We start from the raw sequence: 71,646 nt of genomic DNA, 5'->3' as shown, positions 1-71,646 counted from the left end.
CACTAGTTCTTCATGAAGTCTTTTGATGTTCTGCTTGTCTTACCCTCAGGTGGGGCAGCGACATACAGGGTTGCCATCAGTTTGACTGAAGACTTCCCGTACAGCTGAAGAACTGAGTCGTTCAGGGGGTCCTTGTTCTTGTCCAGCCAGCCAGTGATGTTGTAGTCCACAGTGCCGGCATAGTGCACCAGGGAGAAGTGGGCCTCTGCCTTGCCTTTGGCTGGCTTGGGCTTCTCAAATGCCTTGTTTTTGCCAAGATGCTGGTCATACAGCTTGTTCTTGAAGGAAGTGTCTGAAGCCTTGGGGAACATGCACTCCTCTTCAAGGATGGAGAAGATGCCCAATGGCTTTACGAAAAGAGATGTACATCAAATTAGTGATATTTACATTTAGGATCACATTTGTTCTTTTAGCAAATATGCTATTATGAGAGTATCTTCATTTAGGGGCACAATAGTAAACATATTGAGTTCTCAACAGTCAGATGTGTTGGACCATGTGATAATATCTCTCATTACTCCATTTGAACTTTGCTGTTGAGGTCCATTATAATCCTGACAGACAGCTTACCTTCTCAATAAGCTCAATGCAGGCAGCCAAGTCCATGCCGAAGTCAATGAAGGCCCAGACGATTCCCTCCTTCTTGTACTCCTCTTGTTCCAGGACGAACATGGTGTGGTTGAAAAACTGTTGCAGTTTCTCATTGGTGAAGTTGATGCACAGCTGCTCCATGCTGTTGTACTGTTGATGGAATTTCAGAAGGGATCATTTCATCATCATACAAGGCTGTAATCCCTCTCAATCACAACTATTGTCTTGTTCTGGTCTCAGACTCACGTCAAAGATCTCAAACCCGGCAATGTCGAGCACACCGATGTAGAACTGCCTTGGATTCTTGGTGTCCAACATCTCGTTGATACGGATGACCATCCACAAGAACATCCTCTCATAGATGGACTTGGCCAGAGCCGAGACTGAGTTATTAACCTGCAATGATAATAGCTCAAATGAATACATGAGATATTGACCATGTCTAGTGACAAGGTGAAAAGAGCTCGGGGAAAACATCACCACTATTCAAAACAAGCAATTCACTCATCACCAACATATTTCTGGTGCTCAGAAAATGGTAGACGCTGTGTTTGGCCGCCTTACCTGAGGCACGGTCTGTCCCTTGGTCACATACTCATTGCCGACCTTCACTTTGGGGTAGCACAAAGCCTTCAGCATCTCAGCTGAGTTCAGGCCCAGCAGGTAGCCGATTTTATCAGCCACTGGAGAGAGAACCAACAACAACAGACTCAGAAACACAAGATCACTTGTTTCTTTTCGGACAAGTTTTTTGTGGGTCTAGGTTTTGATTTGAACCCACATTCATAATTTTAAATCATTTCTGGAGGTTGTAAATTGGGCTCCATAAATGATCTCCTGCCGGACTTTGAGGAGGCTCTGTCTATCTTACATATTGTATATCTATGAGTGGGACTGGGAATGGGACTAATGCTTTACATATTGTATATCTATGAGTGGGACTGGGAATGGGACTAATGCTTGACATATTGTATATCTATGAGTGGGACTCACCCTCTGTGCCGTCTGGCTCGGCCTGCTCCTCACGCTGCTTCTGCTTGAATTTCAAGTTGCCATGGTGCAGTACAGCTCCTGTCAGCTTGTAGATGCTGATCTTCTCATCATTTGTGAAGCCCAGGATTGTAATGGCATCCTGGCATTAGACAGGAAGTACAATGGTGATGAACTGAACGGTAGTTTTCTCACATACAGTACACTACAGTTCTGTTTTCTCACCAGAACAAATGGGATGGACATTTGACTGGCTTCTCAGATCCACATGATTACACTTGACCAACACTGGTAGATGACATCACAAGATACATTTGACACAGTTCCACAGGGACTTAGTGACACTCTCTTGTTGATGTCTTACATGTACAGTATGGGCCTCAAGGTGAAGTGTGAAGGTATGAAGAGTTCCTTGAGGCACATGCCTAACTAACTGTCATCGGACTTTCATAATTCCTATATGTGTTCATTAATTAAATTCACTTAGTCTATTTTAGGAGAATTTGTAAGATTCTTATTTGCATAAAATAGACTGAGACCAGTCTTATCAAAATTAGAAAAATATTATTTATTCTCGGAGCGAGCTGCCATGAAACCACGAACAACAGGTTATGTACAAAATATGACGTCATAGGTTATAAAATGTCCTTCCTCCTATCGACCAGGACAAAACAGGTTCAAAAGTTTATTCCAACCCCCTAGCTTTGCTCGCTCACTCCAGACACAGACTTATCAAGATTCACTTCTGCAATCTTCACCTTCATCCATCACTATTTAGAAAACAGTTCCAGATGATGGAAAACCCAGGAAAACACTGCTGCCTTATCTGAACATCCCAGAGCTAAGTTGAGTCGGTTCAACCACACGTTAACGATCCTTTCTGCTTACTTAAAAACCCACAATCCATTTCCTCCCCAACCTGGTTGGAATGGTGTTTATTATGTTTAATTACACCCTGTTTCATGCTACACAATCCCTTCCTCATGAATTAACATTATTGATCAGATATAATAAAACAGAGTATAGTTTAATTAGTTATAGTTATATTTAAAATGTAGTTATTGTTTAGTTATTATTCATAAAATTCCTAACACTAACTCAAGGCATTTAGAATCAAACAAACCAATACATGAAAATTCCCAGCAGCCACCAGGTTGGAATTGCACAGTGCATTCAGTGTGTACGGTGGTCCTACCCATTCCATATATAGAATATAATGAACCCTTTGTTTGACTCACGTCTGTGGCATCCAGCTCTTCCTTGTCGTTGATGCTGGCCACAGTGATCTGACCCTGACTGCACATGGGGAAGTCGTAGGGGTTGGTGGTGATGAGTGACATTTCTATGGACAACAGAGGATGTCTTGTCAGTTAAATCTCTTAGAATTCTACTGTCCTACCTTTACAGTATCTCTCCTTTACTCAGTAGATGGACTCAAGGATGTAGTATAAAATAAATATTATCAACTGAGACTCGTGGACTAGTGCACCACAGTCCATTACTTGATAGATATTTCCCAAAGACCTGACCCATATCTAGATGCCTTGTTACCATGGATGTACTCATTGTAATAGTATTTATAATGGAAGTAGGAAACATTCCCCCTGAACCCCTACTTTGCCTCACCAATAATGTCAGGTTTGTGATTGGTCATCATCTGGAAGAAGATGTGGTAACCTCTCTCATCGGGAAGCTGGAAGGACACTCTGGACTTCTCTAGAAGGTCTGAGAGAGAGAGAGAGAGAGCGAGAGAGAGAGAGAGAGAGCGAGAGAGAAGAGTGAAGAGTGAAGAGAGAAGAGTGAAGAGTGAAGAGTGAAGAGTGAAGAGAGGAGAGAGGAGAGAGGAGAGAGAAGAGGGAGAGAGAGAGAGCATTGGATAAAGCTTATCTCCCCAAAAAGTCTGTGTGAATTTAGTAAAGAATTGAGAAATAATCCAAATCAACTCACAGGTCTCAATGTCAGCTTTAGCCAGTTTGCTACCTTGGAAGTGAATCCTGATGAATTTACCCTAAAGTAGAGCATGGGGGTTAGAAAGAGGTTAACTAAATACATCTAGCATTTTACTTTCATAGACCCCTTTAAATGTTACAGTTTGTTGGACATCTATTGATACAACAGAAGGGAAATACTGAAATACATTTGTCCAATATAGATCACTTTCCCAGTGTGCCCTTCATACTTACGAAGCGAGACGAGTTGTCGTTCCTCACTGTCTTGGCATTACCGTAAGCCTCCAGCAGAGGGTTAGCAGCAATGATCTGATCCTCAAGAGACCCCTGATTGAGACAAACACAAGTTGCTCAGAAACGGGTAAAGTTAGTTATTCCCGATTGCTTGAACACAGCCCACCAAACTGAAATGTCTTACAAAGGTTCAACATACCTGCATTTTGCCTGGTTCTGCTTCCTTCTTGGCACCAGACACTGCAATGGTGGCAAAGTACTGGATGACACGCTTGGTGTTGACAGTCTTTCCTGCACCGGATTCTCCGCTGGTTAATATGACAGAGAATCAGGGGTTTTAGTCACATGTTTGAATGTCAGATCGTCTTACACTAATAAATAACATTGAAAAATACACTGTTGACGTATTTTAATTCATAAGTAAATCATTAACAAATATACCCGCTCATCGACTCATTCCTATGCGTAGCCTAATCCATTCATAATGTAATATATCACACCCAAGTGTCCCAACATATTGCAGTAGAAACATTTTCTCAAGTGAGATTTTAGTAAACAACTTACGTAATCAGGACGGACTGGTTCTCCTGGTCTGCAACAAAACAACATATTGATTATCATACTCAAGCAACATTATGGGGACATTATTGAATTCATAGCATCATCATGGATTTAAATTAGGAACCTTTTCCATTCAAGGCCAGTCAAATCATATATTACCAGCAAACTGTTTTTAACGTAGTCTTCTAGTCAGCTGATACATCCCTAAAACATATTTTAACTTCCATCCATCCTTCCATTAGAGCTCATACCAATCTGCATGAACTGAAAGGCGTTGTCAGAGACGGAGAAGATATGGGGTGGAGCCTCCATCCTCTTCTTCCCTCTGTAGGCATTAACAACCTCCATGTCGTACACAGGAAGCCACTTGTAGGGGTTCACCGTGGCACAGAACAGCCCAGAGTAGGTCTGAATGAACGAGAATAAATTCAATTAGGGGATGAGAACAATCAGATTGACGTTTACCTGGATTTATGTGAGGATGTGGGTGTACTATGGTATAGTAATGTAGGTCTACTGTATTTGGTCTGTTTTTGTTTCTACCATGACTTTATGTGTAGTACTGTATGTGTGTGTATGTTTAGACAGGTATCTTACATAGATCATCCATGCTGCATAACGCTCTTTGAGGTTATACAACACAGAGGCTTCATTCAGGTAGGTCATCATGGCCATGTCCTCAATCTTGTCGTACTTAGGGGGGTTCATCTGGTAGACGTCTGCTTCCTTGAACTCTTTTCCTTCCTGAAACAGTCAGAAATATAGATTATACACAGATCAAACTGGGTAGGACTGAATTCTGTTTGCTCATTAAATACAAGTTCAATCTTTAAAAAAATATTGTTTAAAGGCAAACCTCAATCTAATCCAACTACTTTGTCATCAGCCACTGACACACATGGTGATTCTTAACTAGTCAGTACAGAAAATGTCATGCTATTTTTAAATAGCAGCAACGAAAGGTATGTTTTTCAATGTTATATTCTACTGCTGTTATTGATTTCATTTGGTCTATTGGCATGTTTTGATTATTGTGATATTAATTTCAAGACAGAGAAATTTGAATACTTTTCAAATCAGGCTTACCTCCTTAGTGCCGTCCGGATGCGCGACTGTCACAGTACACTTTCCTTCAGTCCTGGCAGTGACCAAACCCTTAAGGTAAAGCTCCTTGGTGTCTGCGACATAGCATGCGTTCTTTGAATCAAAGGGTGCCGTTTGTGCCTCCATCCTCTCCTTCTCAGGCTTACGGAGGTATATGGCAGCCTTGCCGTAGATTTGCATCTCCGCGTCCGTACTCATGGTGACGGATCACTAGGAAAGAGGCGAAACAAGAAACATGATTGACTCTGTGGTGCTTCCTCCACAGTCAACAGAGTTGTGAGTGGTATCTCTCACAGAACATTTGTCACTTTTCTTATGAAGACTCAAAATATGTCTCACCTTCTTTTTCCCCTTCTACAGATGAATTTGTACTTCTTGGAGAACCCTGGGAAACATTAGTTTGTTGTGAATACGCACAAGTGTAAAGCTATATAATTTAGCCCACCCGAAGAGGTAGAAAACATTTAGAACTGTATAATTCAACACAATCATGACAACCTTGTCCAATTCAACTACAGGTGCATCTGGTGACTTCCATTGTCCTGGTGACAACTCACTTAACTACACATTCTGACAATAATTCAAATAAATACCCCTGAAAACCCAGTTACATTATAAACCAACCCCTCCGTTTATAAACAGCAGGAGAACCACTTTTGACAGTAAATAAAAGCTAAAAAAGTAAAGTTTAAAGTAAAACACATTTAAAGTATAAACATTTTAAATGAATGTCAGTTGATTGTATATATTGTACATATTGTATAATCTGACAATGCAGAAATAATGTAAATAACTAAATGCAGAAGTCAACTGAAACAGTGCATTTAGCCACTGCCTCACATGCTGAGTGCTAAGATGACACAAATGTAAACATGTGAAGAGGTGGAGAGAGTCTTACCACAGAGGAAGAAGGTGTCTGACTTATGGATGCTGGGGTCTCAGCCTGCTTATATCTGGTTGAAACTGACAACCAGGCAAAAGTTAATTATGGACCACTCTGGTAAAGGACATGGATTGACTGAGAGACCTCTGTATTTCTGTGTCTCACTAGCGCCACCAACTCCCAGGAGCGCCACACTCCCATTACGTTACTTTTTAATGCAATAGTTGGTTTTAAATTGAATTGAGTTAACATCAATAAGAGATGTCATTAATAATAATTATGACAGTATCAAAAGTTTGCGATATCAGATTGACTCCAATGTTTCTACCATAGCGCCTCAAATACTGTAATGGAGTTCCTGTTAACCCAATACCACTAAAAACATTTCAGAATAATCTGACCTTATTTCATTCAATTTTAGTTACATTCATCTTCATCAACAACTTAATGTGTTTTTAAACCGATTGCTTTGCTTGAAAACAAATCTGAACTGTCTCCTCAGTCACCACATACTTGTGATCTATCATATTAAATGCATATTTAAAAGCTATAAAAGTGTTAAATCAATGGTGTAGTTATTTATCTACAGTATGATCTATTGAAGATACTGCAGGAGCTTTTTTTTGTCTCACATTTCAGTTGTCTAAAACGGTCCAGGAGGATTCTTAAGGCTTACATAACATCAGTACAGTATTTAAATCATCTTATCCACTCATATTTCTGACAGCCAAGTAGCTGCCTCAAACTTTTATTACACTCTGAGGTAAACCGTTTAGCAGCTGGCCTCTTTAAAACTGCTTTAAAATGAATATATAGTTACAATAGAGTAACAGATTCCTTTCCATTTCTATTACATTTTAATTCATCCTTTACAATACAGTTGTAATATCTTTTTAATATCTTTCTAACAGACAGCTCTAGCAAATCAAATTGTATTGGTCATATACTGTACACGTGTTCAGCAGATGGGGTTAGCAGATGGTGTTGTTGCTGGTGTAGCGAAATGCTTGTGCTTCTAGTTCCGACAGTGCAACAATATCTAACAAGTAATATCTAACAATTTCACAACATATACCTCAATGCAACTTGTGAAGGAGACACCATCAGCAGAGGCATTGCTTTATATCATGTTTAGTACATGTATTTGTTCAAGGTCTTCTTTATGGACAGGCATTTCACATTCTTCGAACTCTATCAAATCTTTAGTGTTTCAAAACCTCTGCATTTAATAGTCGTTTAAATGTTCTTTATGTCTAATGTGGTTCCAGCTATATTAATGCTCAATAGGGTGAATCTGTACATAACGTTCAGACAGAAATGTATTGAGTAGAACAGATATGACTCTCTGTCAGGTAGAATAGAGAATCACGTCAGCTCTATTCAATACATTTCTATCAGCAACGTTCAGAACATTTCACCTCAATACCCCCTGTTTGTTCTGTGAGCAGTGTCCACCCAGCACATCAGTACAAGAAGCCCCATAGAGGGGAGCTGCTGGATGCACTAGTTGAGCAGATGCCACTGTTATTAGACACAAGATATTTACTTGGCGTGTTTGTGGGTGGAGAGAACATCAACACCATGCAGACTAAGAGTTTATGACATTCAAAGTTATTTTAATGTGCAAAGATCTGGCATGATATTCGACCTGTGTTTTGGTATACGAGGGACATAGTGCTGGTGTGGAATAAGAACCTGCACACTATGTGGATGGGGGCTGTCCAGAACAGGGGTTTCTGGCTTCTGACACACTGTTAACTGGCAGATGTCATTAAACCGTTGAGTAAACTGACATAATAAAACTGTCATTGTACATAGTTGACATATTTTGGCAGGACCTTGGGAGGATCAGACAGTAACTCTTGATCCAAGACATTTTAATGATGCTTTCAACGACTTAGACTCGCAAAGTAGTTTAATCACCACAGACAGGAGTTTGCCTGAGACAACTGAGACACTCAAGAGGCTCTGGCACTTTTAACATGATTCAGTCCATTAAAATGTCAGAGTCAAAATGTACATCTGGATATGACATGTCACATGCTGTGGCATGGATCCACAGAACAACCAAGCTGGATTCCTTCAGCTCTTATTCAGATCTCAATTATCTCATATATGACATGTCACATGCTGTGGCATGGATCCACAGAACAACCAAGCTGGATTCCTTCAGCTCTTATTCAGATCTCAATTATCTCATATATGACATGTCACATGCTGTGGCATGGATCCACAGAACAACCAAGCTGGATTCCTTCAGCTCTTATTCAGATCTCAATTATCTCATATATGACATGTCACATGCTGTGGCATGGATCCACAGAACAACCAAGCTGGATTCCTTCAGCTCTTATTCAGATCTCAATTATCTCACTGTCCATCTATTATGGTGGCCAACGTCAGCAATGTCAGGACCTCGTGGTCGACCAATAAGGTCTAAATAATGTGTTGTTCTGTACCGGATCTCTCTGTGGTCCACATTACAGGTTATGAGGTCTAAATAATGTGCTGTTCTGTACCGGATCTCTCTGTGATCCTCATTACAGGTTATGAGGTCTAAATAATGTGCTGTTCTGTACCGGATCTCTCTGTGATCCACATTACAGGTTATGAGGTCTAAATAATGTGCTGTTCTGAACCGGATCTCTCTGTGGTCCACATTACAGGTTATAAGGTCTAAATAATGTGCTGTTCTGTACCGGATCTCTCTGTGGTCCACATTACAGGTTATAAGGTCTAAATAATGTGCTGTTCTGAACCGGATCTCTCTGTGGTCCACATTACAGGTTATGAGGTCTTTTCAGCACGCAGTGTGAAGTCAATGAAGGGTTAATGTAATATATTCATCTCAGACATTTACAAGGAGAAACACATGGATCAATTAGCCGTTGTGTTTTTCTATCAAGCTTTACAGATCTTTAGACAAACATACAACATGTTACAAGAAGTAGTCCACATGATGACCCCTTCCTGTCAGTGAACTTCTCCAGCCAACGGCCACGTTCCCGAAACTGGGTGTCAGAATTACATGCAGACTAAAGTCGTTTTGGAATGTTACCCGCTGACATAGAAATGTCAAAGTATCAAACCCCAACTGCTGAGCTGTTGTTGACACTCCAATTTCATCCCATACAGTCGATAGCAGAGTTGCAAGAAGTACAGTCTACCAAAGCAACAGATGAGATACGAGCCCAATATGGCCATGTTCAGTGTCAGAAATACATCCAGCTTCCACAGCAATCTCTAAGGTAATTTAGCATTGCTTCGTTGCTTTGTTGGCAGATCTGCTGCTATTTGAGCCGTGTTCCAGAGGATACGGCCTCCTTCTTTATGGACGGCCTTATTTTTAGACTCACCAACTTGTTCATGGAATTAGGATCAGTCCACACCGTCCCCTCTCTCATCCTCCCAGAGCAGGCCAACCTGTACACAGACACAGGGGAAATACTGGCCATTTAATGGTAAAACCCTGTCCGACTCTAACATCTAGCAACTGGAAATAATCACAGTAAGTGACGCATGTCACACAGAGAACATACATAAAACTGGGAATCGCACACACATAAGAGTCTGGGGGAGCAGGGGACTCGTCCTAGCCAAGCCTTTAGTAGAGTCTGGGGGAGCAGGGGACTCGTCCTAGCCAAGCCTTTAGTAGAGTCTGGGGGAGCAGGAAACTCGTCCTAGCCAAGCCTTTAGTAGAGTCTGGGGGAGCAGGGGACTCGTCCTAGCCTAGCCTTTAGAAGAGTCTGGGGGAGCAGGGGACTCGTCCTAGCCAAGCCTTTAGTAGAGTCTGGGGGAGCAGGGGACTCGTCCTAGCCTAGCCTTTAGTAGAGTCTGGGGGAGCAGGGGACTCGTCCTAGCCAAGCCTTTAGTAGAATCTGGGGGAGCAGGGGACTCGTCCTAGCCAAGCCTTTAGTAGAATCTGGGGGAGCAGGGGACTCGTCCTAGCCAAGCCTTTAGTAGAATCTGGGGGAGCAGGGGACTCGTCCTAGCCAAGCCTTTAGTAGAGTCTGGGGGAAAAGGGGACTCGTCCTAGCCAAGCCTTTAGTAGAGTCTGGGGGAGCAGGGGACTCATCCTAGCCAAGCCTTTAGTAGAGTCTGGGGGAGCAGGGGACTCGTCCTAGCCAAGCCTTTAGTAGAGTCTGGGGGAGCAGGGGACTGGTCCTAGCCAAGCCTTTAGTAGAGTCTGGGGGAGCAGGGGACTCGTCCTAGCCAAACCTTTAGTAGAGTCTGGGGGAGCAGGGGACTCGTCCTAGCCAAGCCTTTAGTAGAGTCTGGGGGAGCAGGGGACTGGTCCTAGCCAAGCCTTTAGTAGAGTCTGGGGGAGCAGGGGACTCGTCCTAGCCAAGCCTTTAGTAGAGTCTGGGGGAGCAGGGGACTCGTCCTAGCCAAGCCTTTAGTAGAGTCTGGGGGAGCAGGGGACTCGTCCTAGCCAAGCCTTTAGTAAAATCTGGGGGAGCAGGGGACTCGTCCTAGCCAAGCCTTTAGTAGAATCTGGGGGAGCAGGGGACTCGTCCTTGCCAAGCCTTTAGTAGAATCTGGGGGAGCAGGGGACTCGTCCTAGCCAAGCCTTTAGTAGAGTCTGGGGGAGCAGGGGACTTGTCCTAGCCAAGCCTTTAGTAGAGTCTGGGGGAGCAGGGGACTCGTCCTAGCCAAGCCTTTAGTAGAGTCTGGGGGAGCAGGGGACTGGTCCTAGCCAAGCCTTTAGTAGAGTCTGGGGGAGCAGGGGACTCGTCCTAGCCAAACCTTTAGTAGAGTCTGGGGGAGCAGGGGACTCGTCCTAGCCAAGCCTTTAGTAGAGTCTGGGGGAGCAGGGGACTCGTCCTAGCCAAGCCTTTAGTAGAGTCTGGGGGAGCAGGGGACTGGTCCTAGCCAAGCCTTTAGTAGAGTCTGAGGGAGCAGGGGACTCGTCCTAGCCAAGCCTTTAGTAGAGTCTGAGGGAGCAGGGGACTCGTCCTAGCTAAGCCTTTAGTAGAGTCTGAGGGAGCAGGGGACTCGTCCTAGCCAAGCCTTTAGTAGAGTCTGAGGGAGCAGGGGACTCGTCCTAGCCAAGCCTTTAGTAGAGTCTGGGGGAGCAGGGGACTCGTCCTAGCCAAGCCTTTAGTAGAATCTGGGGGAGCAGGGGACTCGTCCTAGCCAAGCCTTTAGTAGAGTCTGGGGGAGCAGGGGACTCGTCCTAGCCAAGCCTTTAGTAGAGTCTGGGGGAGCAGGGGACTCGTCCTAGCCAAGCCTTTAGTAGAGTCTGGGGGAGCAGGGGACTCGTCCTAGCCAAGCCTTTAGTAGAGTCAGTGACAGCCCAATCCACTAGACGAGGCCAATGATCAACGTTTACAAGTGAAACACTTCACATCCAGTCACACTGTTTGGAAGACTGATTTAAATAATGGGGGAAATGGAAACTTTTGACTGGTACTGTATATCTTAAATGAAAACATTTTCATGAATAAGTCGATATAATCAACAAGCCCATTCAAAAGACAGGACCCAGAAGTATGACGCAGGACGACACCACTTGCAAATCGTATTAAGAGCAGCTGTAATGGGGCGTCATGGCGGTGCGGAAGGGACGTCATGAATAGGTCTCGCATCACCATCAGCACCCTAAAGAAATAATGTGTTTTTCACGCACGAACTCCATATACTGGAAACACCCGTACGGAACGACTAAGCCTAAGACTATGCATTTCATGAAATATAGAGTTTCTGGAGCTGGTACAAATGTGCACTGCTCATGCTATTTAAGATACAAACATTTTTAAATATTTTTAATTGTGTTTCCTTCTACACACACCTGGGTCTACTGTGGAGATCCCCTGCCAGTTTCCTATAGAGCACACACACACACACACACACACACACACACACACAGACACACACACACACACACACACACACACACACACACACACACACACACACACACACACACACACCACAGTAGTCTAGCCAGCCCATGGAGAAGCCCTTGCTGAGTCCTGCATTGATCCCTGTTTCCTAAAACACTGACACACTTTGTCTATAAATAGACTGGCCAACCACCTGTCAGAGAAAGCCTTCCCTACATGTTGACTCCCAGAGGTCAGGGTGGAGAGGTTAACTGTGTTGAATAGTTACACTACATGTTGACTCCCAGAGGTCAGGGTGGAGAGGTTAACAGTGGTAATTTAACTGTTTGTTTTGGACATTTTTCAGGCTCCTCCCATTTCCCTCCAGAATCTCTTTCGGGGATTCTACTAAGCTAACATATGGAATTGTCATTTCCCTCCAGAATCTCTTTCAGGGATTCTACTAAGATAACATATGGAATTGTCATTTCCCTCCAGAATCTCTTTTGGGGATTCTACACAGCTAACATATGGAATTGTTTTAAGATGGTCATACCATGGCTAATTGAGCTATTTCATTTTGAATTTTAGGAACCCTTTAGGTATACAAAATATATTTAAAAGTTGTCCTCTACTACAGTACATAGATGTGGAATTGCGACATAGTCGGATGTGGAGGGTTGAGACACGTCCGAGGCAAAAAAACTGATATTTGTAGATTAAATTGAAGGATTTTTATGGGTAGTTTTTGAATTATGCTAATTGTATTTAATCGGGGGCAGGGACATCGACCTTAGGGTGTAAACGATCTAGTTTGCTCGCACATTTTCTTGCCAAACTGTTAACTGAGTAGCTAGCGCCCAACACGTAAGAGACACAAAAAAAAAGTTTAAAAAAAAAAATCAAGTTTAACCGTTCATGACCATGAATTTGATTTGTTTCTGATTTCTTTTTAAACCTATGAATGTGGTTCAAATCTGATTTGAAAATGGTCTGTGATCTCCAGCATCCTTGGGATGTACCTAATCCCATATAAGTTTACATTTAAAATGGTTGAAGTTAAGGGTTAAGGTTAGGGCTAGGTTTAGGGTAAGGATAAGGGTTAGGGTTAGAGTTAGGGTTAGAGTTTAGGGTAAGGATAAGGGTAGGGGTTAGGGTTAGGATTGGAGTTTAGGGTAAGGATAAGGGTAGGGGTTAGGGTTAGGGTTAAAGTTTAGGGTAGGGTTAGGTTTAGGGTAGGGTTAGGTTTAGGGTAAGGATAAGGGTAGGGGTTAGAGTTAGGGTTAGGGTTAGAGTTTAGGGTAGGGTTAGGTTTAGGGTAAGGATAAGGTTAGGGGTTTAGGGTAGGGACGTCCCAAGGACCCCAGGTAGCACTGACCATTGAACATGTCAGATTCCAAGTGCTTTTGGGCTTCTCAGACTGCAAGAAAAATATCAGATTGGTGTCAGATGTGTGAACAAATAGGATTATGGAGCGAGGGCAAGTAGAGCAGACACATTGGACCCACATTGATGCCATTTCAATGTTGTGATTTTTTGATAGTTTCAGATTTAGTGTGGATTATGGATTCTGTGGATTAAGTGGATTATGAACAGGTTCTGAAAGAGGAAACAACTACCTGAGAGAGGAAGGTTAGCTAGAAAGCCACAGTCTGTATACCACATTACTGTATATTACAAAGCTCTACAGACATACATACATACTGTACAGACTGTACATACTGTACATACATTATTAGATCCTTGATAAATACTAAAGACTGTATAAAATAATTAATACAAATACTGATCTGTATTCTACGCTCTAAATTGTATTATTTTATACAAATGCAATTGCTCAGATAAATATATTTTGTGTAACAAGTAATAAAATGTAACAAGTAATAAAATGTTGGAACCCCCTGTTTGCAAAACACCAGCAGCCTCCCCTTGTGAGGATAACGACACTGAGCTTTTTCCTCAAATATTTTCTGAGGTGGAAGAACACATTGGCAGAGATCTTTGACCAGGTTTTCCACAACTGGGGTCCAACGCCGTCGGGGGGGTACGCCAAATAAAAACCTGATTCACATTTTTTTTAATTACAAAATGAATTTTCAATCAGTCCATTTATATTTTCCAACGGGGCTATACATTTTGGGTGAGGTTTTTTTCTCTCCTGAGTAACCTCGATTCACTGCCAAAAATACAATTACAATCTAGTGTTCAGCGAAATAACAACACAATGTCAACTACAGATAGCCTAGTCAAATGATGAACATCCAATCACATTAACCGTTACTCTCTTGCAGGATGAGAACTGATGAGAACTACATTGGCGCAAATATGATGAGAACTACATTGATTTGGGGTTCACTAACATTGGGAGTAGTGCCTTTCCTCAGCCACAGTGTGTTAAATGTTCAAAAGTACTATTTCACAACTCGATGAAACCTTCACTCTTGCGCAGACATTTAGAAACAAAATATGGTAATTTGAAAAATTAGCCACAGGAGTATTTTCAGCGAGAATTAAGACGACTTTTGAGTAGTAAGACATGTATAACAGCAACAGATGTCATTTATAAGAAGGGGCTAGAAGTGTCTTATATGGTGAGCTACCGAGTGGCCAGGACAGGCAAGTCCCATACTATTGTAGAAGACTTCATTCTTCCTGCTGCCGTGGATACGGCTGGGACAATGCTACGGGAAAAGGCCCAAAAAAACTATACAGACAATGCCTTCATCAAATAACACTGTTTCACGACGTATCAGTGACATGGCAGGAGATGTATTGAAACAATTACTGCTTCGCATACAAGCCAGTAAATTATATGCATTACAGCTGGATGAGTCAACAGACGTGGTGGGCCTGGCACAGCTCCTGGTATATGTCTGTTACAGCTGGATGAGTCAACAGACGTGGTGGGCCTGGCACAGCTCCTGGTATATGTCTGTTACAGCTGGATGAGTCAACAGACGTGGTGGGCCTGGCACAGCTCCTGGTATATGTCTGTTACAGCTGGATGAGTCAACAGCTGTGGTGTGCCTGACACAGCTCCTGGTATATGTCTGTTACAGCTGGATGAGTCAACAGACGTGGTGGGCCTGGCACAGCTCCTGGTATATGTCTGTTACAGCTGGATGAGTCAACAGACGTGGCCTGGCACAGCTCCTGGTATATGTCTGTTACAGCTGGATGAGTCAACAGACGTGGTGGGCCTGGCACAGCTCCTGGTATGTGTCTGTTACAGCTGGATGAGTCAACAGACGTGGTGGGCCTGGCACAGCTCCTGGTATATGTCTGTTACAGCTGGATGAGTCAACAGACGTGGTGGGCCTGGCAGAGCTCCTGGTATATGTCTGTTACAGCTGGATGAGTCAACAGACGTGGTGGGCCTGGCACAGCTCCTGGTATATGTCTGTTACAGCTGGATGAGTCAACAGACGTGGTGGGCCTGGCACAGCTCCTGGTATGTGTCTGTTACAGCTGGATGAGTCAACAGACGTGGTGGGCCTGGCACAGCTCCTGGTATATGTCTGTGACAGCTGGATGAGTCAACAGACGTGGTGGGCCTGGCACAGCTCCTGGTATATGTCTGTTACAGCTGGATGAGTCAACAGACGTGGTGGGCCTGGCACAGCTCCTGGTATATGTCTGTTACAGCTGGATGAGTCAACAGGCCTGGCACAGCTCCTGGTATATGTATGTTACAGCTGGATGAGTCAACAGGCCTGGCACAGCTCCTGGTATATATGTCTGTTACAGCTGGATGAGTCAACAGGCCTGGCACAGCTCCTGGTATATGTCCATTTCGTTTACGGGGGGTTCAATCAAGGAAGACATCTTCTGCAAACCACTGGAAATGAGAACAATAGGAGAGGATATTTTTTAAATACTGGGCAGCTTTGTGAAATCAAATTGACTTTTGTAGATGTCAAGATGTGTTGGTATTTGTACTGATGGAGCAAAAGCCGCACCTTGGGTCCACTGCAGCATCTACCAAGAGGCTCTTGGGTCCACTGCAGCATCTACCGAGAGGCTCTTGGGTCCACTGCAGCATCTACCAAGAGGCTCTTGGGTCCACTGCAGCATCTACCGAGAGGCTCTTGGGTCCACTGCAGCATCTACCGAGAGGCTCTTGGGTCCACTGCAGCATCTACCGAGAGGCTCTTGGGTCCACTGCAGCATCTACCGAGAGGCTCTTGGGTCCACTGCAGCATCTACCGAGAGGCTCTTGGGTCCACTGCAGCATCTACCGAGAGGCTCTTGGGTCCACTGCAGCATCTACCGAGAGGCTCTTGGGTCCACTGCAGCATCTACCAAGAGGCTCTTGGGTCCACTGCAGCATCTACCAAGAGGCTCTTGCTGCCAAGGGAATGCCTGACAGCTTGAAAGATGTTTTGGACACTACAGTGAAAATGGTTAACTTTGTCAAAGCAAGGCCCCTGAACTTGTGTATTTTCTGCACAATGCAATGATACGGGTAGAAACCATGTAACGCTTCTACAACAGACAGAAGTGCGCTGGTTATCAAGGGGCAAAGTATTGACAGGTTTTATTTAATTGAGAGACGAGCTTAAAGTTTTCTTTACTGATCATAATTTCACTTGTCTGACCGCTTATCCTTATCCTTATAAATTTCAATGGGATTAGGGACATCCCAAGGATGCTGGATATCACAGACCATTTTCAAATCAGATTGGAACCACATTCATAGGTGGTTTGAAATCAGAAGCAAATCAAATTCATGGTCATGAACGGTTAAACATTTTTTTGTCTCTTACGTGTTGGGCGCTAGCTACTCAGTTAACAGTTTGGCAAGAAAATGTGCGAGCAAACTAGATTGTTTACACCCTAAGGTCGATGTCCCTGCCCAAGATTAAATACAATTAGCATAATTCAAAAACTACCCATAAAAATCTGTCAATTTAATCTACAAATATCCGTTTGTTTGCCTTGGACGTGTCTCAACCCTCCGCATCCGACTATGTCGCACTTCTGCATCTATGGGCTATAGTACTGTAGTAGAGGACAACTTAAAAATATATTTTGTATACCTAAAGGGTTCCTAAAATTCAAAATTAAATAACTCAATTAGCCATGGTATGACCATCTTAAAACAATTCCATATGTTAGCTGTGTAGAATCCCCGAAAGAGATTCTGGAGGGAAATGACAATTCCATATGTTAGCTGTGTAGAATCCCTGAAAGAGATTCTGGAGGGAAATGACAATTCCGTATGTTAGCTTAGTAGAATCCCTGAAATAGATTCTGGAGGGAAATGGGAGGAGCCTGAAGAATGTCCAAAACAAACAGTTAAATAACCACTGTTAACCTGTCCATCCTGACCTCTGTGAGTCAACATGTAGTATAACTATTCAACACAGTTAACCTTTCCACCCTGACCTCTGTGAGTCAACATGTAGGGAAGACTACCTCTGACAGGTGGTTGGCCAGTCTATTTATAGACAAAGTGTGTTAGTGTTTTAGGAAACGGGGATCAATGCAGGACTCAGCAAGGGCTTATCCATGGGCTGGCTAGACTACTGTGGTGTGTGTGTGTGTGTGTGTGTGTCTGTGTGTGTCTGTGTGTGTGTCTGTGTGTGTGTCTGTGTGTGTGTGTGTTTGTGTGTGTGTCTGTGTCTGTGTCTGTGTGTGTGTGTGTGTGTGTGTGTGTGTGTGTGTGTGTGTGTGTGTGTGTGTGTGTGTGTGTGTGTGTGTGTGCTCTATAGGAAACTGGCAGGGGATCTCCACAGTAGACCCAGGTGTGTGTAGAAGGAAACACAATTAAAAATATTTAAAAATGTTTGTATCTTAAATAGCATGAGCAGTGCACATTTGTACCAGCACGAGAAACGTTATATTTCATGAAATGCATAGCATTACTCAGTGTTTAAATGAATGAATCAGTGTTAAATGAATTAGCATGATATTGATTCTTGACTACACCATTCACCACAGATGAACAGGGGAAACATACGTATCTTTGCTAACACCCTGCAGTCAGGTTTTCACACCAGTAGACTAGCTAGCTATGTAAACAACGCCTTCTGTGAACACGTGATGACGGTTACAAGGCGGTGCATATTTACATTTGGTAAGATCAGAGTTTTTAGACATTACCATTGGTGTTTTAAAAGGATCAGAGAGTGTGTGAGGAAGTGGTGGCAGCAGGGTAACTGAGGGCTTAGTCGTTGCGTACGGGTGTTTCCAGTATATGGAGTTCGTGCGTGAAAAACACATTATTTCTTTAGGGTGCTGATGGTGCCGCCATGACGCCCCATTACAGCTGCCCTTAATACGATGTGCAAGTGGTGTCGTCCTGCGTCATACTTCTGGGTCCTGTCTTTTGAATGGGCTTGTTGATTATATCGACTTATTCATGAAAATGTTTTCATTTAAGATATATAGTACCATTTCCCCCATTATTTAAATCAGTCTTCCAAACAGTGTGCCTGGATGTGAAGTGTTTCACTTGTAAATGTTGATCATTGGCCTCGTCTAGTGGATTGGGCTGTCACTGACTCTACTAAAGGCTTGGCTAGGACGAGTCCCCTGCTCCCGCAGACTCTACTAAAGGCTTGGCTAGGACGAGTCCCCTGCTCCCGCAGACTCTACTAAAGGCTTGGCTAGGACGAGTCCCCTGCTCCCCCAGACTCTACTAAAGGCTTGGCAGGGACGAGTCCCCTGCTCCCCCAGACTCTACTAAAGGCTTGGCTGGGACGAGTCCCCTGCTCCCCCAGACTCTACTAAAGGCTTGGCTGGGACGAGTCCCCTGCTCCCCCAGACTCTACTAAAGGCTTGGCTAGGACGAGTCCCCTGCTCCCCCAGACTCTACTAAAGGCTTGGCTGGGACGAGTACCCTGCTCCCCCAGACTCTACTAAAGGCTTGGCTAGGACGAGTCCCCTGCTCCCCCAGACTCTACTAAAGGCTTGGCTGGGACGAGTCTCCTGCTCCCCCAGACTCTACTAAAGGCTTGGCTAGGACGAGTCCCCTGCTCCCCCAGACTCTACTAAAGGCTTGGCTAGGACGAGTCCCCTGCTCCTCCAGACTCTACTAAAGGCTTGGCTAGGACGAGTCCCCTGCTCCCCCAGACTCTACTAAAGGCTTGGCTAGGACGAGTCCCCTGCTCCCCCAGACTCTACTAAAGGCTTGGCTAGGACGATTCCTCTGCTCCCCCAGACTCTACTAAAGGCTTGGCTAGGACGAGTCCCCTGCTCCCTCAGACTCTACTAAAGGCTTGGCTAGGACGAGTCCCCTGCTCCCCCAGACTCTACTAAAGGCTTGGCTAGGACGAGTCCCCTGCTCCCCCAGACTCTACTAAAGGCTTGGCTAGGACGAGTCCCCTGCTCCCCCAGACTCTACTAAAGGCTTGGCTAGGACGAGTCCCCTGCTCCCCCAGACTCTACTAAAGGCTTGGCTAGGACGAGTCCCCTGCTCCCCCAGACTCTACTAAAGGCTTGGCTAGGACGAGTCCCCTGCTCCCCCAGACTCTACTAAAGGCTTGGCTAGGACGAGTCCCCTGCTCCCCCAGACTCTTCTAAAGGCTTGGCTAGGACGAGTCCCCTGCTCCCCCAGACTCTACTAAAGGCTTGGCTAGGACGAGTCCCCTGCTCCTCCAGACTCTACTAAAGGCTTGGCTAGGACGAGTCCCCTGCTCCCCCAGACTCTTCTAAAGGCTTGGCTAGGACTAGTCCCCTGCTCGCCCAGACTCTACTAAAGGCTTGGCTAGGACGAGTCCCCTGCTCCCCCAGACTCTACTAAAGGCTTGGCTAGGACGAGTCCCCTGCTCCCCCAGACTCTACTAAAGGCTTGGCTAGGACGAGTCCCCTGCTCCCCCAGACTCTACTAAAGGCTTGGCTAGGACGATTCCTCTGCTCCCCCAGACTCTACTAAAGGCTTGGCTAGGACGAGTCCCCTGCTCCCTCAGACTCTACTAAAGGCTTGGCTAGGACGAGTCCCCTGCTCCCCCAGACTCTACTAAAGGCTTGGCTAGGACGAGTCCCCTGCTCCCCCAGACTCTACTAAAGGCTTGGCTAGGACAAGTCCCCTGCTCCCCCAGACTCTACTAAAGGCTTGGCTAGGTCGAGTCCCCTGCTCCCCCAGACTCTACTAAAGGCTTGGCTAGGACGAGTCCCCTGCTCCCCCAGACTCTTCTAAAGGCTTGGCTAGGACGAGTCCCCTGCTCCCCCAGACTCTACTAAAGGCTTGGCTAGGACGAGTCCCCTGCTCCCCCAGACTCTACTAAAGGCTTGGCTAGGACGATTCCTCTGCTCCCCCAGACTCTACTAAAGGCTTGGCTAGGACGAGTCCCCTGCTCCCTCAGACTCTACTAAAGGCTTGGCTAGGAAGAGTCCCCTGCTCCCCCAGACTCTACTAAAGGCTTGGCTAGTACGAGTCCCCTGCTCCCCAAGACTCTACTAAAGGCTTGGCTAGGACGAGTCCCCTGCTCCCCCAGACTCTACTAAAGGCTTGGCTAGGACGAGTCCCCTGCTCCCCCAGACTCTACTAAAGGCTTGGCTAGGACGAGTCCCCTGCTCCCCCAGACTCTTCTAAAGGCTTGGCTAGGACGAGTCCCCTGCTCCCCCAGACTCTACTAAAGGCTTGGCTAGGACGAGTCCCCTGCTCCTCCAGACTCTACTAAAGGCTTGGCTAGGACGAGTCCCCTGCTCCCCCAGACTCTTCTAAAGGCTTGGCTAGGACGAGTCCCCTGCTCCCCCAGACTCTACTAAAGGCTTGGCTAGGACGAATCCCCTGCTCCCCCAGACTCTACTAAAGGCTTGTTGGTGAGTCTAAAAATAAGGCAGTCCATAAAGAAGGAGGCCGTATCCTCTGGTACACGGCTCAAATAGCAGCAGATCTGCCAACAAAGCAACAAAGCAATGCTAAATTACTTTAGAGATTGCTGTGGAAGCTGGATGTATTTCTGACACTGAACATGGCCATATTGGGCTCGTAACTCATCTGTTGCTTTGGTAGACTGTACTTCTTGCAACTCTGCTATCGACTGTATGGGATGAAATTGGAGTGTCAACAACAGCTCAGCAGTTGGGGTTTGATACTTTGACATTTCTATGTCAGCGGGTAACATTCCAAAACGACTTTAGTCTGCATGTAATTCTGACACCCAGTTTCGGGAACGTGGCCGTTGGCTGGAGAAGTTCACTGACAGGGGGGGTCATCATGTGGACTACTTCTTGTAACATGTTGTATGTTTGTCTAAAGATCTGTAAAGCTTGATAGAAAAACACAACGGCTAATTGATCCATGTGTTTCTCCTTGTAAATGTCTGAGATGAATATATTACATTAACCCTTCATTGACTTCACACTGCGTGCTGAAAAGACCTCATAACCTGTAATGTGGACCACAGAGAGATCCGGTTCAGAACAGCACATTATTTAGACCTTATAACCTGTAATGTGGACCACAGAGAGATCCGGTACAGAACAGCACATTATTTAGACCTCATAACCTGTAATGAGGATCACAGAGAGATCCGGTACAGAACAGCACATTATTTAGACCTCATAACCTGTAATGTGGACCACAGAGAGATCCGGTACAGAACAGCACATTATTTAGACCTCATAACCTGTAATGTGGACCACAGAGAGATCCGGTACAGAACAGCACATTATTTAGACCTTATTGGTCGACCACGAGGTCCTCACATTGCTGACATTGGCCCCTGTAACAGACTTATCATGATATATTAGACACACATATCCCCCTGAGATTACACAGACCCACAATGAATTTGAAAACAAATCCAATTTTGATACACTCCCATATCTACTGGGTGAAATCCCACAGTGTGCCATCACAGCAGCAAGATGTGTGACCTGTTACCACAAGAAATGGGCAACCAGTGATGAACAAACACCATTGTAAATACAACCCATATTTATGTTTATTTATTTTCCCTTTTGTACTTTAACTATTTGCACATAATTACAACACTGTATATAGACATAATATAACAGTTGAAATGTCTTTATTCTTTTGGAACTTTTATGAGCGTAATATTAACTGTTGATGTTTTGTCACACCCTGGTCAAAGTATTTTGTGTTTATCTTTTTATTTGGTCAGGCCAGGGTGTGGCATGGGTTTTTGTATGTGGTGTGTATTTATGGGGATTGTAGCTAGTGGGGTGTTCTAGCTAAGTCTATGGCTGTCTGAAGTGGTTCTCAATCAGAGGCAGGTGTTTATCGTTGTCTCTGATTGGGAACCATATTTAGGCAGCCATATTCTTTGAGTTTGTCGTGGGTGATTGTCCTTTGTGTCCTTAGTGTTAGTTTGCACCAGTTTAGGCTGTTTCGGTTTTCATTACGTTTATTATTTTGCACTGTTTGTATTTAGATTCGTGTTGCTATAGTCACAATAAACATGGATCGTAATCTACACGCCGCATTTTGGTCCGACTCTCCTTCTCACGAAGAAAACCGTTACATGTTTTTTGTTGTTTATTTCACTTTTGTTTATTGTCTATTTCACTTGCTTTGTCAATGTAAACATATGTTTCCCCCATGCCAATAAAGCCCTTTGAATTGAACTGAATTGAACTGATTTGATATGTGACCTGAAAAATAAGATCTGAATGAAGTCCAGCTTGGTTGTTTTAGGGATCCAGCTTGGTTGTTTTAGGGATCCAGCTTGGTTGTTTTAGGGATCCAGCTTGGTTGTTTTAGGGATCCAGCTTGGTTGTTTTAGGGATCCAGCTTGGTTATTTTAGGGATCCAGCTTGGTTGTTTTAGGGATCCAGCTTGGTTATTTTAGGGATCCAGCTTGGTTGTTTTAGGGATCCAGCTTGGTTGTTTTAGGGATCCAGATTGGTTATTTTAGGGATCCAGCTTGGTTGTTTTAGGGATCCAGCTTGGTTATTTTAGGGATCCAGCTTGGTTATTTTAGGGATCCAGCTTGGTTGTTTTAGGGATCCAGCTTGGTTGTTTTAGGGATCCAGCTCGGTTGTTTTAGGGATCCAGCTTGGTTGTTTTAGGGATCCAGCTTGGTTGTTTTAGGGATCCAGCTTGGTTGTTTTAGGGATCCAGCTTGGTTGTTTTAGGGATCCAGCTTGGTTGTTTTAGGGATCCAGCTTGGTTGTTTTAGGGATCCAGCTTGGATGTTTTAGGGATCCAGCTTGGTTGTTTTAGGGATCCAGCTTGGTTGTTTTAGGGATCCAGCTTGGATGTTTTAGGGATCCAGCTTAGTTGTTTTAGGGATCCAGCTTGGTTGTTTTTAGGGATCCAGCTTGGTTGTTTTAGGGATCCAGCTTGGTTGTTTTAGGGATCCAGCTTGGTTGTTTTAGGGATCCAGCTTGGTTGTTTTAGGGATCCAGCTTGGTTGTTTTAGGGATCCAGCTTGGTTGTTTTAGGGATCCAGATTGGTTGTTTTAGGGATCCAGCTTGGTTGTTTTAGGGATCCAGTTTGGTTGTTTTAGGGATCCAGCTTGGTTGTTTTAGGGATCCAGCTTGGTTGTGTTATGGATCCAGCTTGGTTGTTTTAGGGATCCAGCTTGGTGGTTTTAGGGATCGGCATGTGACATGTCATATATTCTGACTGGCTGTGACATTTTAATGGATTGAATCATGTAGAAAGTGCTGCCGTGTGCCAAAGCTCTTGCGTGTCTCAGGAAAACTCCTGTCTGTGGGGATTAAACTACTTGGCGAGAACAGGGTAAGTGTTGAAAGCACCATTAAAATGTCTTGGATCAAGAGTTATTGTCCGATACTGCCAAAATATTTTAAATATGTACAATGACAGTTTTATAATGTAATTTACTCAACGGTTTAATGACATCTGCCAGTTAACAGTGTGTCAGAAGCCAGAAACCCCTGTTCTGGACAGACCCCATCCACATGGTGTGCAGGCTCTTATTCCACACCAGCACTATGTCCCTCGGATACCAAAACACAGGTCGAATATCATGCCAGATCTTTGCACATTAAAATAACTTTGAATGTCATAAACTCTTAGTCTGCATGGTGTTGATGTTCTCTCCACCCACAAACACGCCAAGTAAATATCTTGTGTCTAATAACAGTGGCATCTGCTCAACTAGTGCATCCAGCAGCTCCCCCCTATGGGGCTCCTTGTACTGATGTGCTGGGTGGACACTGCTCACAGAACAAACAGGGGGTATTCAGGTGAAATGTTCTGAACGTTGCTGATAGAAATGTATTGAATAGAGCTGACGTGATTCTCTATTCTACCTGACAGACATTCATATCTGTTCTACACAATACATTTCTGTCTAAATGTCACCCTATTGAACATTAATATAGCTGGAACCATGATGATGCTATGAATTCAATAATGTCCCCATAATGTTGCTTGAGTATGATAATCTATATGTTGTTTTGTTACAGACCAGGAGAACCAGTCCGTCCTGATTACGAAAGTTGTTTACTAAAATCTCACTTGAGAAAATGTTTCTACTGCAATATGTTGTGTCACTTGGGTGTGATATATTACATTATGAATTGATTAAGCTACGCATAGAAATGAGTCGATGAGCGGGGATATTTGTTAATTAGAGAGGTACAGGATAGAGGTACAGGATAGAGGTACAGGATAGAGGATAGAGGTACAGGAGAGAGGTAGAGGAGAGAGGTACAGGAGAGAGGTAAAGGAGAGAGAGGTACAGGATAGAGGTACAGGATAGAGGATAGAGGTACAGGATAGAGGTACAGGATAAATGATCCCCCGTCTGTGGAATTCATCGTCCACATGATTAATACGATTACAATGAGTACATCCAACGTAACAAGGCATCTAGATATGGGTCAGGTCTTTGGCAAAGATGTATGAAGTAATGGACTGTGATCTGTTGTCCATAGAAATGTCACTCATCACCACCAACCCCTACGACTTCCCCATGTGCAGTCAGGGTCAGATCACTGTGGCCAGCATCAACGACAAGGAAGAGCTGGATGCCACAGACGTGAGTCAAACAAAGGGTTCCTCATATTCTATATATGGAATGGGTAGGACCACCGTACACACTGAATACACTGTGCAATTCCAACCTGGTGGCTGCTGGGAATTTTCATGTATTTGGTTTTGTTTTATTCTGCCTTGTTGTTAGTTAGGCATGTGCCTCAGGGAACTCTTCATGCCTTCACACTTCACCTTGAGGCCCATACTGTACATGTAAGACATCAACAAGAGAGTGTCACTAAGTCCCTGTGGAACTGTGTCAAATGTATCTTGTGATGTCATCTACCAGTGTTGGTCAAGTGTAATCACGTGGATCTGAGAAGCCAGTCAAATGTCCATCCCATTTGTTCTGGTGAGAAAACAGAACTGTAGTGTACTGTATGTGAGAAAACTACTGTTCACCGTTGTACTCCCTGTCTAATGCCAGGATGCCATTACAATCCTGGGCTTCACTAATGATGAGAAGATCAGCATCTACAAGCTGACAGGAGCTGTACTGCACCATGGCAACTTGAAATTCAAGCAGAAGCAGCGTGAGGAGCAGGCCGAGCCAGACGGCACAGAGGGTGAGTCCCACTCATAGATATACAATATGTAAAGCATTAGTCCCATTCCCAGTCCCACTCATAGATATACAATATGTAAAGCATTAGTCCCATTCCCAGTCCCACTCATAGATATACAATATGTAAAGCATTAGTCCCATTCCCAGTCCCACTCATAGATATACAATATGTAAAGCATTAGTCCCATTCCCAGTCCCACTCATAGATATACAATATGTAAAGCATTAGTCCCATTCCCAGTCCCACTCATAGATATACAATATGTAAAGCATTAGTCCCATTCCCAGTCCCACTCATAGATATACAATATGTAAAGCATTAGTCCCATTCCCAGTCCCACTCATAGATATACAATATGTAAAGCATTAGTCCCATTCCCAGTCCCACTCATAGATATACAATATGTAAAACATTAGTCCCAGTCCCAGTCCCACTCATAGATATACAATATGTAAAGCATTAGTCCCAGTCCCAGTCCCAGTCATAGATATACAATATATAAACATTAGTCCCAGTCCCAGTCCCACTCATAGATATACAACGTGTAAGATAGACAGAGCCTCCTCAAAGTCCGGCAGGAGATCATTTATGGAGACCAAATTCCAACCTCCAGAAATGATTTAAAATGATGGAAGTGGGTTCAAATCAAAACCTAACCCTTTTGTCAGTGTGACATCAGAAACACGTGATCTTGTGTTTCTGAGTCTGTTGTTGTTGGTTCTCTCTCCAGTGGCTGATAAAATCGGCTACCTGCTGGGCCTGAACTCAGCTGAGTTGCTGAAGGCTCTGTGCTACCCCAGAGTGAAGGTCGGCAATGAGTATGTGACCAAGGGACAGACTGTGCCTCAGGTAAGGCGGCCAAACACAGCATCTACCATTTTCTGAGCACCAGAAATATGTTGGTGATGAGTACATTACTTGTTTTGAATAGTGATGATGTTTTCCCCAAGCTCTTTTCACCTTGTCACTAGACATGGTCAATGTCTCATGTATTCATTTGAGGTATTATCATTGCAGGTTAATAACTTAGTCTCGGCTCTGGCCAAGTCCATCTACGAGAGGATGTTCCTGTGGATGGTCATCCGTATCAACGAGATGTTGGACACCAAGAATCCAAGGCAGTTCTACATCGGTGTGCTCGACATTGCCGGGTTTGAGATCTTTGACGTGAGTCTGAGACCAGAACAAGACAATTAGTTGTGATTGAGAGGGATTACAGCCTTGTATGATGATGAAACGATCCCTTCTGAAATTCCTTCAACAGTACAACAGCATGGAGCAGCTGTGCATCAACTTCACCAATGAGAAACTGCAACAGTTTTTCAACCACACCATGTTCGTCCTGGAACAAGAGGAGTACAAGAAGGAGGGAATCGTCTGGGCCTTCATTGACTTCGGCATGGACTTGGCTGCCTGCATTGAGCTTATTGAGAAGGTAAGCTGTCTGTCAGGATTATAATGGACCTCAACAGCAAAGCTCAAATGGAGATATTATTACATGGTACAACGCATCTGACTGTTGAGAACTCAATATGTTTCCTATTGTGCCACTAAATGAAGATACTCTTATAATAGCATATTTGCTAAAAGAATAAATGTGATCCTAAATGTAAATATCACTAATTTGATGTACATCTCTTTTCGTAAAGCCATTGGGCATCTTCTCCATCCTTGAAGAGGAGTGCATGTTCCCCAAGGCTTCAGACACTTCCTTCAAGAACAAGCTGTACGCCCAGCATCTTGGCAAAAACAAGGCGTTTGAGAAGCCCAAGCCAGCCAAAGGCAAGGCAGAGGCCCACTTCTCCCTGGTGCACTACGCCGGCACTGTGGACTACAACATCACTGGCTGGCTGGACAAGAACAAGGACCCCCTGAACGACTCAGTTCTTCAGCTGTACGGGAAGTCTTCAGTCAAACTGATGGCGACCCTGTATGTCGCTGCCCCACCTGAGGGTAAGATTAGCAGAACATCAAAATATTTCATGAAGAACTAGTGACAAATCAGTCCCATATTCTTTAAAGGGTCAGTCTGCAGTTTCTACATCCATTCCTGGATGTAGAGGTTAGAGGTTAAAAGATATGTACCCATTCATTCTTGAACATTTTTTCTTAAAGAACATCGGCTTAGTTCACCTGTCGTACCCCATCAGAACCCAAAATATGAGCTTGTTTTAATGTTTGTAACCAAAGTAAAGGGAAACATGCACTTTACAGCCTCAAAACATTATTAATACTATCATTTTGATATCATGGATGGTCAGTCCTTCAATATATAGCTCTGGAGGGTATCAGGATCTGCAGGAAGGGCTTCCCCAGCAGAATCATCTATGCTGACTTCAAGCAGAGGTACACGCGCACACACACACACACACACAAACACACACACACACACACACACACACACACACACACACGCTAATCTTCTCTAAGGGTTTTCCCAACATCAGAATAGCCTTATTATTTTACGTAATATAACCAGTCTATTACATCTTGACATTTCTCCTGATTCAGGTACAAAGTACTGAATGCCAGTGTCATCCCCGAGGGCCAGTTCATGGATAACAAGAAGGCTTCTGAGAAGCTGCTTGGGTCCATTGATGTGAATCACGAGGACTACAAGTTTGGACACACCAAGGTCAGTCAAAAACCCCCCAGCAAAAGATGCCAACTAAAACACAACTTCAATGATAATTTAAACTCATTAAATGTCTCTCCAGTTGATCTATCCATATTGTAATTATTTCTTAAAAATGTGAAGAAACATTGTACTCAATTCATTATCTTGTGCATTATGTCATAATGGTATGTCTGCAGTTATCTATATCAGTGTACATTATTAATCTACAACTATACAATAACTTACAACTCATTAACAACCCATCTCATGGTTTGTTTGTAAACATTACAATGTTTATGTTGTTCAAATCAATCTAGTGGTTTTGTTCCTCTCTTTGGATTCAACCTTTCTCTTTCCACCTGACTGGTTCCATAATTGACCATGTCAACCTGTGTCAGGTGTTCTTCAAAGCCGGTCTGCTGGGTGTCCTGGAGGAGATGAGAGATGAGAAGCTGGCCTCTCTGGTCGGCATGGTCCAGGCTCTCAGCCGTGGATTCCTCATGAGGAGAGAGTTCACCAAGATGATGGAGAGGAGGTGAGGAAGAGTAGACATCTTGGCAAAGAATTCTGTCAGCCTCCTGTATGTTTTGTATAATGATTGTGTCATTTCCCACTCCTTGAAGTTTGCAGTTGTATAAAAATATATATATTTTCTTCAAAACATATATTTTGACCCTTTAGTGTGCGTACTTTACTGTATTTATACTTTACTGTATTTATACTTTACTGTATTTATACTTTACTGTATTTATACTTTACTGTATTTATACTTGGGATATCGTTTTCCACAGGAAAAGTAAAAAACAAAAACACTGGAGGAGATCTTTAAGCATGTCACTCACCATGTCACTCACCATGTCACTCACCACGTCACTCACCATGTCACTCACCATGTCACACACCACGTCACTCACCATGTCACTCACCATGTCACTCACCATGTCACTCACCATGTCACTCACCATATCACTCACCATGTCACTCACCATATCACTCACCATGTCACTCACCATATCACTCACCATATCACTCACCATGTCACTCACCATGTCACTCACCATGTCACTCACCATGTCACTCTATCCTTTCTGTGGACCAGAGATTCCGTCTTCACCATCCAGTACAACATCCGTTCATTCATGAATGTGAAAACCTGGCCATGGATGAAGTTGTACTTCAAGATCAAGCCCCTGCTGCAGAGCGCTGAGACTGAGAAGGAGCTGGCCAACATGAAGGAGAACTATGAGAAGATGACGTCGGACTTGGCCAAGGCTCTGGCCAAGAAGAAGGAGTTGGAGGAGAAGATGGTGGCCATGGTGCAGGAGAAGAATGACCTGGCGCTTCAAGTCGCATCTGTGAGTGAGCAACAACCCTCATCAGAGCACATTTAGACACACAAGTACACAGACACAATCGCACACACATCAGCACATACGAACAATAATTTAAAAGGATGGCCTTGACTAGAATACAGTATATACATATGAACAATAATTGAATAGGAAAGCCTTGTCTAGAATACAGTATATACATATGAAGTACATAGAACAGTGATGACAGGTCTATGTACGTAGGGCAGCAGCCACTAGGGTGACTAGAATACAGTATATACTGTACACATGACGTGGGTAAAACAGTATGTCCCCCCCCTCCCAAGACTTGGGGAACATGCACACCTCTTCAAGGATGGATCAGTGTTCGATTATTAAAGTGGCCAGTGATGCCAGGTCTATGTACATAGGGCAGCCTAGGTAGTAACCGGCTAGTGATGGCTGTTTAACAGTCTGATGGCCTTGAGATAGAAGTTGTTTTTCAGTCTCTCTGTGTTAGTGATGGCTGTTTAACAGTCTGGTGGCCTTGAGATAGAAGCTGTTTTTCAGTCTCTCTGTGTTAGTGATGGCTGTTTAACAGTTTTATGGCCTTGAGATAGAAGCTGTTTTTCAGTCTCTCTGTCCCTGCTTTGACACACCTGTACTGACCTCACCTTCTGGATGATAGCGGGGTGAACAGGCGGTTGAAGTCATTGATGATCTTTTTGGCATGTGATATATATGTCATGCATTTAAATTGATTTGCTCTCACTTATTTGACTAAATGAAGTCTATATTTTGATACACAAAGTGAGAACACAGGTTTTTTCTCTTGTTCTGAAACCAGGATTCAGAGAATCTGAACGATGCTGAGGAAAGGTGCGAGGGGCTCATCAAGAGCAAGATCCAGCTGGAGGCCAAACTCAAAGAGACGACTGAGAGGCTGGAGGATGAGGAGGAGATGAATGCTGAGTTGACTGCCAAGAAGAAGAAGCTGGAGGACGAGTGCTCTGAGCTGAAGAAGGACATTGATGACCTGGAGCTCACCTAGGCCAAAGTGGAGAAGGAGAAGCACGCCACTGAAAACAAGGTCTTGTAGACAGTCTAACCAAACAATAATCCAAAGAATAATCAACTCAAAAAATAAATGTAATTCAAGTCTTTTTGTGAGTGCAGTAAAAATTAAGACACAAAATAGTAGAATTTCAGTTGTGGTTGACTCCCCACATTCATTATATGTTCTGCTCCCCCCTCGTTTATGATTTCCATTCAGCACACTGGCATGGAGTACAGGGCCATCTAGTGTTGAATCTATAGTACAGTACTTGTTGACACATTTCTATTATCCATTTAACCACTTATGGTGAAGTGACCAAAAACGAAATTTGTTGTGGCCGTTTTCAGGTTAAAAACCTGACAGAGGAGATGGCGTCTATGGATGAGAGTGTTGCCAAGCTGACCAAGGAGAAGAAAGCCCTCCAAGAGGCCCACCAGCAGACACTGGACGACCTACAGGCAGAGGAGGACAAAGTCAACACTCTGACCAAGGCCAAGACCAAGCTGGAACAGCAAGAGGACAACGTGATGTTGCTTCTTACCGTTGTTAGTGTGGTTCCTGCATGGGCCACTGTCTAATGAATATAGTAAATATGTTAGTATAGCTGTCTATGTATAAACACATTTATGCTAAATATACAGTACATGCTATTATTATGTAGTGAGGTTCAATTGTTTCAACTGTATTGTAGTGTTCATTCCCCCTGCTCCTGACCCTTTTTCTAGGCCCGTATTGAGGAGCTGGAAGAGGAAATTGAGGCTGAGCGTGCTGCCAGGGCCAAGGTTGAGAAGCAGAGGGCCGATCTCTCCAGGGAACTTGAGGAGATCAGCGAGAGACTGGAGGAGGCCGGAGGCGCCACTGATGCTCAGATTGAGATGAACAAGAAGCGCGAGGCTGAGTTCCAGAAGCTGCGTCGTGATCTTGAAGAGTCCACCCTGCAGCATGAGGCCACAGCCGCAGCTCTGCGCAAGAAGCAGGCCGACAGTGTGGCTGAGCTCGGGGAGCAGATCGACAACCTGCGCGAGAGCGAGTACAAGATGGAGATTGATGACCTCTCCAGCAACATGGAGGCTGTCGCCAAGACTAAGGTGAGTAGTGATGTTTTGGTCAAGCATTGTTGAGGGTCAACTAAATTACCATTCAATAAACTGAAGTTGACAGTCACATATGTTTCACTAACAGGGCAATCTGGAGAAGATGTGCCGTACTGTTGAGGACCAGCTGAGCGAGCTCAAGACTAAGAATGATGAGAATGCTCGCCAGGTCAACGACATCAGCGGACAGAGGGCCAGACTCCTGACAGAAAATGGTACCTCCAACAATGAACAACAAACCAATATAGTTCACCTCAGTAGTACACAATAACATGTGTCGGGGGCTGTAAATTCAGTCCACACAGTTTCTGCACTACGATTCCTCAAAATAAAATGTCAATCTTCGAGAACAGAGTCCCCATAACAAGATGTTCCTCTTTCCCTGCAGGTGAGTTTGGTCGCCAGCTGGAGGAGAAGGAAGCCCTGGTGTCTCAGCTGACCAGAGGCAAACAGGCCTTCACCCAGCAGGTGGAGGAGCTGAAGAGACTGATTGAGGAGGAGGTCAAGGTCAGGCATCCTAAATGGAAACCACCTTCCAGTTTAGATCTTTATCTACACATAGACTGTTTCTACACCTCCCTCAGAGACTTCTACTGTCATCTGTTTTACTCTCCCTCTCTAATCTCTCTGTCTTTCTTTATCTCTCAGGCTAAAAACGCACTGGCCCATGGTGTCCAGTCTGCCCGCCATGACTGTGATCTCCTGAGAGAGCAGTTTGAGGAGGAGCAGGAGGCCAAGGCAGAGCTGCAGCGCGGCATGTCCAAGGCCAACAGTGAGGTGGCTCAGTGGAGGACTAAGTATGAAACTGATGCCATCCAACGCACAGAGGAGCTGGAGGAGGCCAAGTGAGTTGCTCTCAATAGTAAAGACTAAAATAAAGGCTGTGGATGGTGAGGCTGGTTGGGGATCTGAGAAAATGTTACTTCAATATGTAGTGCAGTATTTGTTTCACAACAAGTTACTCACCATGACACCACCCGCTGTTGTCCAACAGGAAGAAGCTGGCCCAGCGTCTGCAGGAGGCTGAGGAGACCATTGAGGCGACCAACTCAAAGTGTGCCTCCCTGGAGAAGACCAAGCAGAGACTGCAGGGAGAGGTGGAGGACCTCATGATTGACGTTGAGAGAGCCAAAGCCATGGCCGCCAACCAATATTTGAAACTGGTATCATTTCCTATTTATTATTCCTCCAGTGTTGATCTTTTGTTTTGGACAGGCAGACCAGTTGTATAAGTGAAGCATTTAGAGAGAGGTTTAGTGCTTTTATATTTAATAATCTCAACCCACCCAATTCATATTCATTATATAGATAGGCATGCTTTATTTTGTCTGGATTAGCATCCCAGATAAATCTAAATATTTTTTGCTCATATGATTTGAAAAAAACGAATCATCAGGAGTAGGCAGCTCCGTAAGTAAGTGAGTAAGCTGAGATATGACTAAGTGTCACGCCCTGACCTTAGTTATCTTTATTTTCTTCATGATTTGGTTAAGTCAGGGTGTGACTAGGGTGGTTTGTGTAGTTTTTGTATTGTCTAAGGGTTTTGGTTTATTTATGGTGTTTAACTAGTCTAGGTGTTTATATGTCTATGGTTGCCTAGATTGGTTCTCAGAGGCAGCTGTTTATCGTTGTCTCTGATTGGGGACCATATTTAGGTAGCCATATTCAATGGATAGTTTGTGGGTTGTTATTCTATGTTTAGTTGCCTGTTTGCAGTAGTTATATAGCGTCACGGTTCGTTTTTGTGGTTTGTTCAGTGTTCGTTCTGTTCATTAAAAGAGTCATGTACGCTTATCACGCTGCGTATTGGTCTCCTCATTATGACGACCGTGACAGAACAACCCGCACTACAAGGACCAAGCAGCGTGAAAAGGAGGAACAGCGCCTGGGAGGAGATATTAGATGGAGCAGTCTCCTGCAGCTATTGGAACTGCGGTCAAGAACGTTGAGTTCATCTCATCCTATGTTGCCCTTCAGTCTCCACATTAGAAAAAATAAGTGTGCTATCTTGAACCTAAAATGGTTCTTTGTCCGTCCCCATAGGAAAACCCCTTCAATAACCGAGACTTGGCACTCTGGTACCGCTTGGCGGGCGGTAGCAGAGAAAACAGTCTATGACTTATAATGTCTGGTACCATGTTTATAATGTCTGGTACCGCTTGGCGGGCGGTAGCAGAGAAAACAGTCTATGACTTATAATGTCTGGTACCATGTTTATAATGTCTGGTACCATGTTTATAATGTCTGGTACCATGTTTATAATGTCTGGTACCGCTTGGCGGGCGGTAGCAGAGAAAACAGTCTATGACTTATAATGTCTGGTACCATGTTTATAATGTCTGGTACCGCTTGGCGGGCGGTAGCAGAGAAAACAGTCTATGACTTATAATGTCTGGTACCATGTTTATAATGTCTGGTACCATGTTTATAATGTCTGGTACCATGTTTATAATGTCTGGTACCGCTTGGCGGGCGGTAGCAGAGAAAACAGTCTATGACTTATAATGTCTGGTACCATGTTTATAATGTCTGGTACCATGTTTATAATGTCTGGTACCATGTTTATAATGTCTGGTACCATGTTTATAATGTCTGGTACCGCTTGGCGGGCGGTAGCAGAGAAAACAGTCTATGACTTATAATGTCTGGTACCATGTTTATAATGTCTGGTACCGCTTGGCGGGCGGTAGCAGAGAAAACAGTCTATGACTTATAATGTCTGGCACCATGTTTATAATGTCTGGTACCGCTTGGCCGGCGGTAGCAGAGAAAACAGTCTATGACTTATAATGTCTGGTACCATGTTTATAATGTCTGGTACCGCTTGTTGGGCGGTAGCAGAGAAAACAGTCTATGACTTATAATGTCTGGTACCATGTTCATAATGTCTGGTACCGCTTGGCGGGCGGTAGCAGAGAAAACAGTCTATGACTTATAATGTCTGGTACCGCTTGGTGGGCGGTAGCAGAGAAAACAGTCTATGACTTATAATGTCTGGTACCGCTTGGTGGGCGGTAGCAGAGAAAACAGTCTATGACTTATAATGTCTGGTACCATGTTTATAATGTCTGGTACCGCTTGGTGGGCGGTAGCAGAGAAAACAGTCTATGACTTATAATGTCTGGTACCGCTTGGCGGGCGGTAGCAGAGAAAACAGTCTATGACTTATAATGTCTGGTACCATGTTTATAATGTCTGGTACCGCTTGGTGGGCGGTAGCAGAGAAAACAGTCTATGACTTATAATGTCTGGTACCATGTTTATAATGTCTGGTACCGCTTGGCGGGCGGTAGCAGAGAAAACAGTCTATGACTTATAATGTCTGGTACCATGTTTATAATGTCTGGTACCGCTTGGTGGGCGGTAGCAGAGAAAACAGTCTATGACTTATAATGTCTGGTACCATGTTTATAATGTCTGGTACCGCTTGGTGGGCGGTTGCAGAGAAAACAGTCTATGACTTATAATGTCTGGTACCATGTTTATAATGTCTGGTACCGCTTGGTGGGCGGTAGCAGAGAAAACAGTCTATGACTTATAATGTCTGGCACCATGTTTATAATGTCTGGTACCGCTTGGCGGGCGGTAGCAGAGAAAACAGTCTATGACTTATAATGTCTGGCACCATGTTTATAATGTCTGGTACCGCTTGGCGGGCGGTAGCAGAGAAAACAGTCTATGACTTATAATGTCTGGTACCATGTTTATAATGTCTGGTACCGCTTGGTGGGCGGTAGCAGAGAAAACAGTCTATGACTTATAATGTCTGGTACCATGTTCATAATGTCTGGTACCGCTTGGCGGGCGGTAGCAGAGAAAACAGTCTATGACTTATAATGTCTGGTACCGCTTGGTGGGCGGTAGCAGAGAAAACAGTCTATGACTTATAATGTCTGGTACCGCTTGGTGGGCGGTAGCAGAGAAAACAGTATATGACTTATAATGTCTGGTACCATGTTTATAATGTCTGGTACCGCTTGGTGGGCGGTAGCAGAGAAAACAGTCTATGACTTATAATGTCTGGTACCGCTTGGCGGGCGGTAGCAGAGAAAACAGTCTATGACTTATAATGTCTGGTACCATGTTTATAATGTCTGGTACCGCTTGGTGGGCGGTAGCAGAGAAAACAGTCTATGACTTATAATGTCTGGTACCGCTTGGCGGGCGGTAGCAGAGAAAACAGTCTATGACTTGTAATGTCTGGTACCATGTTTATAATGTCTGGTTCCGCTTGGTGGGCGGTAGCAGAGAAAACAGTCTATGACTTATAATGTCTGGTACCGCTTGGCGGGCGGTAGCAGAGAAAACAGTCTATGACTTATAATGTCTGGTTCCATGTTTATAATGTCTGGTACCATGTTCATAATAACTGGTACCGCTTGGTGGGCGGTAGCAGAGAAAACAGTCTATGACTTATAATGTCTGGTACCATGTTTATAATGTCTGGTACCATGTTTATAATGTCTGGTACCATGTTTATAATGTCTGGTACCGCTTGGTGGACGGTAGCAGAGAAAACAGTCTATGACTTATAATGTCTGGTACCATGTTTATAATGTCTGGTACCGCTTGGCGGGCGGTAGCAGAGAAAACAGTCTATGACTTATAATGTCTGGTACCATGTTTATAATGTCTGGTACCATGTTTATAATGTCTGGTACCGCTTGGTGGGCGGTAGCAGAGAAAACAGTCTATGACTTATAATGTCTGGTACCATGTTTATAATGTCTGGTACCGCTTGGCGGGCGGTAGCAGAGAAAACAGTCTATGACTTATAATGTCTGGTACCATGTTTATAATGTCTGGTACCGCTTGGTGGGCGGTAGCAGAGAAAACAGTCTATGACTTATAATGTCTGGTACCATGTTTATAATGTCTGGTACCGCTTGGCGGGCGGTAGCAGAGAAAACAGTCTATGACTTATAATGTCTGGTACCGCTTGGCGGACGGTAGCAGAGAAAACAGTCTATGACTTATAATGTCTGGTACCATGTTTATAATGTCTGGTACCGCTTGGCGGGCGGTAGCAGAGAAAACAGTCTATGACTTATAATGTCTGGTACCATGTTTATAATGTCTGGTACCATGTTTATAATGTCTGGTACCGCTTGGCGGGCGGTAGCAGAGAAAACAGTCTATGACTTATAATGTCTGGTACCGCTTGGCGGACGGTAGCAGAGAAAACAGTCTATGACTTATAATGTCTGGTACCGCTTGGCGGACGGTAGCAGAGAAAACAGTCTATGACTTATAATGTCTGGTACCATGTTTATAATGTCTGGTACCGCTTGGCGGGCGGTAGCAGAGAAAACAGTCTATGACTTATAATGTCTGGTACCATGTTTATAATGTCTGGTACCATGTTTATAATGTCTGGTACCGCTTGGTGGGCGGTAGCAGAGAAAACAGTCTATGACTTATAATGTCTGGTACCATGTTTATAATGTCTGGTACCGCTTGGCGGGCGGTAGCAGAGAAAACAGTCTATGACTTAAATGTCTGGTACCATGTTTATAATGTCTGGTACCGCTTGGTGGGCGGTAGCAGAGAAAACAGTCTATGACTTATAATGTCTGGTACCATGTTTATAATGTCTGGTACCGCTTGGCGGGCGGTAGCAGAGAAAACAGTCTATGACTTATAATGTCTGGTACCGCTTGGCGGACGGTAGCAGAGAAAACAGTCTATGACTTATAATGTCTGGTACCATGTTTATAATGTCTGGTACCGCTTGGCGGGCGGTAGCAGAGAAAACAGTCTATGACTTATAATGTCTGGTACCATGTTTATAATGTCTGGTACCATGTTTATAATGTCTGGTACCGCTTGGTGGGCGGTAGCAGAGAAAACAGTCTATGACTTATAATGTCTGGTACCGCTTGGCGGACGGTAGCAGAGAAAACAGTCTATGACTTATAATGTCTGGTACCGCTTGGCGGACGGTAGCAGAGAAAACAGTCTATGACTTATAATGTCTGGTACCATGTTTATAATGTCTGGTACCGCTTGGCGGGCGGTAGCAGAGAAAACAGTCTATGACTTATAATGTCTGGTACCATGTTTATAATGTCTGGTACCGCTTGGCGGGCGGTAGCAGAGAAAACAGTCTATGACTTATAATGTCTGGTACTGTGTTTATAATGTCTGGTACCGCTTGGTGGGCGGTAGCAGAGAAAACAGTCTATGACTTATAATGTCTGGTACCATGTTTATAATGTCTGGTACCGCTTGGCGGGCGGTAGCAGAGAAAACAGTCTATGACTTATAATGTCTGGTACCATGTTTATAATGTCTGGTACCGCTTGGCGGGCGGTAGCAGAGAAAACTGTCTATGACTTATAATGTCTGGTACTGTGTTTATAATGTCTGGTACCGCTTGGTGGGCGGTAGCAGAGAAAACAGTCTATGACTTATAATGTCTGGTACCATGTTTATAATGTCTGGTACCGCTTGGTGGGCGGTTGCAGAGAAAACAGTCTATGACTCATAATGTCTGGTACCATGTTTATAATGTCTGGTACCGCTTGGTGGGCGGTAGCAGAGAAAACAGTCTATGACTTATAATGTCTGGTACCATGTTTATAATGTCTGGTACCGCTTGGCGGGCGGTAGCAGAGAAAACAGTCTATGACTTATAATGTCTGGCACCATGTTTATAATGTCTGGTACCGCTTGGCGGGCGGTAGCAGAGAAAACAGTCTATGACTTATAATGTCTGGTACCATGTTTATAATGTCTGGTACCGCTTGGTGGGCGGTAGCAGAGAAAACAGTCTATGACTTATAATGTCTGGTACCATGTTCATAATGTCTGGTACCGCTTGGCGGGCGGTAGCAGAGAAAACAGTCTATGACTTATAATGTCTGGTACCGCTTGGTGGGCGGTAGCAGAGAAAACAGTATATGACTTATAATGTCTGGTACCATGTTTATAATGTCTGGTACCGCTTGGTGGGCGGTAGCAGAGAAAACAGTCTATGACTTATAATGTCTGGTACCGCTTGGCGGGCGGTAGCAGAGAAAACAGTCTATGACTTATAATGTCTGGTACCATGTTTATAATGTCTGGTACCGCTTGGTGGGCGGTAGCAGAGAAAACAGTCTATGACTTATAATGTCTGGTACCGCTTGGCGGGCGGTAGCAGAGAAAACAGTCTATGACTTATAATGTCTGGTACCATGTTTATAATGTCTGGTACCGCTTGGCGGGCGGTAGCAGAGAAAACAGTCTATGACTTATAATGTCTGGTACCGCTTGGCGGGCGGTAGCAGAGAAAACAGTCTATGACTTATAATGTCTGGTTCCATGTTTATAATGTCTGGTACCATGTTCATAATGTCTGGTACCGCTTGGTGGGCGGTAGCAGAGAAAACAGTCTATGACTTATAATGTCTGGTACCATGTTTATAATGTCTTGTACCATGTTTATAATGTCTGGTACCATGTTTATAATGTCTGGTACCGCTTGGTGGGCGGTAGCAGAGAAAACAGTCTATGACTTCTAATGTCTGGTACCATGTTTATAATGTCTGGTACCGCTTGGCGGGCGGTAGCAGAGAAAACAGTCTATGACTTATAATGTCTGGTACCATGTTTATAATGTCTGGTACCATGTTTATAATGTCTGGTACCGCTTGGTGGGCGGTAGCAGAGAAAACAGTCTATGACTTATAATGTCTGGTACCATGTTTATAATGTCTGGTACCGCTTGGCGGGCGGTAGCAGAGAAAACAGTCTATGACTTATAATGTCTGGTACCATGTTTATAATGTCTGGTACCGCTTGGTGGGCGGTAGCAGAGAAAACAGTCTATGACTTATAATGTCTGGTACCATGTTTATAATGTCTGGTACCGCTTGGCGGGCGGTAGCAGAGAAAACAGTCTATGACTTATAATGTCTGGTACCATGTTTATAATGTCTGGTACCATGTTTATAATGTCTGGTACCGCTTGGCGGGCGGTAGCAGAGAAAACAGTCTATGACTTATAATGTCTGGTACCGCTTGGCGGACGGTAGCAGAGAAAACAGTCTATGACTTATAATGTCTGGTACCGCTTGGCGGACGGTAGCAGAGAAAACAGTCTATGACTTATAATGTCTGGTACCATGTTTATAATGTCTGGTACCGCTTGGCGGGCGGTAGCAGAGAAAACAGTCTATGACTTATAATGTCTGGTACCATGTTTATAATGTCTGGTACCATGTTTATAATGTCTGGTACCGCTTGGTGGGCGGTAGCAGAGAAAACAGTCTATGACTTATAATGTCTGGTACCATGTTTATAATGTCTGGTACCGCTTGGCGGGCGGTAGCAGAGAAAACAGTCTATGACTTAAATGTCTGGTACCATGTTTATAATGTCTGGTACCGCTTGGTGGGCGGTAGCAGAGAAAACAGTCTATGACTTATAATGTCTGGTACCATGTTTATAATGTCTGGTACCGCTTGGCGGGCGGTAGCAGAGAAAACAGTCTATGACTTATAATGTCTGGTACCGCTTGGCGGACGGTAGCAGAGAAAACAGTCTATGACTTATAATGTCTGGTACCATGTTTATAATGTCTGGTACCGCTTGGCGGGCGGTAGCAGAGAAAACAGTCTATGACTTATAATGTCTGGTACCATGTTTATAATGTCTGGTACCATGTTTATAATGTCTGGTACCGCTTGGCGGGCGGTAGCAGAGAAAACAGTCTATGACTTATAATGTCTGGTACCGCTTGGCGGACGGTAGCAGAGAAAACAGTCTATGACTTATAATGTCTGGTACCGCTTGGCGGACGGTAGCAGAGAAAACAGTCTATGACTTATAATGTCTGGTACCATGTTTATAATGTCTGGTACCGCTTGGCGGGCGGTAGCAGAGAAAACAGTCTATGACTTATAATGTCTGGTACCATGTTTATAATGTCTGGTACCGCTTGGCGGGCGGTAGCAGAGAAAACAGTCTATGACTTATAATGTCTGGTACTGTGTTTATAATGTCTGGTACCGCTTGGTGGGCGGTAGCAGAGAAAACAGTCTATGACTTATAATGTCTGGTACCATGTTTATAATGTCTGGTACCGCTTGGCGGGCGGTAGCAGAGAAAACAGTCTATGACTTATAATGTCTGGTACCATGTTTATAATGTCTGGTACCGCTTGGCGGGCGGTAGCAGAGAAAACTGTCTATGACTTATAATGTCTGGTACTGTGTTTATAATGTCTGGTACCGCTTGGTGGGCGGTAGCAGAGAAAACAGTCTATGACTTATAATGTCTGGTACTGTGTTTATAATGTCTGGTACCGCTTGGTGGGCGGTAGCAGAGAAAACAGTCTATGACTTATAATGTCTGGTACTGTGTTTATAATGTCTGGTACCGCTTGGTGGGCGGTAGCAGAGAAAACAGTCTATGACTTATAATGTCTGGTACTGTGTTTATAATGTCTGGTACCGCTTGGCGGGCGGTAGCAGAGAAAACAGTCTATGACTTATAATGTCTGGCACCATGTTTATAATGTCTGGTACCGCTTGGCGGGCGGTAGCAGAGAAAACAGTCTATGACTTATAATGTCTGGCACCATGTTCATAATGTCTGGTACCAATTGGCGGGCGGTAGCAGAGAGAACAGTCTATGACTTATAATGTCTGGTACCATGTTTATAATGTCTGGTACCGCTTGGCGGGCGGTAGCAGAGAAAACAGTCTATGACTTATAATGTCTGGCACCATGTTTATAATGTCTGGTACCGCTTGGTGGGCGGTAGCAGAGAAAACAGTCTATGACTTATAATGTCTGGCACCATGTTTATAATGTCTGGTACCGCTTGGCGGGCGGTAGCAGAGAAAACAGTCTATGACTTATAATGTCTGGCACCATGTTTATAATGTCTGGTACCGCTTGGTGGGCGGTAGCAGAGAAAACAGTCTATGACTTATGTCTGGCACCATGTTTATAATGTCTGGTACCGCTTGGCGGGCGGTAGCAGAGAAAACAGTCTATGACTTATAATGTCTGGTACCATGTTTATAATGTCTGGTACCGCTTGGTGGGCGGTAGCAGAGAAAACAGTCTATGACTTATAATGTCTGGTACCATGTTTATAATGTCTGGTACCGCTTGGCGGGCGGTAGCAGAGAAAACAGTCTATGACTTATAATGTCTGGTACCATGTTTATAATGTCTGGTACCGCTTGGTGGGCGGTAGCAGAGAAAACAGTCTATGACTTATAATGTCTGGTACCATGTTCATAATGTCTGGTACCGCTTGGCGGGCGGTAGCAGAGAAAACAGTCTATGACTCATAATGTCTGGTACCATGTTTATAATGTCTGGTACCATGTTTATAATGTCTGGTACCATGTTTATAATGTCTGGTACCGCTTGGCGGGCGGTAGCAGAGAAAACAGTCTATGACTTATAATGTCTGGTACCATGTTTATAATGTCTGGTACCGCTTGGCGGGCGGTAGCAGAGAAAACAGTCTATGACTTATAATGTCTGGTACCATGTTTATAATGTCTGGTACCGCTTGGCGGGCGGTAGCAGAGAAAACAGTCTATGACTTATAATGTCTGGTACCATGTTTATAATGTCTGGTACCATGTTTATAATGTCTGGTACCGCTTGGCGGGCGGTAGCAGAGAAAACAGTCTATGACTTATAATGTCTGGTACCGCTTGGCGGACGGTAGCAGAGAAAACAGTCTATGACTTATAATGTCTGGTACCGCTTGGCGGACGGTAGCAGAGAAAACAGTCTATGACTTATAATGTCTGGTACCATGTTTATAATGTCTGGTACCGCTTGGCGGGCGGTAGCAGAGAAAACAGTCTATGACTTATAATGTCTGGTACCATGTTTATAATGTCTGGTACCGCTTGGCGGGCGGTAGCAGAGAAAACAGTCTATGACTTATAATGTCTGGTACTGTGTTTATAATGTCTGGTACCGCTTGGTGGGCGGTAGCAGAGAAAACAGTCTATGACTTATAATGTCTGGTACCATGTTTATAATGTCTGGTACCGCTTGGCGGGCGGTAGCAGAGAAAACAGTCTATGACTTATAATGTCTGGCACCATGTTTATAATGTCTGGTACCGCTTGTCGGGCGGTAGCAGAGAAAACAGTCTATGACTTATAATGTCTGGTACCATGTTTATAATGTCTGGTACCGCTTGGCGGGCGGTAGCAGAGAAAACAGTCTATGACTTATAATGTCTGGTACTGTGTTTATAATGTCTGGTACCGCTTGGTGGGCGGTAGCAGAGAAAACAGTCTATGACTTATAATGTCTGGTACTGTGTTTATAATGTCTGGTACCGCTTGGCGGGCGGTAGCAGAGAAAACAGTCTATGACTTATAATGTCTGGCACCATGTTTATAATGTCTGGTACCGCTTGGCGGGCGGTAGCAGAGAAAACAGTCTATGACTTATAATGTCTGGCACCATGTTTATAATGTCTGGTACCGCTTGGCGGGCGGTAGCAGAGAGAACAGTCTATGACTTATAATGTCTGGTACCATGTTTATAATGTCTGGTACCGCTTGGCGGGCGGTAGCAGAGAAAACAGTCTATGACTTATAATGTCTGGTACCGCTTGGCGGGCGTTAGCAGAGAAAACAGTCTATGACTTATAATGTCTGGTACCGCTTGGCGGGCGGTAGCAGAGAAAACAGTCTATGACTTATAATGTCTGGCACCATGTTTATAATGTCTGGTACCGCTTGGCGGGCGGTAGCAGAGAAAACAGTCTATGACTTATAATGTCTGGCACCATGTTTATAATGTGAATTACCGTGTTTCTAATGTGAATTACCGTGTTTCTAATGTGAATTACCGTGTTTCTAATGTGAATTACCGTGTATCTAATGTGAATTACCGTGTTTCTAATGTGAATTACCGTGTTTCTAATGTGAATTACCGTGTTTCTAATGTGAATTACCGTGTTTCTAATGTGAATTACCGTGTTTCTAATGTGAATTACCGTGTATCTAATGTGAATTACCGTGTTTCTAATGTGAATTACCGTGTTTATAATGTGAATTACCATGGTTATAATGTGAATGACCGTGTTTATAATGTCTGGTACCATGTTTATAATGTGAATTACCGTGTTTATAATGTGAATTACCGTGTTTATAATGTTTTATCGTGTTTGTCATGTGAATTATCAAAATTTCACCACTAGAGGGGACGAGGGAACACCAATCATTATGGATGTATATATATCTGCATGTCTTTAGGGGGGGGGGGGGGGGGGGGGGTGTAAATTGGCTAATGATAAATCAATATCATGTTTTCTTTACTTTTTTCATGTATATATGCGTATTATCTCGGATAACCCAGGACTAAAATCTAGTGTTATTTGGTCAGATAATCGAGTACCATTTGTTTTCACGTCGTCTGGCAACATTAGATTAATGTGCGCATTATCTGGGACAAAATTCAAATGAAAAAACCGTTGTATCCTGAGAACTTTGTTCTGAGAATTTCCGGCCCAATCACCAAAGTGTTCTCTCTCAATTGCTACCATGTTTATGTTTCCATCTTGCCTCTCCTATTTGTTTCTTATGGAAACATTTCAATTTGGGCATGTTCATACAGGCCACTTCCCCTGAGTGTAAAGGGTTAAAACTATCATGGATGATTATAATAGCTTAGTGTATGAATTGTGTAGTTACATTTCTCCATCCTCGTCCCTCAGCTGGTTACCAAAACAAGTGACCTCTTTGTTGGGGTGTCCGCTTTGATGTGGTTTAAACCCCAGATTGCTACTTTAGTTAAAGTACAGTATTTTTATGGTATGAAAAAAGCTGTTTTCTGAGAAATAAGTCCACAGTCACAAAGGAAGTGTATGTAGGCCGACATGTTTTTAATCAATGCTCAACATTTCACCATGAAAATCATATTTTATGAAACACAGGAAATTGACTTTGGTCTTGTTTATTCAGCTTGGTTTCCCTGTAAGAAGAAAGACATAACAGAATGGATCAGTATTAATAATGAACATGATCAATATATCAACACTTGGTAATAACAGAATGGATCAGTATTAATAATGAACATGATCAATATATCAACACTTGGTAATAACAGAATGGATCAGTATTAATAATGAACATGATAAATATATCAACACTTGGAAATAACAGAATGGATCAGTATTAATAATGAACATGATAAATATATCAACACTTGGTAATAACAGAATGGATCAGTATTAATAATGAACATGATAATTATATCAACACTTGGTAATAACAGAATGGATCAGTATTAATAATGAACATGATAAATATATCAACACTTGGTAATAACAGAATGGATCAGTATTAATAATGAACATGATAAATATATCAACACTTGGTAATAACAGAATGGATCAGTATTAATAATGAACATGATAAATATATCAACACTTGGTAATAACAGAATGCATCAAGTATTTAAGACTACTCAGCTTGAAATTTTATCTCATATCTAACAATACATTTGAGTGATTGTTAAACATCAGTATTGACCTCTGTGAAGAATGAATCATAGGTGGTGTTGATGTGGTCATGTTTGAACATCAGTCAGGTGTAGGTTTAGCAGCAGTTTTGTACCTTTCCGGAGTCACGGGTCTTGGCTCTGAGCTTGTTGACCTGAGTCTCAGCGATGTCAGCACGCTCCTCAGCCTCTTCCAGCTCATTCTGAACCTTCCGGAACTTAGACATGTGCTGGTTGGATGCTTCCTCCTGGGTGAGGAAAAGAGAGGAGAGCATAACATCAGTATTGAAAGTTTGGAACTTCAGGTACCAAATTAATATATATTTTTAAAATGTATTTTAACGTTTTTTTTTATTGACAGATTTTGGATAGCATTGTACAGTATATATATAGGGAGATAGATGATACAGAAGAGATAGTGAGTGGTGGAACAGAGGATCAATCTGCTGCTTCCAGGGCCATGTGATCCAGGAGAGTCAGCAACACCACCAGACCAGCCCCCGGCACAAAGTTAAATAATATTCAACCCTCTCTACTTTAAAATGTTACACATAGGAAGAGTCACTGTGCAAACATTTCTTCAGAAAGGACTTGCACTATCAACTGAGTCAATGTTGACGTTGTGCAGTAACAACACTTCAACTAATCTCACTAAATGTATTGTAATGTCTCCTTGGGACTGTAAGCTCTCAGAGGATTTGACTAAGTCTGTGACTCACCGCTTCCTCAGCCTGCCTCTTGTAGGCCTTCACTTTCATCTGCAGCTTATCTACCAGGTCCTGAAGTCTGGCAACGTTCTTCTTATCCTCCTCAGTCTGTGGGAGAAGTTACAAGAATCAATAGTCCATAGTTTAACACACAAACCAGTGTGCTTTAGTGTGTGAAGAATGCACTTTTTCTTACCTGGTAAGTGAGCTCCTTGACTCTGCGCTCATACTTGCGGACTCCCTTGACCGCGTCTACACCTCTTCTCTGCTCGGCCTCCACCTCAGTCTCGAGCTCACGCACCTTTGTGGAAGAAATAAACGTCGGCATTTATGTGAGGTGGTAAAGTCAAACGTAACAAATCTTTGTAAAACAGGAATGTCCTTCTACTGGTCAAGAAGTGTTGTCTGCTCCTATGAACTTTTACGATTTTAATTAAAGGGGTCTATAATGAAAACAACTACTTTTCATGATGTAGGTGGGTTAGTGAGAGAAAAAGCCATTACACAATACCCCTGTTCATTTTCATATGATCAAATACATTTCCAGCAATCTGTTTTTCAATCCACCCTGCTGTTAACTCACCCTGGACTCCAGTTTCTGGAGCTGCTTCTTGCCTCCCTTCATGGCCAGATTCTCAGCCTCATCCAGACGGTGCTGCAGGTCCTTGACTGTGACCTCCAGGTTCTTCTTCATCCTCTCCAGGTGAGAGCTGGTGTCCTGCTCCTTCTTCAGCTCCTCAGCCATCATGGCCGCCTGGAATGGTAGTTAGTTTCATTTATGCACCAACTGGCACCAATCATAAAGCTCCTTTGGGATCTTTGGTGTGGTTAAACCAGCCCAGTGACTGCTGGCCCTTGGGGACAAATCAAGTTGATGTAATTCAAGGACTCACGTCAGTGATGGCCTTCTTGGCCTTCTCCTCTGCATTCCTGGCCTCCTGGACGATGTCGTCCACCTCTCCCTGCACCTGAACCAGGTCAGTCTCCAGCTTCTTCTTGGTGTTCGCAAGGCTGGTGTTCTGAAGGAGGAAACAAGGCGATTTGTTTGACTCCCAAGAGAACTTACAAGTGAGATAGAGAAAGTCACAAGGCTGAAGTCATGAAAATGTAAACGGTTTGCTTGGTTGAGTTTCATTAGAAATGGCTTTTGACCCATACCTGGGAGTGCAGCAGTCCAACACGCTCGCTGGCGTCCACCAGCTCAGTCTCAGCCACTTTGCGGCCTCTCTCTGTCTGCTCCAGAGCAACTCTCAGCTCCTCGATTTCAGCCACCATCAGACCGTTTCTGCGCTCCACCATGGCTGCCTGCTCCTTCATATCTTCTGCGGCGCGGACGGCATCATCAAGGTGCAATTGGGCATCCTGGGGATCACAATTACATAGTATCATTAGACTTGTGGAAGTAGGGGTGAAAGGATTGGTAATAAGGGGGAAAGGGGGATAACTAGTCAGTTGTACAACTGAATGACTTCAACTGAAATGTGTCTTCCGCATTTAACCCTCTGAATCAGAGAGGTGACGGGGTCTGCCTTAATCGACATCCACGTCATCGGCGCCCAGGGAATAGTGGGTTAACTGCCTTGCTCAGGGGAACAGTGGGTTAACTGCCTTGCTCAGGGGCAGAATGACAGATCCGGCAACCTGTTGGTTACTGGCCCAACGCTCAAACCACTAGGCTACCTGCCACCCCAGTGGGTAATAGGCATGTTCATTGGTAAAAATGTCCCCGATATCCCTACAGTATATTTGTTCACTCTAATATCTCTACAGTATATTAGTCCACTCTATTACATTCGTCTGATCTATCATTTTATACTGATTAAAAAACAAATCCATCCCCATGTTCAAGTTGTTGAGCCTGATGTCCAAGTTCCTTTACCTTGAACTGTCCCTGGACGTTCCTCAGCTGTTTCTGGGCCTCAGCGGCCTGCCTGTTGGCGTGGCTCAGCTGGATCTCCATCTCATTCAGGTCTCCCTCCATCTTCTTCTTCACCCTCAGGGCGTCATTCCTGCTCCTGACCTCAGAGTCCAGGGTGCTCTGCATGGAGTCAACCACCCTCTGGCTGTTCCTCTTGATCTGCTCCATCTCCTCGTCCTTCTCAGCGATCTTCCTGTCCACCTCACCCTTGATCTGATTCAGCTCCAGCTGCACACGCAGAATCTTGGATTCCTCGTGCTCCAGTGTGCCCTGAATGAAGAGAAGCAGTCAGTCAAATCAACCCTTCACTCAGCTCCGCCCCCCTTGGTTACTGTTGCACCCTCGGACAATATTTTCCTGGGAAGCCCAATTCCCCATCCAGACCACTGGAATAAACCCCTTACAATAATCTCAAACTGTGTTTTTATATACACAATGAAATTAAACACTACCCCTCAGGTATGTTGTGTTGGTCTGTCATTACAGCTGCTTCAAAGGGAATCCTGGTCAAATCATTTTTGTAGTGTGGCCACTGAATGGCTCTGAATTCAGTGCCAGCATGCAGTCAAAGCTATAACTACTTTCGGAACTAACTAGTGGTCTCAAATCGTATCCTGAAGTTTAAATCAGATGGGAGATGTATTCATAACATGACTAACTGAGCTAGCCAATGTACATGATCATATAAGTTATATGGCTAGCTAGCAACGTTTGGTGGTCTATGAGACAGAGCTAGCTAACCAGCTGAGTTAGAAAACAATACAACAAAAGTATATCGGATGTGAAAAAAACTATCAACAGGCTCTGCATTTCAGGATTCAAGTAGCAAGTACCCCTGGTGAACTGTTCAATTTTTAAACTTTAATTTTATTTTAAGAAAAGTCTGTGTTTCTGTTTTCTTTTTCTACTGGTTTTCATGTGTTTGAAACAAGAGCTTGTTCGATGTGTCTGACTCGACGATAGTTGCTATCCATTGGAGAACAGGGATTGGTTGCCCACAAACTTTAGGGCGGAGCTTAGCGAAGGGTCAGGACGTTTGGATGTGCAAAACACAAGGAATTGCATATATATGATTACAATAAACACCAATAAAAGGGAGCAGTGGATTGTAGCTGGCATTGCCAAGTGTAACACTGCTTTTCCAATCAAACAGCTGTAGTTTGTACCTCAGCCTCCTCCAGAGCGGTCTGGATCTCAGACTTCTCTGTCTCCACGGTCTTCTTGGCCTTCTCCAGCTCATGGATGCTCTTGCCAGTCTCTCCGATCTGCTCAGTCAGGTCAGAGATCTCCTCTGCACACACAAACACAGAAGCTGTTTAGACTTGGGAGACTTTCAGTGGATTTCACCAATGCACTGAAGTTTATATTGAATCCTAATAACAGATAATTAATTATGAGCACTTCATACTGTCTTGCAAATCTAATTGCCACCCCACATCATTGGGTTGTTCAAAGGAATACCAATTACAAGTTCCAAAAATATATATATTTTAAAATGTATGTAAAAATTATGAGATTGTGTAATAGCAACTTCATATAATGTTGATGATTCCAGTCGATTCCATTTTCAAACACTGGTCAAACATCATGCAAAAATAACTGCTGTCAAATGCTCACGTTGCAGGTTCTTGTTCTCTCTCTTCAGAGTCTCCAGATGATCCAGAGCCTCCTCGTAGGAGTTCTTCATCTTGAAGAGTTCAGTGCTCATTGAGCGAGCCTCCTTCTGAGCTCCTTCCAGCTCAGCCTGGCCCTCCTCATACTTCTGCTTCCACTCTGCCAGAACCTGGGGAAATCCATGGGATTTTCATTACAACTCATTGAAAGAGAGTTTTCAATCGGAAATATGCTACAATTCTAATACAACTGATCAAATAGCAGACAGAAAATATCACCCTAGAGAGCGGTTTATAAATGTTCACCTTGTCGAAGTTCCTCTGCTTCTTGTCAAGGTTAGCGGCCATGGCGTTGGCTCTCTCAACGTCAATCATGAGGTCCTCCACCTCTCCCTGCAGTCTCTGCTTGGTCTTCTCCAGGGAGGCACACTTTGAGTTGGTCGCCTCAATGGTCTCCTCAGCCTCCTGCAGACGCTGGGCCAGCTTCTTCCTGTTGGACAACAGCGGGTGGTGTCATGGTGAGTAACTTGTTGTGAAACAAATATTGCACTACATATTGAAGTAACATTTTCTCAGATCCCCAACCAGCCTCACCATCCACAGCCTTTATTTTAGTCTTTACTATTGAGAGCAACTCACTTGGCCTCCTCCAGCTCCTCTGTGCGTTGGATGGCATCAGTTTCATACTTAGTCCTCCACTGAGCCACCTCACTGTTGGCCTTGGACATGCCGCGCTGCAGCTCTGCCTTGGCCTCCTGCTCCTCCTCAAACTGCTCTCTCAGGAGATCACAGTCATGGCGGGCAGACTGGACACCATGGGCCAGTGCGTTTTTAGCCTGAGAGATAAAGAAAGACAAAGAGAGATTAGAGAGGGAGAGTAAAACAGATGACAGTAGAAGTCTCTGAGGGAGGTGTAGAAACAGTCTATGTGTAGATAAAGCTCTAAACTGTGCCTTACCTTGACCTCCTCCTCAATCAGTCTCTTCAGCTCCTCCACCTGCTGGGTGAAGGCCTGTTTGCCTCTGGTTAGCTGAGACACCAGGGCTTCCTTCTCCTCCAGCTGGCGACCAAACTCACCTGCAGGGAAAGAGGGACCTCCTGTGAGTCATTCTTTCTAGATTGAAATTGTATTTTGAGGAATCGTAGTGCAGAAACTGTGTGGACTGAATTTACAGCCCCCGACACATGTTATTGTGTACTACTGAGGTGAACTATATTGGTTTGTTGTTCATTGTTGGAGGTACCATTTTCTGTCAGGAGTCTGGCCCTCTGTCCGCTGATGTCGTTGACCTGGCGAGCATTCTCATCATTCTTAGTCTTGAGCTCGCTCAGCTGGTCCTCAAGAGTACGGCACATCTTCTCCAGATTGCCCTGTTAGTGAAACATATGGGACTGTCAACTTCAGTTTATTGAATGGTAATGTAGTTGGCCCTCCTCAACACTGCTTGACCAGAACATCACTACTCACCTTAGTCTTGGCGACAGCCTCCATGTTGCTGGAGAGGTCATCAATCTCCATCTTGTACTCGCTCTTCTCCTTCTCCAGCTTCTGCTTGACGCGCTGCAGGTTGTCGATCTGCTCCCCGAGCTCAGCCACACTGTCGGCCTGCTTCTTGCGCAGAGCGGCGGCTGTGGCCTCATGCTGCAGGGTGGACTCTTCAAGATCACGACGCAGCTTCTGGAACTCAGCCTCGCGCTTCTTGTTCATCTCAATCTGAGCAGCAGTGGCGCCTCCGGCCTCCTCCAGTCTCTCGCTGATCTCCTCAAGTTCCCTGGAGAGATCGGCCCTCTGCTTCTCAACCTTGGCCCTGGCAGCACGCTCAGCCTCAATTTCCTCCTCCAGCTCCTCAATACGGGCCTAGAAAAAGGGTCAGGAGCAGGGGGAATGAACACTACAATACAGTTGAAACAATTGAACCTCACTACATAATAATAGCATGTACTGTATATTTAGCATAAATGTGTTTATACATAGCCAGCTACACTAACATATTTACTATATTCATTAGACCGTGTCCCATGCAGGAACCAAACTAACAACGGTAAGAAGCAACTTCTTTGCATAGATTAGAAGCACCAGCAAGAAGCACCATCTTCCATCTTACTGAGCCATCAGAATCCACCAGGAAGAATGTGTGCTAGTGTAACGGATGTGAAACGGCTAGCTAGTTAGCGGTGGTGCGCGCTAAATAGCGTTTCAATCTTTGACTTCACTTGCTCTGAGACCTTGAAGTAGTTGTTCCCCTTGCTCTGCAAGGGCTGTGGCTTTTGTGGAGCGATGGGTAACGATGCTTCGTGGGTGACTGTTGTTGATGTGTGCAGAGGGTCCCTGGTTCGCGCCCGGGTATGGGCGAGGGGACGGTCTAAAGTTATACTGTTACACTACCAGAAGAAATGCATTGGTTATTTTCCTGTACTGGAGCTTAGATCCTGTACTGTACCTGGAGTTCCTTGATCTTCTTCTGCAGCTGAGCTCCCAGAGACTGCTCATCCTCTATCTTGCTGAGGAGCTGGGTGGTCTCAAACTCCTTCCTAACAAATACAAACACGTTGATTGCAAAGTTTGTTTAGGTTAGACAGTGTAAAGGGAGCCTAAGCTACCATTCACTTTGCTTTTAAGAATCACATACAAAGACTATTTCATGATTACAAGAATGAGCCAAGAAGAACCATTATGTTGATCAAGAAGGCAGGGAAAACTGTAGTCATTTATTTGTGTTTACTTCTTGATTTTCTCATCAGACTGCTGCTTGTCATTCTCCAGGTCCATTATGGACTCCTGGGCCAGTTTCAGATCTCCCTCCAGCTTTCTCTTGGCTCTCTCAAGGTCCATACGGAGCTTCTTCTCTTGCTCCAGAGAACCCTCAAGCTACAAGATATAAACAGACATGTGTTGGTCAAATCTAAACAACTGTAGATTATATCATCTTGCATAATATCATGGCCAAAATGTCAAACTCCACTCACGTCGTCCACTTGCTGTTCCAGCTTGGTCTTGGCCTTGGTCAGCGTGTTGACTTTGTCCTCCTCTGCCTGCAGGTCATCCAGTGTTTGCTGGTGTGCCTCTTGGAGGGCTTTCTTCTCCTTGGTCAGCTTGGCAACACTCTCATCCACAGACGCCATCTCCTCGGTCAGGTTTTTAACCTGAAAACGGCCACAACAAACATAGTTTTCTGTTAATTCACCATAAGTGAAGTAGCAGTAACAAGTGGGTAGCAGAACATGCAATGAATCTTTTTGTTTCTACCTTTATTTAACTCGGCAAGTCAGTTAATAACAAATTCTTATTTACAATGATAGCCTAGGAACAGTGGGTTAACTGCCTTGTTCAGGGAAAGAATGACAGATTTTTTACCTTGTCAGCTCTTGGATTCGATCATGCTAACTTTCAATTACTAGTCCAACACTCTAACCACTTGACTACCTGCCACCCCAGGTATACTCCCATGTGGGGAGTACACCATATTACACTATTTTGTGTCTTAATTTTTACTGCACTCACAAAAAGACTTGACTTCCATTTCTGTTTTGAGTTCATCATTATTTGGATTATTGTTTGGTTAGACTGTCTACAATACCTTGTTTTCAGTGGCGTGCTTCTCCTTCTCCACTTTGGCCAAGGTGAGCTCCAGGTCATCAATGTCCTTCTTCAGCTCAGAGCACTCGTCCTCCAGCTTCCTCTTCTTGGCAGTCAACTCAGCATTCATCTCCTCCTCATCCTCCAGCCTCTCAGTCGTCTCTTTGAGTTTGGCCTCCAGCTGGATCTTGCTCTTGATGAGCCCCTCACACCTTTCCTCAGCATCGTTCAGATTCTCTGAATCCTGGTTTCAGAACAAGAGAAAAAAACTGTTTTCACTTTGTGTATCAAAATATAGACTTTATTTAGTCAAATAATTCAGAGCAAATCAATAATTTTTTTTGAATATAAATATATACCATGGGCATTTTCTTGAGTTAGCCACATAGTGATTGTGTTAGTATCTGTGTACTTGTGTGTCTAAATGTGCTCTGATGAGGGTTGTTGCTCACTCACAGATGCGACTTGAAGCGCCAGGTCATTCTTCTCCTGCACCATGGCCACCATCTTCTCCTCCAACTCCTTCTTCTTGGCCAGAGCCTTGGCCAAGTCCGACGTCATCTTCTCATAGTTCTCCTTCATGTTGGCCAGCTCCTTCTCAGTCTCAGCGCTCTGCAGCAGGGGCTTGATCTTGAAGTACAACTTCATCCATGGCCAGGTTTTCACATTCATGAATGAACGGATGTTGTACTGGATGGTGAAGACGGAATCTCTGGTCCACAGAAAGGATAGAGTGACATGGTGAGTGACATGGTGAGTGACATGGTGAGTGATATGGTGAGTGACATGGTGAGTGACATGGTGAGTGACATGTTTAAAGATTATTAGGAAAATGATGATTAAATGACTGAACAATATTCTCATTTTAAATAGAACTGTAACAAAGTAAACTTATATTCTGTTTTATTATATCTGATTAACAATATGAGTTCATAAGAAGGGATTGTGTGACACGGACAAGGAGTAATTAAAGTTAATGAACACCATTCCAACTAGGAAGAAAGGAATGGGTTGTGGATTAAGTAAACAGAAAGGTAGTTAACCTATGGTTGAACCGAAGAAATGAGCTCTGGGGTGTTTTAGATAAGGCAGTGAGTGCATTCCTAGGTTTTCTGTTAGTTAGAACTGTCAGCTAAGTGGTGATCAATAATGGTGAGGAGTCAAAAGTTAATTCAGTTTTGCAATGAAATGACGACATGTTATTGTATATAAACTGTTACTCGTGGTAACGTGGCAGCGCGCTCCGAGAATAAATTCTGTTACCTATTATTGATAAGACTGGTCTCTGTCTATTTTATACAAACAAGAACCTTACACATTCTCATTAAAATAGATTAAGGGAATTCAATTAATGAAAACACATTGGTATATTTAAATTACAGTAACAAAGATCTCCTCCAGTTTTAAAGAGTAGGACTTTAAAACTACATTCTCGGATTTGAGGAACAACAAAACAGGGACCCTGACATGTTTTGTATACAGCTGAGGAATGGGGCTAGGGAAATGAAACCACTCTTAAATGTATAGATAGCGCTACATAGGGAATGACTGACAAGTAACCCTAAGATCATGAGGCATTTCATATTATTCCTGAAAAAATGGGTAAAAATCACTTATTTAAATAACAATTGAACAGCTTGCTAAATCCCAACCTGCTGCTTTAATAGAATATTATAATATGTACTTTCTCATCCTGAACAACTCACAGCATATTCAGTACACAATCATTATACATTACATGCAGGTGTTTGACAGAATTCTTTGCCAAGATGTCTACTCTTCCTCACCTCCTCTCCATCATCTTGGTGAACTCTCTCCTCATGAGGAATCCACGGCTGAGAGCCTGGACCATGCCGACCAGAGAGGCCAGCTTCTCATCTCTCATCTCCTCCAGGACACCCAGCAGACCGGCTTTGAAGAACACCTGACACAGGTTGACATGGTCAATTATAGAACCACCAGAATTATGGAAAGAGATAGAAAGTATTTTTGCAGTTGTTTTTATGTTTTTACTTAACTTTTGTTCAACTCATACATTTCTTTTATATAGAAATGTGTTTTTGCTGGGGGGTATTTGACTGACCTTGGTGTGTCCAAACTTGTAGTCCTCGTGATTCACATCAATGGACCCAAGCAGCTTCTCAGAAGCCTTCTTGTTGTCCATGAACTGTCCCTCAGGGATGACACTGGCATTCAGTACTTTGTACCTGAATCAGGAGAAATGTCAAGTTGTAATAGATTGGTTATATTACGCAAAATAATAAGGCTATTCTGATGTTGGGAAAACCCTTAGAGATCATATTTCTGTGTGTGTGCGCGCGCTCGTGCGTGCGTGTACCTCTGCTTGAAGTCAGCATAGATGATTCTACTAGGGAAGCCCTTCCTGCAGATCCTGATACCCTCCAGAACACCATTACACCTGAGCTGGTGGATAACCAGGAAGTTCTCCATCAGACCTGGAAACACAAACCAAGTCTCTTTAAATACTCATAAACAGGTTATAGACTGGTTTGTTAGTGTTACTGACTCTGTACTGACAAGATGTCATATTTAACTCAACCTCTATTGTACCTGGAGTCTTTGACTCGTTGGGGATCAGGCAGCGTACAAAGTGAGGATGAGTGCTCCTCAAGTTGGTCATCAGCTTGCCCAAGTTCTCCTGTAAGAGGGTTACAAACCATGTTCTCAGAAATCATTTCTGATAATCACTACAGCTGAATATCCACATTTTAAAAGCTCACCCTGAACTGGGAGGACACAGTCTGCATGGAACCACCCTTCTTCTTGCCTCCTTTCTTGGTTGTATCTGTTATAATGGAGAAAAGTTCCATATAAATGAGAGAATCTCATGTTAATTTCACATTTATCTTAATGCACGTGCTGCCAATGAGATTGTGTAAAATAACACCTGTTGAATGAGTAAATTAACCCAGTAAATCACCCTGACAAATTGTGATACATATAAAGCAGCAATCAGCAGTTGAAACAATAACAAAATATGCTCCCTGCCCCTGTTTTGATAAAAAACTGAGAGATATGAATGGAGAAACATAACCACTCAAATTTATAGACAGATCTATGTATTGAAGGACTGACCATCCATGATATCAAAATGATAGTATGAATAATGTTTTGAGGCTGTAAAGTGCATGTTTGCCTTTACTTTCCTTACAAGCATTAAAACAAGCTCATATTTTGGGTTCTGATGGGGTACGACAGGTGAACTAAGCCGATGTTCTTTAAGAAAAAATGTTCAAGAATGAATGGGTACATATCTTTTAACCTCTAACCTCTACATCCACGAATGGATGTAGCAACTGCAGACTGACCCTTTAAAGAATATGGGACTGATTTGTAACTAGTTCTTCATGAAGTCTTTTGATGTTCTGCTAATCTTACCCTCAGGTGGGGCAGCAACATACAGTGTAGCCATCAGTTTGACTGAAGACTTCCCGTACAGCTGAAGAACTGAGTCGTTCAGGGGGTCCTTGTTCTTGTCCAGCCAGCCAGTGATGTTGTAGTCCACAGTGCCGGCATAGTGCACCAGGGAGAAGTGGGCCTCTGCCTTGCCTTTGGCTGGCTTGGGCTTCTCAAATGCCTTGTTTTTGCCAAGATGCTGGTCATACAGCTTGTTCTTGAAGGAAGTGTCTGAAGCCTTGGGGAACATGCACTCCTCTTCAAGGATGGAGAAGATGCCCAATGGCTTTACGAAAAGAGATGTACATCAAATTAGTGATATTAACATTTAGGATCACATTTGTTCTTTTAGCAAATATGCTATTATGAGAGTATCTTCATTTAGGGGCACAATAGTAAACATATTGAGTTCTCAACAGTCAGATGTGTTGTACCATGTGATAATATCTCCATTTGAACTTTGCTGTTGAGGTCCATTATAATCCTGACAGACAGCTTACCTTCTCAATAAGCTCAATGCAGGCAGCCAAGTCCATGCCGAAGTCAATGAAGGCCCAGACGATTCCCTCCTTCTTGTACTCCTCTTGTTCCAGGACGAACATGGTGTGGTTGAAAAACTGTTGCAGTTTCTCATTGGTGAAGTTGATGCACAGCTGCTCCATGCTGTTGTACTGTTGAAGGAATTTCAGAAGGGATCATTTCATCATCATACAAGGCTGTAATCCCTCTCAATCACAACTAATTGTCTTGTTCTGGTCTCAGACTCACATCAAAGATCTCAAACCCGGCAATGTCGAGCACACCGATGTAGAACTGCCTTGGATTCTTGGTGTCCAACATCTCGTTGATACGGATGACCATCCACAAGAACATCCTCTCATAGATGGACTTGGCCAGAGCCGAGACTGAGTTATTAACCTGCAATGATAATAGCTCAAATGAATACATGAGATATTGACCATGTCTAGTGACAAGGTGAAAAGAGCTCGGGGAAAACATCACCACTATTCAAAACAAGCAATTCACTCATCACCAAAAGACGTATGGTTCTCAGAAAATGGTAGACGCTGTGTTTGGCCGCCTTACCTGAGGCACAGTCTGTCCCTTGGTCACATACTCATTGCCGACCTTCACTTTGGGGTAGCACAAAGCCTTCAGCATCTCAGCTGAGTTTAGGCCCAGCAGGTAGCCGATTTTATCAGCCACTGGAGAGAGAACCAACAACAACAGACTCAGAAACACAAGATCATTTGTTTCTTTTCGGAAGTTTTTTGTGGGTCTAGGTTTTGATTTGAACCCACATTCATAATTTTAAATCATTTCTGGAGGTTGTAAATTGGGCTCCATAAATGATCTCCTGCCGGACTTTGAGGAGGCTATGTCTATCTTACACGTTGTATATCTATGAGTGGGACTGGGAATGGGACTAATGCTTTACTTATTGTATATCTATGAGTGGGACTCACCCTCTGTGCCGTCTGGCTCGGCCTGCTCCTCACGCTGCTTCTGCTTGAATTTCAAGTTGCCATGGTGCAGTACAGCTCCTGTCAGCTTGTAGATGCTGATCTTCTCATCATTAGTGAAGCCCAGGATTGTAATGGCATCCTGGCATTAGACAGGAAGTACAATGGTGATGAACTGAACGGTAGTTTTCTCACATACAGTACACTACAGTTCTGTTTTCTCAACAGAACAAATGGGATGGACATTTGACTGGCTTCTCAGATCCACGTGATTACACTTGACCAACACTGGTAGATGACATCACAAGATACATTTGACACAGTTCCACAGGGACTTAGTGACACTCTCTTGTTGATGTCTTACATGTACAGTATGGGCCTCAAGGTGAAGTGTGAAGGCTTGAAGAGTTCCTTGAGGCACATGCCTAACTAACTGTCATCGGACTTTCATAATTCCTATATGTGTTCATTAATTAAATTCACTTAGTCTATTTTAGGAGAATTTGTAAGATTCTTATTTGCATAAAATAGACTGAGACCAGTCTTATCAAAATGAGATAATAGTATTTATACTCGGAGCGCGCTGCCATGAAACCACAAACAACAGGTTATGTACAAAATATGACGTCATAGGTTATAAAATGTCCTTCCTCCTATCGACCAGGACAAAACAGGTTCAAAAGTTTATTCCAACCCCCTAGCTTTGCTCGCTCACTCCAGACACACACTTATCAAGATTCACTTCTGCAATCTTCACCTTCATCCATCACTATTTAGAAGACAGTTCCAGATGATGGAAAACCCAGGAAAACACTGCTGCCTTATCTGAACATCCCAGAGCTAAGTTGAGTCGGCTCAACCACACGTTAACGATCCTTTCTGCTTACTTAAAAACCCACAATCCATTTCCTCCCCAACCTGGTTGGAATGGTGTTTATTATGTTTAATTACCCCCTGTTTCATGCTACACAATCCATTCCTTATGAATTAACATTATTGATCAGATATAATAAAACAGTAGAGTTTAATTAGTTATAGTTCTATTTAAAATGTAGTTATTGTTTAGTTATTATTCATACAATTCCTAACACTAACTCAAGGCATTTAGAATCAAACAAACAAATACATGAAAATTCCCAGCAGCCACCAGGTTGGAATTGCACAGTGCATTCAGTGTGTGTGGTGGTCCTACCCATTCCATATATAGAATATAATGAACCCTTTGTTTGACTCACGTCTGTGGCATCCAGCTCTTCCTTGTCGTTGATGCTGGCCACAGTGATCTGACCCTGACTGCACATGGGGAAGTCGTAGGGGTTGGTGGTGATGAGTGACATTTCTATGGACAACAGAGGATGTCTTGTCAGTTAAATCTCTTAGAATTGTGCTGTCCTACCTTTACAGTATCTCTGCTTTACTCAATAGATGGACTCAATGATGTAGTATGAAATAAATATTATCAACTGAGACTTGTGGACTAGTGCATCACAGTCCATTACTTAATAGATATTTCCCAAAGACCTGACCCATATCTAGATGCCTTGTTACCATGGATGTACTCATTGTAATAGTATTTATAATGGAGGTAGGAAACATTCCCCCTGAACCCCTACTTTGCCTCACCAATAATGTCAGGTTTGTGATTGGTCATCATCTGGAAGAAGATGTGGTAACCTCTCTCATCGGGAAGCTGGAAGGACACTCTGGACTTCTCTAGAAGGTCTGAGAGAGAGAGAGAGAGAGCGAGAGAGAGAGCGAGAGAGAGAGAGAGAGAGCGAGAGAGAAGAGTGAAGAGAGAAGAGTGAAGAGTGAAGAGTGAAGAGTGAAGAGTGAAGAGTGAAGAGAGAAGAGAGAAGAGTGAAGAGTGAAGAGTGAAGAGTGAAGAGTGAAGAGTGAAGAGTGAAGAGTGAAGAGTGAAGAGTGAAGAGAGGAGAGAGGAGAGAGAAGAGGGAGAGAGAGAGAGCATTGGATAAAGCTTATCTCCCCAAAAAGTCTGTGTGAATTTAGTAAAGAATTGAGAAATAATCCAAATCAACTCACAGGTCTCAATGTCAGCTTTAGCCAGTTTGCTACCTTGGAAGTGAATCCTGATGAATTTACCCTAAAGTAGAGCATGGGGGTTAGAAAGAGGTTAACTAAATACATCTAGCATTTTACTTTGATAGACCCCTTTAAATGTTACAGTTTGTTGGACATCTATTGATACAACAGAAGGGAAATACTGAAATACATTTGTACAATATAGATCACTTTCCCAGTGTGCCCTTCATACTTACGAAGCGAGACGAGTTGTCGTTCCTCACTGTCTTGGCATTACCGTAAGCCTCCAGCAGAGGGTTAGCAGCAATGATCTGATCCTCAAGAGACCCCTGATTGAGACAAACACAAGTTGCTCAGAAACTGGTAAAGTTAGTTATTCTCGATTGCTTGATCACAGCCCACCAAACTGAAATGTCTTACAAAGGTTCAACATACCTGCATTTTGCCTGGTTCTGCTTCCTTCTTGGCACCAGACACTGCAATGGTGGCAAAGTACTGGATGACACGCTTGGTGTTGACAGTCTTTCCTGCACCGGATTCTCCGCTGGTTAATATGACAGAGAATCAGGGGTTTTAGTCACATGTTTGAATGTCAGATCGTCTTACACTAATAAATAACATTGAAAAATACACTGTTGACGTATTTTAATTCATAAGTAAATCATTAACAAATATCCCCGCTCATCGACTCATTCCTATGCGTAGCCTAATCCATTCATAATGTAATATATCACACCCAAGTGACACAACATATTGCAGTAGAAACATTTTCTCAAGTGAGATTTTAGTAAACAACTTACGTAATCAGGACGGACTGGTTCTCCTGGTCTGCAACAAAACAACATATTGATTATCATACTCAAGCAACATTATGGGGACATTATTGAATTCATAGCATCATCATGGATTTAAATTAGGAACCTTTTCCATTCAAGGCCAGTGAAATCAGATGTTACCAGCAAACTGTTCTAACGTAGTCTTCTAGTCAGCAGATACATCCCTAAAACATATTTTAACTTCCATCCATCCTTCCATTAGAGCTCATACCAATCTGCATGAACTGAAAGGCGTTGTCAGAGACGGAGAAGATATGGGGTGGAGCCTCCATCCTCTTCTTCCCTCTGTAGGCGTTAACAACCTCCATGTCATACACAGGAAGCCACTTGTAGGGGTTCACTGTGGCACAGAACAGCCCAGAGTAGGTCTGGATGAACGAGAATAAATTCAATTAGGGGATTAGAACAATCAGATTGACGTTTACCTGGATTTATGTGAGGATGTGGGTGTACTATGGTATAGTAATGTAGGTCTACTGTATTTGGTCTGTTTTGGTTTCTACCATGACTTTATGTGTAGTACTGTATGTGTGTGTATGTTTAGACAGGTATCTTACATAGATCATCCATGCTGCATAACGCTCTTTGAGGTTATACAACACAGAGGCTTCATTCAGGTAGGTCATCATGGCCATGTCCTCAATCTTGTCATACTTAGGGGGGTTCATCTGGTAGACGTCTGCTTCCTTGAACTCTTTTCCTTCCTGAAACAGTCAGAAATATAGATTATACACAGATCAAACTGGGCAGGACTGAATTCTGTTTGCTCATTAAATACAAGTTCAATCTTTAAAAAAATAATGTTTAACTGCAAACCTCAATCTAATCCAACTACTTTGTCATCAGCCACTGACACACATGGTGATTCTTAACTAGTCAGTACAGAACATGTCATGCTATTTTTAAATAGCAGCAACGAAAGGTATGTTTTTCAATGTTATATTCTACTGCTGTTATTGATTTCATTTGGTCTATTGGCATGTTTTGATTATTGTGATATTAATTTCAAGACAGAGAAATTTGAATACTTTTCAAATCAGGCTTACCTCCTTAGTGCCGTCCGGATGCGCGACTGTCACAGTACACTTTCCTTCAGTCCTGGCAGTGACCAAACCCTTAAGGTAAAGCTCCTTGGTGTCTGCGACATAGCATGCGTTCTTTGAATCAAAGGGTGCGGTTTGTGCCTCCATCCTCTCCTTCTCAGGCTTACGGAGGTATATGGCAGCCTTGCCGTAGATTTGCATCTCCGCGTCCGTACTCATGGTGACGGATCACTAGGAAAGAGGCGAAACAAGAAACATGATTGACTCTGTGGTGCTTCCTCCACAGTCAACAGAGTTGTGAGTTGTTTCTCTCACAGAACATTTGTCCCTTTTCTTATGAAGACTCAAAATATGTCTCACCTTCTTTTCCCCCTTCTACAGATGAATTTGTACTTCTTGGAGAACCCTGGGAAACATTAGGTTGTTGTGAATACGCACAAGTCTAAAGCTATATAATTTAGCCCCCCGAAGAGGTAGAAAACATTTAGAACTGTATAATTCAACCCAATCATTACAGCCTTGTCCAATTAATCTACAGGTGCAACTGGTGACTTCCATTTTCCTGGTGACAACTCACTTAACTACACATTCTGTCAAGAATTCAAATAAATACCCCTGAAAACCCAGTTACATTAGAAACCAACCCGTCCGTTTATAAACAGCAGGAGAACCACTTTTGACAGTAAATAAAAGTTTGTTTCAAGTAAAACACATTTAAAGTATAAACATTTTAAATGAATGTCAGTTGATATTGTAAAAAAATAATGAAATAATGTAAATAACTAAATGCAGAAGTCAACTGAAACAGTGCATTTAGCCACTGCCTCACATGCTGAGTGCTAAGATGACACAAATGTATACATGTGAGGAGGTGGAGAGAGACTTACCACAGAGGAAGAAGGTGTCTGACTTATGGATGCTGGGGTCTCAGCCTGCTTATATCTGGTTGAAACTGACAACCAGGCAAAAGTTAATTATGGACCACTCTGGTAAAGGACATGGATTGGATGAGAGACCTCTGTATTTCTGTGTCTCACTAGCGCCACCAACTCCCAGGAGCGCCACACTCCCATTACATTACTTTTTAATGCAATAGTTGGTTTTAAATTGAATTGAGTTAACATCAATAAGAGATGTCATTAATAATAATTATGACAGTATCAAAAGTTTCAGATTATCAGATTGACTCCAATGTTTCTACCATAGCGCCTCAAATACTGTAATGGAGTTCCTGTTAACCCAATACCACTAAAAACATTTCAGAATAATCTGACCTTATTTCATTCAATTTTAGTTACATTCATCTTCATCAACAACTTAATGTGTTTTTAAACCGATTGCTTTGCTTGAAAACAAATCTGAACTGTCTCCTCAGTCACCACATACTTGTGATCTATCATATTAAATGCATATTTAAAAGCTATAAAAGTGTTAAATCAATGGTGTAGTTATTTATCTACAGTATGATCTATTGAAGATACTGCAGGAGCTTTTTTTTGTCTCACATTTCAGTTGTCTAAAACGGTCCAGGAGGATTCTTAAGGCTTACATAACATCAGTACAGTATTTAAATCATCTTATCCACTCATATTTCTGACAGCCAAGTAGCTGCCTCAAACTTTTATTACACTCTGAGGTAAACCGTTTAGCAGCTGGCCTCTTTAAAACTGCTTTAAAATGAATATATAGTTACAATAGAGTAACAGATTCCTTTCCATTTCTATTACATTTTAATTCATCCTTTACAATACAGTTGTAATATCTTTTTAATATCTTTCTAACAGACAGCTCTAGCAAATCAAATTGTATTGGTCATATACTGTACACGTGTTCAGCAGATGGGGTTAGCAGATGGTGTTGTTGCTGGTGTAGCGAAATGCTTGTGCTTCTAGTTCCGACAGTGCAACAATATCTAACAAGTAATATCTAACAATTTCACAACATATACCTCAATGCAACTTGTGAAGGAGACACCATCAGCAGAGGCATTGCTTTATATCATGTTTAGTACATGTATTTGTTCAAGGTCTTCTTTATGGACAGGCATTTCACATTCTTCGAACTCTATCAAATCTTTAGTGTTTCAAAACCTCTGCATTTAATAGTCGTTTAAATGTTCTTTATGTCTAATGTGGTTCCAGCTATATTAATGCTCAATAGGGTGAATCTGTACATAACGTTCAGACAGAAATGTATTGAGTAGAACAGATATGACTCTCTGTCAGGTAGAATAGAGAATCACGTCAGCTCTATTCAATACATTTCTATCAGCAACGTTCAGAACATTTCACCTCAATACCCCCTGTTTGTTCTGTGAGCAGTGTCCACCCAGCACATCAGTACAAGAAGCCCCATAGAGGGGAGCTGCTGGATGCACTAGTTGAGCAGATGCCACTGTTATTAGACACAAGATATTTACTTGGCGTGTTTGTGGGTGGAGAGAACATCAACACCATGCAGACTAAGAGTTTATGACATTCAAAGTTATTTTAATGTGCAAAGATCTGGCATGATATTCGACCTGTGTTTTGGTATACGAGGGACATAGTGCTGGTGTGGAATAAGAACCTGCACACTATGTGGATGGGGGCTGTCCAGAACAGGGGTTTCTGGCTTCTGACACACTGTTAACTGGCAGATGTCATTAAACCGTTGAGTAAACTGACATAATAAAACTGTCATTGTACATAGTTGACATATTTTGGCAGGACCTTGGGAGGATCAGACAGTAACTCTTGATCCAAGACATTTTAATGGTGCTTTCAACGACTTAGACTCGCAAAGTAGTTTAATCACCACAGACAGGAGTTTGCCTGAGACAACTGAGACACTCAAGAGGCTCTGGCACTTTTAACATGATTCAGTCCATTAAAATGTCAGAGTCAAAATGTACATCTGGATATGACATGTCACATGCTGTGGCATGGATCCACAGAACAACCAAGCTGGATTCCTTCAGCTCTTATTCAGATCTCAATTATCTCATATATGACATGTCACATGCTGTGGCATGGATCCACAGAACAACCAAGCTTGATTCCTTCAGCTCTTATTCAGATCTCAATTATCTCATATATGACATGTCACACGCTGTGGCATGGATCCACAGAACAACCAAGCTGGATTCCTTCAGCTCTTATTCAGATCTCAATTATCTCACTGTCCATCTATTATGGTGGCCAACGTCAGCAATGTCAGGACCTCGTGGTCGACCAATAAGGTCTAAATAATGTGTTGTTCTGTACCGGATCTCTCTGTGGTCCACATTACAGGTTATGAGGTCTAAATAATGTGCTGTTCTGTACCGGATCTCTCTGTGATCCACATTACAGGTTATGAGGTCTAAATAATGTGCTGCTCTGTACCGGATCTCTCTGTGGTCCACATTACAGGTTATGAGGTCTTTTCTGCACGCAGTGTGAAGTCAATGAAGGGTTAAATGTAATATATTAATCTCAGACATTTACAAGGAGAAACACATGGATCAATTAGCCGTTGTGTTTTTCTATCAAGCTTTACAGATCTTTAGACAAACATACAACATGTTACAAGAAGTAGTCCACATGATGACCCCCCCCCCCCTGTCAGTGAACTTCTCCAGCCAACGGCCACGTTCCCGAAACTGGGTGTCAGAATTACATGCAGACTAAAGTTGTTTTGGAATGTTACCCGCTGACATAGAGATGTCAAAGTATCAAACCCCAACTGCTGAGCTGTTGTTGACACTCCAATTTCATCCCATACAGTCGATAGCATAGTTGCAAGAAGTACAGTCTACCAAAGCAACAGATGAGTTACGAGCCCAATATGGCCATGTTCAGTGTCAGAAATACATCCAGCTTCCACAGCAATCTCTAAGGTAATTTAGCGTTGCTTTGTTGGCAGATCTGCTGCTATTTGAGCCGTGATCCAGAGGATACGGCCTCCTTCTTTATGGACTGCCTTATTTTTAGACTCACCAACTTGTTCATGGAATTAGGATCAGTCCACACCGTCCCCTCTCTCATCCTCCCAGAGCAGGCCGACCTGTACACAGACACAGGGAAAATATTGGCCATTTAATGGTAAAACCCTGTCCTACTCTAACATCTAGCACCTGGAAATAATCACAGTAGGTGACGCATGTCACACAGAGAACATACATAAAACTGGGAATCCCACACACTTAAGAGTCTGGGGGAGCAGGGGACTCGTCCTAGCCAAGCCTTTAGTAGAGTCTGGGGGAGCAGGGGACTCGTCCTAGCCAAGCCTTTAGTAGAGTCTGGGGGAGCAGGGGACTCGTCCTAGCCAAGCCTTTAGTAGAGTCTGGGGGAGCAGGGGACTCGTCCTAGCCAAGCCTTTAGTAGAGTCTGGGGGAGCAGGGGACTCGTCCTAGCCAAGCCTTTAGTAGAGTCTGGGGGAGCAGGGGACTCGTCCTAGCCAAGCCTTTAGTAGAGTCTGGGGGAGCAGGGGACTCGTCCTAGCCAAGCCTTTAGTAGAGTCTGGGGGAGCAGGGGACTCGTCCTAGCCAAGCCTTTAGTAGAGTCTGGGGGAGCAGGGGACTCGTCCTAGCCAAGCCTTTAGTAGAGTCTGGGGGAGCAGGGGACTCGTCCTAGCCAAGCCTTTAGTAGAGTCTGGGGGAGCAGGGGACTCGTCCTAGCCAAGCCTTTAGTAGAGTCTGGGGGAGCAGGGGACTCGTCCTAGCCAAGCCTTTAGTAGAGTCTGGGGGAGCAGGGGACTCGTCCTAGCCAAGCCTTTAGTAGAGTCTGGGGGAGCAGGGGACTCGTCCTAGCCAAGCCTTTAGTAGAGTCTGGGGGAGCAGGGGACTCGTCCTAGCCAAGCCTTTAGTAGAGTCTGGGGGAGCAGGGGACTCGTCCTAGCCAAGCCTTTAGTAGAGTCTGGGGGAGCAGGGGACTCGTCCTAGCCAAGCCTTTAGTAGAGTCTGGGGGAGCAGGGGACTCGTCCTAGCCAAGCCTTTAGTAGAGTCTGGGGGAGCAGGGGACTCGTCCTAGCCAAGCCTTTAGTAGAATCTGGGGGAGCAGGGGACTCGTCCTAGCCAAGCCTTTAGTAGAGTCTGGAGGAGCAGGGGACTCGTCCTAGCCAAGCCTTTAGTAGAGTCTGGGGGAGCAGGGGACTCGTCCTAGCCAAGCCTTTAGTAGAGTCTGGGGGAGCAGGGGACTCGTCCTAGCCAAGCCTTTAGTAGAGTCTGGAGGAGCAGGGGACTCGTCCTAGCCAAGCCTTTAGTAGAGTCTGGGGGAGCAGGGGACTCGTCCTAGCCAAGCCTTTAGTAGAGTCTGGGGGAGCAGGGGACTCGTCCTAGCCAAGCCTTTAGTAGAGTCTGGAGGAGCAGGGGACTCGTCCTATCCAAGCCTTTAGTAGAGTCTGGGGGAGCAGGGGACTCGTCCTAGCCAAGCTTTTAGTAGAGTCTGGGGGAGCAGGGGACTCGTCCTAGCCAAGCTTTTAGTAGAGTCTGGGGGAGCAGGGGACTCGTCCTAGCCAAGCTTTTAGTAGAGTCTGGGGGAGCAGGGGACTCGTCCTAGCCAAGCCTTTAGTAGAGTCTGGAGGAGCAGGGGACTCGTCATAGCCAAGCCTTTAGTAGAGTCTGGGGGAGCAGGGGACTCGTCCTAGCCAAGCTTTTAGTAGAGTCTGGGGGAGCAGCGGACTCGTCCTAGCCAAGCCTTTAGTAGAGTCTGGGGGAGCAGGGGACTCGTCCTAGCCAAGCTTTTAGTAGAGTCTGGGGGAGCAGGGGACTCGTCCTAGCCAAGCCTTTAGTAGAGTCTGGAGGAGCAGGGGACTCGTCCTAGCCAAGCCTTTAGTAGAGTCTGGGGGAGCAGGGGACTCGTCCTAGCCAAGCCTTTAGTAGAGTCTGGGGGAGCAGGGGACTCGTCCTAGCCAAGCCTTTAGTAGAGTCTGGGGGAGCAGGGGACTCGTCCTAGCCAAGCTTTTAGTAGAGTCTGGGGGAGCAGCGGACTCGTCCTAGCCAAGCCTTTAGTAGAGTCTGGACAGCCCAATCCACTAGACGAGGCCAATGATCAACGTTTACAAGTGAAACACTTCACATCCAGGCACACTGTTTGGAAGACTATGCATTTCATGAAATATAACGTTTCTCGTGCTGGTACAAATGTGCACTGCTCATGCTATTTAAGATACAAACATTTTGAAATATTTTTAATTGTGTTTCCTTCTACACACACCTGGGTCTACTGTGGAGATCCCCTGCGAGTTTCCTATAGAGCACACACACACACACACACACACACACACACACACACACACACACACACACACACACACACACACACACACACACACACACACCACAGTAGTCTAGCAAGCCCATGGATAAGCCCTTGCTGAGTCCTGCATTGATCCCTGTTTCCTAAAACACTAACACACTTTGTCTATAAATAGACTGGCCAACCACCTGTCAGAAGAAGCCTTCCCTACATGTTGACTCACAGAGGTCAGGGTGGAGAGGTTAACTGTGTTGAATAGTTACACTACATGTTGCCTCACAGAGGTCAGGGTGGAGAGGTTAACTGTGTTGAATAGTTACACTACATGTTGACTCCCAGAGGTCAGGGTGGAAAGGTTAACAGTGGTAATTTAACTGTTTGTTTTGGACATTCTTCAGGCTCCTCCCATTTCCCTCCAGAATCTCTTTCGGGGATTCTACTAAGCTAACATATGGAATTGTCATTTCCCTCCAGAATCTCTTTCAGGGATTCTACTAAGCTAACATATGGAATTGTCATTTCCCTCCAGAATCTCTTTCGGGGATTCTACTAAGCTAACATATGGAATTGTCATTTCCCTCCAGAATCTCTTTCCAGGATTCTACTAAGCTAACATATGGAATTGTCATTTCCCTCCAGAATCTCTTTCAGGGATTCTACTAAGCTAACATATGGAATTGTCATTTCCCTCCAGAATCTCTTTCGGGGATTCTACAAAGCTAACATATGGAATTGTCATTTCCCTCCAGAATCTCTTTCAGGGATTCTACTAAGCTAACATATGGAATTGTCATTTCCCTCCAGAATCTCTTTCAGGGATTCTACAAAGCTAACATATGGAATTGTTTTAAGATGGTCATACCATGGCTAATTGAGCTATTTCATTTTGAATTTTAGGAACCCTTTAGGTATACAAAATATATTTAAAAGTTGTCCTCTACTACAGTACTACAGCCCATAGATGTGGAAGTGCGACATAGTCGGATGCGGAGGGTTGAGACACGTCCAAGGCAAAAAAACAGATATTTGTAGATTAAATTGAAGGATTTTTATGGGTAGTTTTTGAATTATGCTAATTGTATTTAATCGGGGGCAGGGACATCGACCTTAGGGTGTAAACGATCTAGTTTGCTCGCACATTTTCTTGCCAAACTGTTAACTGAGTAGCTAGCGCCCAACACGTAAGAGACACAAAAAAAAAGTTTTAAAAAAAAAATCAAGTTTAACCGTTCATGACCATGAATTTGATTTGTTTCTGATTTTTTTTAAACCTATGAATGTGGTTCAAATCTGATTTGAAAATGGTCTGTGATCTCCAGCATCCTTGGGATGTCCCTAATCCCATATAAATTTACATTTAAAATGGTTTAAGTTAAGGGTTAAGGTTAGGGCTAGGTTTAGGGTAAGGATAAGGGTTAGGGTTAGAGTTAGGGTTAGAGTTTAGGGTAAGGATAAGGGTAGGGGTTAGGGTTAGGATTGGAGTTTAGGGTAAGGATAAGGGTAGGGGTTAGGGTTAGGGTTAAAGTTTAGGGTAGGGTTAGGTTTAGGGTAGGGTTAGGTTTAGGGTAAGGATAAGGGTAGGGGTTAGAGTTAGGGTTAGGGTTAGAGTTTAGGGTAGGGTTAGGTTTAGGGTAAGGATAAGGTTAGGGGTTTAGGGTAGGGACGTCCCAAGGACCCCAGGTAGCACTGACCATTGAACATGTCAGATTCCAAGTGCTTTTGGGCTTCTCAGACTGCAAGAAAAATATCAGATTGGTGTCAGATATGTGAACAAATAGGATTATGGAGCGAGGGCAAGTAGAGCAGATACATTGGACCCACATTGATGCCATTTCAATGTTGTGATTTTTTGATAGTTTCAGATTTAGTGTGGATTATGGATTCTGTGGATTAAGTGGATTATGAACAGGTTCTGAAAGAGGAAACAACTACCTGAGAGAGGAAGGTTAGCTAGAAAGCCACAGTCTGTATACCACATTACTGTATATTACAAAGCTCTACAGACATACATACATACTGTACAGACTGTACATACTGTACATACATTATTAGATCCTTGATAAATACTAAAGACTGTATAAAATAATTAATACAAATACTGATCTGTATTCTACGCTCTAAATTGTATTATTTTATACAAATGCAATTGCTCAGATAAATATATTTTGTGTAACAAGTAATAAAATGTTGTAACCCCCTGTTTGCAAAACACCAGCAGCCTCCCCTTGTGAGGATAACGACACTGAGCTTTTTCCTCAAATATTTTCTGAGGTGGAAGAACACATTGGCAGAGATCTTTGACCAGGTTTTCCACAACTGGGGTACAACGCCGTCGGGGGGGTACGCCAAATAAAAACGGGATTCACTTTTTTTTTTTAATTACAAAATGAATTTTTTACAGTCCATTTATATTTTCCAACGGGGCTATACATTTGGGTGAGGTTTTTTTTCTCTCCTGAGTAACCTCGTTTTACTGCCAAAAATACAATTACAATCTAGTGTTCAGCGAAATAACAACACAATGTCAACTACAGATAGCCTAGTCAAATAATGAACATCCAATCACATTAACCGTTACTCTCTTGCAGGATGAGAACTGATGAGAACTACATTGGCGCAAATATGATGAGAACTACATTGATTTGGGGTTCACTAACATTGGGAGTAGTGCCTTTCCTCAGCCACAGTGTGTTAAATGTTCAAAAGTACTATTTCACAACTCGATGAAATCTTCACTCTTGCACAGACATTTAGAAACAAAATATGGCAATTTGAAAAATTAGCCACAGGAGTATTTTCAGCGAGAATTAAGACGACTTTTGAGTAGTAAGACATGTATAACAGCAACAGATGTCATTTATAAGAAGTGGCTACAAGTGTCTTATATGGTGAGCTACCGAGTGGCTGGGACAGGCAAGTCCCATACTATTGTGGAGGAGTTCATTCTTCCTGCTGCCGTGGATACGGCTGGGACAATGCTACGGGAAAAGGCCCAAAAAAACTATACAGACAATGCCTTCATCAAACACTGTTTCACAACGTATCAGTGACATGGCAGGAGATGTATTGAAATTATTACTGCTTCGCATACAAGCCAGTGAATTATATGCATTACAGCTGGATGAGTCAACAGACGTGGCGGGCCTGGCACAGCTCCTGGTATATGTCTGTTACAGCTGGATGAGTCAACAGACGTGGTGGGCCTGGCACAGCTCCTGGTATATGTCTGTTACTGCTGGATGAGTCAACAGACGTGGTGGGCCTGGCACAGCTACTGGTATATGTCTGTTAAGGCTGGATGAGTCAACAGACGTGGTGGGCCTGGCACAGCTCCTGGTATATGTCTGTTACAGCTGGATGAGTCAACAGGCCTGGCACAGCTCCTGGTATATGTCCATTACGTTTACGGGGGGTTCAATCAAGGAAGACATCTTCTGCAAACCACTGGAAATGAGAACAATAGGAGAGGATATTTTTTAAATACTGGGCAGCTTTGTGAAATCAAATTGACTTTTGTAGATGTCAAGATGTGTTGGTATCTGTACTGATGGAGCAAAAGCCGCACCTTGGGTCCACTGCAGCATCTACCAAGAGGCTCTTGGGTCCACTGCAGCATCTACCAAGAGGCTCTTGG

General features: G+C 43.6%; 2 protein-coding genes and 1 pseudogene across 3 annotated transcripts in view; 1 reads left to right on the top strand and 2 right to left on the bottom strand.

Annotated features, from left to right (window-relative positions):
* LOC110517148 (myosin heavy chain, fast skeletal muscle-like) overlaps positions 1-6,883 on the bottom strand; it is an 18,931-nt gene extending 12,048 nt beyond the window's left edge. Inside the window, exons 1-16 of the mRNA XM_090217750.1 lie at positions 6,328-6,883; positions 5,769-5,814; positions 5,412-5,639; positions 4,923-5,069; positions 4,577-4,733; positions 4,329-4,356; positions 3,964-4,072; positions 3,765-3,857; positions 3,529-3,589; positions 3,208-3,306; positions 2,820-2,923; positions 1,585-1,723; positions 1,156-1,274; positions 838-987; positions 571-741; positions 44-347 (exon numbers count right to left, since the gene is read on the bottom strand). Of these exons, the coding sequence (XP_090073876.1) occupies positions 44-347; positions 571-741; positions 838-987; positions 1,156-1,274; positions 1,585-1,723; positions 2,820-2,923; positions 3,208-3,306; positions 3,529-3,589; positions 3,765-3,857; positions 3,964-4,072; positions 4,329-4,356; positions 4,577-4,733; positions 4,923-5,069; positions 5,412-5,627 (1,897 nt within the window). The 5' untranslated portion in view covers positions 5,628-5,639; positions 5,769-5,814; positions 6,328-6,883. The remainder of the gene's footprint in view (positions 1-43; positions 348-570; positions 742-837; positions 988-1,155; positions 1,275-1,584; positions 1,724-2,819; positions 2,924-3,207; positions 3,307-3,528; positions 3,590-3,764; positions 3,858-3,963; positions 4,073-4,328; positions 4,357-4,576; positions 4,734-4,922; positions 5,070-5,411; positions 5,640-5,768; positions 5,815-6,327) is intronic.
* An 18,040-nt stretch (positions 6,884-24,923) lies between these two features.
* Positions 24,924-32,951, top strand: LOC118966737 (myosin heavy chain, fast skeletal muscle-like; annotated as a pseudogene). Its single transcript, XR_016491202.1, has 17 exons — positions 24,924-25,064; positions 25,488-25,626; positions 26,357-26,475; positions 26,644-26,793; positions 26,891-27,061; positions 27,276-27,619; positions 27,904-27,972; positions 28,138-28,261; positions 28,642-28,778; positions 29,343-29,598; positions 30,401-30,643; positions 30,958-31,155; positions 31,336-31,698; positions 31,793-31,919; positions 32,093-32,211; positions 32,353-32,549; positions 32,699-32,951. The product of XR_016491202.1 is annotated as a myosin heavy chain, fast skeletal muscle-like (transcript).
* An 11,591-nt stretch (positions 32,952-44,542) lies between these two features.
* Positions 44,543-62,800, bottom strand: LOC118966082 (myosin heavy chain, fast skeletal muscle-like). Its single transcript, XM_090217749.1, has 41 exons — positions 62,682-62,800; positions 62,155-62,200; positions 61,798-62,025; positions 61,309-61,455; positions 60,963-61,119; positions 60,716-60,743; positions 60,351-60,459; positions 60,152-60,244; positions 59,916-59,976; positions 59,499-59,597; positions 59,111-59,214; positions 57,879-58,017; positions 57,499-57,617; positions 57,181-57,330; positions 56,913-57,083; positions 56,395-56,698; positions 55,737-55,801; positions 55,567-55,654; positions 55,334-55,451; positions 55,079-55,202; positions 54,783-54,919; positions 53,452-53,707; positions 52,997-53,239; positions 52,386-52,562; positions 52,142-52,287; positions 51,860-51,950; positions 50,887-51,276; positions 50,663-50,789; positions 50,377-50,495; positions 50,058-50,254; positions 49,725-49,908; positions 49,423-49,588; positions 48,972-49,096; positions 47,767-48,075; positions 47,046-47,249; positions 46,781-46,906; positions 46,471-46,641; positions 46,084-46,188; positions 45,900-45,995; positions 45,297-45,428; positions 44,543-44,652 (listed from the first exon to the last, which is right to left on the bottom strand). Exons 3-41 carry the CDS (start codon positions 62,011-62,013, stop codon positions 44,635-44,637), a joined length of 5,811 nt encoding a protein of 1,936 aa, XP_090073875.1. The 5' UTR covers positions 62,014-62,025; positions 62,155-62,200; positions 62,682-62,800; the 3' UTR covers positions 44,543-44,634.
* Between the last annotated feature and the right edge of the window lie 8,846 nt (positions 62,801-71,646).

Source organism: Oncorhynchus mykiss, chromosome 23 (assembly GCF_057628025.1).
Source record: "Oncorhynchus mykiss isolate SJ-2025 chromosome 23, ASM5762802v1, whole genome shotgun sequence".
Lineage (NCBI taxonomy): Eukaryota > Metazoa > Chordata > Actinopteri > Salmoniformes > Salmonidae > Oncorhynchus > Oncorhynchus mykiss.
This window is presented reverse-complemented; position numbering and strand designations above follow the sequence as displayed.

What these genes read in the sequence shown, in the direction of transcription:
- LOC118966082 (XM_090217749.1), bottom strand. Translation starts at nt 62,013, where the DNA reads ATGAGTACGGACGCGGAGATGCAAATCTACGGCAAGGCTGCCATATAC. An exon ending in CTTTCAGTTCATGCAGATTG is followed by an intron (nt 60,744 to 60,962) that starts GTATGAGCTCTA and finishes GTTTTGTTGCAG; the next exon opens with ACCAGGAGAACCAGTCCGTC. An exon ending in TATGCTGACTTCAAGCAGAG is followed by an intron (nt 55,203 to 55,333) that starts GTACACGCACGC and finishes CTCCTGATTCAG; the next exon opens with GTACAAAGTACTGAATGCCA.